The sequence below is a fragment of the Camelus bactrianus genome, chromosome 3, assembly GCF_048773025.1.
Source record: "Camelus bactrianus isolate YW-2024 breed Bactrian camel chromosome 3, ASM4877302v1, whole genome shotgun sequence".
Taxonomy (NCBI): Eukaryota; Metazoa; Chordata; class Mammalia; order Artiodactyla; family Camelidae; genus Camelus; species Camelus bactrianus.
Genome location: NC_133541.1, coordinates 145,536,109 through 145,607,732, shown reverse-complemented (window position 1 = coordinate 145,607,732; position 71,624 = coordinate 145,536,109).

Below are 71,624 nucleotides of genomic sequence, written 5' to 3'. Positions count from 1 at the left end.
CCGCTAATTACCTCATCTGTCCAGGGGGAGGCACTAGATGCTACCTGCATTTCCAGCCCAACCCCCGGCTTTCCCCGGCAGCCCGCACTAAATGACACTCGGGGAAGTCACGCGGAAGGCTCCTAGGAGATCCCAGGCTCTGTAGACAGAGGACAGAACCTCGCCACACTCAGAAATGTGAAACACGGCCTAGTGTGTGGGGGAGTTTTGGGGCCGTTCTCCACGCAGCTGCCTGGTGTCACAGGTGTTCCGTGGCAGGGGGAAGTCCGCTAATTACCTGATCTGTCCAGGGGGAGGCACTAGTTGCTACCAGCATTTCCAGACCAACTCCCATATTTCACCGGGAGCCCGCACTAGGAGACCCTCGGGGAAGACACGGGGAGGGCTCCTAGTAATCCAAGGCGCTGCAGACAGAGGACGGAACCTCGCTATCCTCAGAATTCCGGAACTAGGCCGATTCGGTGGGGGAGGTTTAATTCCGCCCTCCACGCATCTGCCTGGTGTCACAGGCGTTCCCTGACAGGGGGAATTCCGCTAATTACCTCATCAGTCCAGGGGGAGGCACTAGATGCTACCTGCATTTCCAGCACAACCCCCGCCCTTCCCAGGCAGCCCGCACTAGGAGACACTCGGGGAAGACACGCGGAGGGCTCCTAGGTGATCCAAGGTGCTGCAGACAGAGGACGGAACCTCGCCACACTCAGAATTCCGAAACGCGGCCGAGAGTGTTTCGGAGGTTTGGGGCCGCCCTCCACGCAGCTGCCTGGTGTTAACGTGTTCACTGGCAGGGGGACGTCCGCTAATTACCTCATCTGTCCAGACGGAGGCACTAGATGCTACCTGCATTTACAGGCCAACCCCCGCCTTTCCCCGGCAGCCCGCCCTAGGAGACACTCGGGAAAGACACGCGGATGGCTCCTAGGATATCCCTGTCGCTGCACACAGAGGAGGGAACCTCGCAACACTCAGAATTCCGGAACACGACCGAGTGGGTGGGGGAGGTTTGGGGTAGCCCTCCACGCAGCTGCCTGGTGTCACATTTGTTCCCCGGCAGGGGGAATTCCGCTAATTACCTCATCTGTCCAAGGGGAGGCACTAGATGCTACCTGCATTTCCAGCCCAACCCCCGCCTTTCCCCTGCAGCCCGCACTAGGAGACACTCGGGGAAGATCGCAGAGTGCTCCTAGGAGATCCCAGGCGCTGCAGACAGAGGACGGAACCTCGCCACACTCAGAATTCCAGAACGCGGCCGAGTGGGTAGGGGAGGTTTGGGGCCGCACACCACGCAGCTTCCTCGTGTCACAGGTGTTCTCTTGAAGGGGGAAGTCCGCTAATTACCTCATCTGTCCATGGGGAGGCACTAGATGCTACATGAATTTCCAGCCCAACCCCCGTCTTTCCAAGGCAGACCGCACAAAGAGACACTCGGGGAAGACAAGCGGAGGGCTCCTAGGAGATCCCAGACGCTGCAGACAGAGGACGGAACCTCGCAACACTCAGAAATCCGGAACGCGCCCGAGTGTGTGGTGGAGATTTGGGGCCGCCCACCACGCAGCTGCCTGGTGTCACAGGAGTTCCCCGGTAGGGGGAATTCCGCTAATTACCTCATCTGTCAAGGGGGAGGCACTAGTTGCTACCTGCATTTCCAGACCAACCCCTGCATTTCCCCTGAGGCCCGCAATAGGAGACACTCGGGGAAGACACACGGAGGGCTTCTAGGAGATCCCAGGCGCTGCAGACAGAGGACGGATAAACGCTACACTCAGAATTCCGGAACGCAACCGAGTTGGTGGGGGAGGTTTCTGGCCGCCCTCCACGAAGCTGCCTGGTGTCACAGGTTTTCCCTGGCAGGTGGAAGTCCGCTAATTACCTCATCAGTCCAAGGGGAGGCAATAGATGCTACCTTCATTTCCAGCCCAAACCCCGCCTTTCCCCTGCAGCCCTTACTAGGAGACACTCGAAGAAGACACGCGGAGGACTCCTAGGAGATTCCAGGCGCTGCAGACAGAGGACGGAACCTCGCCACACTCAGAATTCCAAAACGTGTCTGAGTGTGTTTCGGAGGTTTGGGGCCGTCCTCCACGCAGCTGCCTAGTGTCACAGGTGTTAACTGGAAGGGGGAAATACGCTAAATACCTCATCAGTCCAGGGGGAGGTACTAGATGCTACCAGCTTTTCCAGCCCAACGACCACCTTTCCCCGGCAGCCCGCACTAGGAGACACTCGGGGAAGACACGCGGAGGGCTCCTAGGAGATCCCAGGCACTGCAGACAGAGGACGGAACCTCGCCACACTCAGAATTCCGGAACGCGGCCGAGTGGTGGTGGATGTTTGGGGCCGCCCTCCACGCAGCTGCCTGGTGTCACAGGTGTTCCCTGGCAGGGGGAAGTCTGCTAATTACCTCATCAGTCCAGGGGGAGGCACTAGATGCTACCTGCATTTCCAGCCCGACCCCACCCTTTCCCCAGCAGCCCGCGATAGGAGACACTCGGGGAAGACACGCGGAGGGCTCCTAGGAGATCCCAGTTGCAGCAGACAGAGGGCGGAACCTCGCCACACTCAGAATTCCGGAACGTGGCCGAGTGGGTTGGGGATATTTGGGGCTGCCCTCCACGCAGCTGCCTGGTGTCACAGGTGTTCCCTGGCAGGGGAAAGTCCGCTAATTACCTCATCTGTCCAGGGGGAGGCACTAGATGCTACCTGCATTTCCAGTACAAACCCCGAATTTCCCCGGCAGCCCGCACTAGGAGACACTCGGGGAAGACACGCGGAGGGCTCCTAGGAGATCCCAGGCGCTGCAGAGGACGGAACCTCGCCACACTCAGAATTCCGGAACGCGGCCGAGTGGGTGGGGGAGGTTAGGGGCCGCCCTTCACGCAGCTGCCTGGTGTCACAGGTGTTCCCTGGCAGGGGGAATTCCGCTAATGACCTCATCTGTCCATGGGGAAGCACTAGATGCTACATGCTTTTCCAGCCAAACCCCCGCCTATCCCTGGCAGACCGCACTAGGAGACACTCGGGGAAGACATGCAGAGGGCTCCTAGGAGATCCCAGGCACTGAAGACAGATGACGGAACCTCGCAACACTCAGAATTCCGAAACGCGGCTGAGTGGGGGGCGGAGGTTTGGGGCCGCCCCCCACGCAGCTGCCTGTGGTCACAGGTGTTCCCTGGCAGGGGGAAGTCCTCTAATGTCCTCATCTGTCCAGGGCTATTCACGTGATGCTACCAGCATTTCCAGCCCAACCACCGACTATCCCAGGCAGCACGCACTAGGAGACACTCGAGGAATACACGCGGAAGGCTCCTAGGAGATCCCAGGCACTGCAGACAGAGGACGGAACCTCGCCACACTCAGAATTCCGGAACGCGCCCGAGTGGGTGGGGGAGTTTTGGGGCTGCCCCCCACGCATCTGCCTGGTGTCACAGGTGTTCCCTGGCAGGGGGACGTCCGCTAATTACCTCATCTGTCCAGGGGGAGGCACTAGATGCTACCTGCATTTCCAGCCCAACCCCCGGCTTTCCCCGGCAGCCCGCACTAAATGACACTCGGGGAAGTCACGCGGAAGGCTCCTAGGAGATCCCAGGCTCTGTAGACAGAGGACAGAACCTCGCCACACTCAGAAATGTGAAACACGGCCTAGTGTGTGGGGGAGTTTTGGGGCCGTTCTCCACGCAGCTGCCTGGTGTCACAGGTGTTCCGTGGCAGGGGGAAGTCCGCTAATTACCTGATCTGTCCAGGGGGAGGCACTAGTTGCTACCAGCATTTCCAGACCAACTCCCATATTTCACCGGGAGCCCGCACTAGGAGACCCTCGGGGAAGACACGGGGAGGGCTCCTAGTAATCCAAGGCGCTGCAGACAGAGGACGGAACCTCGCTATCCTCAGAATTCCGGAACTAGGCCGATTCGGTGGGGGAGGTTTAATTCCGCCCTCCACGCATCTGCCTGGTGTCACAGGCGTTCCCTGACAGGGGGAATTCCGCTAATTACCTCATCAGTCCAGGGGGAGGCACTAGATGCTACCTGCATTTCCAGCACAACCCCCGCCCTTCCCAGGCAGCCCGCACTAGGAGACACTCGGGGAAGACACGCGGAGGGCTCCTAGGTGATCCAAGGTGCTGCAGACAGAGGACGGAACCTCGCCACACTCAGAATTCCGAAACGCGGCCGAGAGTGTTTCGGAGGTTTGGGGCCGCCCTCCACGCAGCTGCCTGGTGTTAACGTGTTCACTGGCAGGGGGACGTCCGCTAATTACCTCATCTGTCCAGACGGAGGCACTAGATGCTACCTGCATTTACAGGCCAACCCCCGCCTTTCCCCGGCAGCCCGCCCTAGGAGACACTCGGGAAAGACACGCGGATGGCTCCTAGGATATCCCTGTCGCTGCACACAGAGGAGGGAACCTCGCAACACTCAGAATTCCGGAACACGACCGAGTGGGTGGGGGAGGTTTGGGGTAGCCCTCCACGCAGCTGCCTGGTGTCACATTTGTTCCCCGGCAGGGGGAATTCCGCTAATTACCTCATCTGTCCAAGGGGAGGCACTAGATGCTACCTGCATTTCCAGCCCAACCCCCGCCTTTCCCCTGCAGCCCGCACTAGGAGACACTCGGGGAAGATCGCAGAGTGCTCCTAGGAGATCCCAGGCGCTGCAGACAGAGGACGGAACCTCGCCACACTCAGAATTCCAGAACGCGGCCGAGTGGGTAGGGGAGGTTTGGGGCCGCACACCACGCAGCTTCCTCGTGTCACAGGTGTTCTCTTGAAGGGGGAAGTCCGCTAATTACCTCATCTGTCCATGGGGAGGCACTAGATGCTACATGAATTTCCAGCCCAACCCCCGTCTTTCCAAGGCAGACCGCACAAAGAGACACTCGGGGAAGACAAGCGGAGGGCTCCTAGGAGATCCCAGACGCTGCAGACAGAGGACGGAACCTCGCAACACTCAGAAATCCGGAACGCGCCCGAGTGTGTGGTGGAGATTTGGGGCCGCCCACCACGCAGCTGCCTGGTGTCACAGGAGTTCCCCGGTAGGGGGAATTCCGCTAATTACCTCATCTGTCAAGGGGGAGGCACTAGTTGCTACCTGCATTTCCAGACCAACCCCTGCATTTCCCCTGAGGCCCGCAATAGGAGACACTCGGGGAAGACACACGGAGGGCTTCTAGGAGATCCCAGGCGCTGCAGACAGAGGACGGATAAACGCTACACTCAGAATTCCGGAACGCAACCGAGTTGGTGGGGGAGGTTTCTGGCCGCCCTCCACGAAGCTGCCTGGTGTCACAGGTTTTCCCTGGCAGGTGGAAGTCCGCTAATTACCTCATCAGTCCAAGGGGAGGCAATAGATGCTACCTTCATTTCCAGCCCAAACCCCGCCTTTCCCCTGCAGCCCTTACTAGGAGACACTCGAAGAAGACACGCGGAGGACTCCTAGGAGATTCCAGGCGCTGCAGACAGAGGACGGAACCTCGCCACACTCAGAATTCCAAAACGTGTCTGAGTGTGTTTCGGAGGTTTGGGGCCGTCCTCCACGCAGCTGCCTAGTGTCACAGGTGTTAACTGGAAGGGGGAAATACGCTAAATACCTCATCAGTCCAGGGGGAGGTACTAGATGCTACCAGCTTTTCCAGCCCAACGACCACCTTTCCCCGGCAGCCCGCACTAGGAGACACTCGGGGAAGACACGCGGAGGGCTCCTAGGAGATCCCAGGCACTGCAGACAGAGGACGGAACCTCGCCACACTCAGAATTCCGGAACGCGGCCGAGTGGTGGTGGATGTTTGGGGCCGCCCTCCACGCAGCTGCCTGGTGTCACAGGTGTTCCCTGGCAGGGGGAAGTCTGCTAATTACCTCATCAGTCCAGGGGGAGGCACTAGATGCTACCTGCATTTCCAGCCCGACCCCAGCCTTTCCCCAGCAGCCCGCGATAGGAGACACTCGGGGAAGACACGCGGAGGGCTCCTAGGAGATCCCAGTTGCAGCAGACAGAGGGCGGAACCTCGCCACACTCAGAATTCCGGAACGTGGCCGAGTGGGTTGGGGATATTTGGGGCTGCCCTCCACGCAGCTGCCTGGTGTCACAGGTGTTCCCTGGCAGGGGAAAGTCCGCTAATTACCTCATCTGTCCAGGGGGAGGCACTAGATGCTACCTGCATTTCCAGTACAAACCCCGAATTTCCCCGGCAGCCCGCACTAGGAGACACTCGGGGAAGACACGCGGAGGGCTCCTAGGAGATCCCAGGCGCTGCAGAGGACGGAACCTCGCCACACTCAGAATTCCGGAACGCGGCCGAGTGGGTGGGGGAGGTTAGGGGCCGCCCTTCACGCAGCTGCCTGGTGTCACAGGTGTTCCCTGGCAGGGGGAATTCCGCTAATGACCTCATCTGTCCATGGGGAAGCACTAGATGCTACATGCTTTTCCAGCCAAACCCCCGCCTATCCCTGGCAGACCGCACTAGGAGACACTCGGGGAAGACATGCAGAGGGCTCCTAGGAGATCCCAGGCACTGAAGACAGATGACGGAACCTCGCAACACTCAGAATTCCGAAACGCGGCTGAGTGGGGGGCGGAGGTTTGGGGCCGCCCCCCACGCAGCTGCCTGTGGTCACAGGTGTTCCCTGGGAGGGGAAAGTCCGCTAATTACCTCAACAATCCAGTGGGAGGCACTACAAGCTACCTGCATTTCCAGGCAAACCCCCGCATTTCCCCGGCAGCCTGCACTAGGAGACAATCGGGGAAGACACGCGGAAGGCTCCTAGGAGATCCCAGGCGCTGCAGACAGAGGACGGAACCTCGCAACACTCAGAATTCCGGAACGCGGCCGAGTCGTTGGGGGAGGTTTGGGGCCGCCCTCCACGCAGCTGCCTGGTGTCACAGGTGTTCCCTGGCAGGGGGAAGTCCGCTAATGGCCTCATCTGTCCAAGGGGAGGCACTAGATGCTACCTTCATTTCCAGCCCAAACCCCGCCTTTCCCCGGCAGCCCTCACTAGGAGACACTCGAAGAAGACACGCGGAGGACTCCTAGGAGATCCCAGGTGCTGCAGACCGAGGACGGAACCTCACCACACTCAGAATTCCAAAACGTGTCTGAGTGTGTTTCGGAGGTTTGGGGCCGTCCTCCACGCAGCTGCCTTGTGTCACAGGTGTTCCCAGGCAGGGGGAATTTAACTAATTACCTCATCTGTCCAGGGGGAGGCACTAGATGCTACCTGCATTTCCAACCCAACCACCACATTTCCCTGGCAGCCCGCACATGGATACCCTCGGGGAAGTCACGTGGATGGCTCCAAGGTGATCCCAGGCGCTGCAGACAGAGGACGGAACCTCGCCACACTCAGCATTCTGCAACGCGGCCGAGTGGGTGGGGGAGGTTTGGGGCCACCCTCCACGCAGCTGCCTGGTGTCACAGGTGTTCCCTGGCAGGGGGAAGTCCGCTAATTACCTCATCTGTAGAGGGGGAGGCACTAGATTCTACATGCTTTTCCAGCCAAACCTCCGCTATCCCTGGCAGACCGCACTAGGAGACACTCGGGGAAGACATGTGGAGGGCTCCTAGGAGATCCCAGGCACTGAAGACAGATGACGGAACCTCGCAACACTCAGAATTCCGGAACGCGGCTGAGTGGGTGGCGGAGTTTTGGGTCCGCCCCCCCCGCAGCTGCCTGTGGTCACAGGTGTTCCCTGGGAGGGGAAAGTCCGCTAATTACCTCAACAATCCAGTGGGAGGCACTAGAAGCTACCTGAATTTCCAGGCAAACCCCCGCATTTCTCCGGCAGCCCTCACTAGGAGACACTCGAAGAAGACACGCGGAGGACTCCTAGGAGATTCCAGGCGCTGCAGACAGAGGACGGAACCTCGCCACACTCAGAATTCCAAAACGTGTCTGAGTGTGTTTCGGAGGTTTGGGGCCGTCCTCCACGCAGCTGCCTAGTGTCACAGGTGTTAACTGGAAGGGGGAAATACGCTAAATACCTCATCAGTCCAGGGGGAGGTACTAGATGCTACCAGCTTTTCCAGCCCAACGACCACCTTTCCCCGGCAGCCCGCACTAGGAGACACTCGGGGAAAACACGCGGAGGGCTCCTAGGAGATCCCAGGCACTGCAGACAGAGGACGGAACCTCGCCACACTCAGAATTCCGGAACGCGGCCGAGTGGTGGTGGATGTTTGGGGCCGCCCTCCACGCAGCTGCCTGGTGTCACAGGTGTTCCCTGGCAGGGGGAAGTCTGCTAATTACCTCATCAGTCCAGGGGGAGGCACTAGATGCTACCTGCATTTCCAGCCCGACCCCAGCCTTTCCCCAGCAGCCCGCAATAGGAGACACTCGGGGAAGACACGCGGAGGGCTCCTAGGAGATCCCAGTTGCAGCAGACAGAGGGCGGAACCTCGCCACACTCAGAATTCCGGAACGTGGCCGAGTGGGTTGGGGATATTTGGGGCTGCCCTCCACGCAGCTGCCTGGTGTCACAGGTGTTCCCTGGCAGGGGAAAGTCCGCTAATTACCTCATCTGTCCAGGGGGAGGCACTAGATTCTACATGCTTTTCCAGCCAAACCTCCGCTATCCCTGGCAGACCGCACTAGGAGACACTCGGGGAAGACATGTGGAGGGCTCCTAGGAGATCCCAGGCACTGAAGACAGATGACGGAACCTCGCAACACTCAGAATTCCGGAACGCGGCTGAGTGGGTGGCGGAGTTTTGGGTCCGCCCCCCCCGCAGCTGCCTGTGGTCACAGGTGTTCCCTGGGAGGGGAAAGTCCGCTAATTACCTCAACAATCCAGTGGGAGGCACTACAAGCTACCTGCATTTCCAGGCAAACCCCCGCATTTCCCCGGCAGCCTGCACTAGGAGACAATCGGGGAAGACACGCGGAGGGCTCCTAGGAGATCCCAGGCGCTGCAGACAGAGGAGGGAACCTCGCAACACTCAGAATTCCGGAACACGACCGAGTGGGTGGGGGAGGTTTGGGGTAGCCCTCCACGCAGCTGCCTGGTGTCACAGGTGTTCCCTGGCAGGGGGACGTCCGCTAATTACCTCATCTGTCCAGACGGAGGCACTAGATGCTACCTGCATTTACAGGCCAACCCCCGCCTTTCCCCGGCAGCCCGCCCTAGGAGACACTCGGGAAAGACACGCGGATGGCTCCTAGGATATCCCTGTCGCTGCACACAGAGGAGGGAACCTCGCAACACTCAGAATTCCGGAACACGACCGAGTGGGTGGGGGAGGTTTGGGGTAGCCCTCCACGCAGCTGCCTGGTGTCACATTTGTTCCCCGGCAGGGGGAATTCCGCTAATTACCTCATCTGTCCAAGGGGAGGCACTAGATGCTACCTGCATTTCCAGCCCAACCCCCGCCTTTCCCCTGCAGCCCGCACTAGGAGACACTCGGGGAAGATCGCAGAGTGCTCCTAGGAGATCCCAGGCGCTGCAGACAGAGGACGGAACCTCGCCACACTCAGAATTCCAGAACGCGGCCGAGTGGGTAGGGGAGGTTTGGGGCCGCACACCACGCAGCTTCCTCGTGTCACAGGTGTTCTCTTGAAGGGGGAAGTCCGCTAATTACCTCATCTGTCCATGGGGAGGCACTAGATGCTACATGAATTTCCAGCCCAACCCCCGTCTTTCCAAGGCAGACCGCACAAAGAGACACTCGGGGAAGACAAGCGGAGGGCTCCTAGGAGATCCCAGACGCTGCAGACAGAGGACGGAACCTCGCAACACTCAGAAATCCGGAACGCGCCCGAGTGTGTGGTGGAGATTTGGGGCCGCCCACCACGCAGCTGCCTGGTGTCACAGGAGTTCCCCGGTAGGGGGAATTCCGCTAATTACCTCATCTGTCAAGGGGGAGGCACTAGTTGCTACCTGCATTTCCAGACCAACCCCTGCATTTCCCCTGAGGCCCGCAATAGGAGACACTCGGGGAAGACACACGGAGGGCTTCTAGGAGATCCCAGGCGCTGCAGACAGAGGAGGGATAAACGCTACACTCAGAATTCCGGAACGCAACCGAGTTGGTGGGGGAGGTTTCTGGCCGCCCTCCACGAAGCTGCCTGGTGTCACAGGTTTTCCCTGGCAGGTGGAAGTCCGCTAATTACCTCATCAGTCCAAGGGGAGGCAATAGATGCTACCTTCATTTCCAGCCCAAACCCCGCCTTTCCCCTGCAGCCCTTACTAGGAGACACTCGAAGAAGACACGCGGAGGACTCCTAGGAGATTCCAGGCGCTGCAGACAGAGGACGGAACCTCGCCACACTCAGAATTCCAAAACGTGTCTGAGTGTGTTTCGGAGGTTTGGGGCCGTCCTCCACGCAGCTGCCTAGTGTCACAGGTGTTAACTGGAAGGGGGAAATACGCTAAATACCTCATCAGTCCAGGGGGAGGTACTAGATGCTACCAGCTTTTCCAGCCCAACGACCACCTTTCCCCGGCAGCCCGCACTAGGAGACACTCGGGGAAGACACGCGGAGGGCTCCTAGGAGATCCCAGGCACTGCAGACAGAGGACGGAACCTCGCCACACTCAGAATTCCGGAACGCGGCCGAGTGGTGGTGGATGTTTGGGGCCGCCCTCCACGCAGCTGCCTGGTGTCACAGGTGTTCCCTGGCAGGGGGAAGTCTGCTAATTACCTCATCAGTCCAGGGGGAGGCACTAGATGCTACCTGCATTTCCAGCCCGACCCCAGCCTTTCCCCAGCAGCCCGCGATAGGAGACACTCGGGGAAGACACGCGGAGGGCTCCTAGGAGATCCCAGTTGCAGCAGACAGAGGGCGGAACCTCGCCACACTCAGAATTCCGGAACGTGGCCGAGTGGGTTGGGGATATTTGGGGCTGCCCTCCACGCAGCTGCCTGGTGTCACAGGTGTTCCCTGGCAGGGGAAAGTCCGCTAATTACCTCATCTGTCCAGGGGGAGGCACTAGATGCTACCTGCATTTCCAGTACAAACCCCGAATTTCCCCGGCAGCCCGCACTAGGAGACACTCGGGGAAGACACGCGGAGGGCTCCTAGGAGATCCCAGGCGCTGCAGAGGACGGAACCTCGCCACACTCAGAATTCCGGAACGCGGCCGAGTGGGTGGGGGAGGTTAGGGGCCGCCCTTCACGCAGCTGCCTGGTGTCACAGGTGTTCCCTGGCAGGGGGAATTCCGCTAATGACCTCATCTGTCCATGGGGAAGCACTAGATGCTACATGCTTTTCCAGCCAAACCCCCGCCTATCCCTGGCAGACCGCACTAGGAGACACTCGGGGAAGACATGCAGAGGGCTCCTAGGAGATCCCAGGCACTGAAGACAGATGACGGAACCTCGCAACACTCAGAATTCCGAAACGCGGCTGAGTGGGGGGCGGAGGTTTGGGGCCGCCCCCCACGCAGCTGCCTGTGGTCACAGGTGTTCCCTGGGAGGGGAAAGTCCGCTAATTACCTCAACAATCCAGTGGGAGGCACTACAAGCTACCTGCATTTCCAGGCAAACCCCCGCATTTCCCCGGCAGCCTGCACTAGGAGACAATCGGGGAAGACACGCGGAAGGCTCCTAGGAGATCCCAGGCGCTGCAGACAGAGGACGGAACCTCGCAACACTCAGAATTCCGGAACGCGGCCGAGTCGTTGGGGGAGGTTTGGGGCCGCCCTCCACGCAGCTGCCTGGTGTCACAGGTGTTCCCTGGCAGGGGGAAGTCCGCTAATGGCCTCATCTGTCCAAGGGGAGGCACTAGATGCTACCTTCATTTCCAGCCCAAACCCCGCCTTTCCCCGGCAGCCCTCACTAGGAGACACTCGAAGAAGACACGCGGAGGACTCCTAGGAGATCCCAGGTGCTGCAGACCGAGGACGGAACCTCACCACACTCAGAATTCCAAAACGTGTCTGAGTGTGTTTCGGAGGTTTGGGGCCGTCCTCCACGCAGCTGCCTTGTGTCACAGGTGTTCCCAGGCAGGGGGAATTTAACTAATTACCTCATCTGTCCAGGGGGAGGCACTAGATGCTACCTGCATTTCCAACCCAACCACCACATTTCCCTGGCAGCCCGCACATGGATACCCTCGGGGAAGTCACGTGGATGGCTCCAAGGTGATCCCAGGCGCTGCAGACAGAGGACGGAACCTCGCCACACTCAGCATTCTGCAACGCGGCCGAGTGGGTGGGGGAGGTTTGGGGCCACCCTCCACGCAGCTGCCTGGTGTCACAGGTGTTCCCTGGCAGGGGGAAGTCCGCTAATTACCTCATCTGTAGAGGGGGAGGCACTAGATTCTACATGCTTTTCCAGCCAAACCTCCGCTATCCCTGGCAGACCGCACTAGGAGACACTCGGGGAAGACATGTGGAGGGCTCCTAGGAGATCCCAGGCACTGAAGACAGATGACGGAACCTCGCAACACTCAGAATTCCGGAACGCGGCTGAGTGGGTGGCGGAGTTTTGGGTCCGCCCCCCCCGCAGCTGCCTGTGGTCACAGGTGTTCCCTGGGAGGGGAAAGTCCGCTAATTACCTCAACAATCCAGTGGGAGGCACTAGAAGCTACCTGAATTTCCAGGCAAACCCCCGCATTTCTCCGGCAGCCCTCACTAGGAGACACTCGAAGAAGACACGCGGAGGACTCCTAGGAGATTCCAGGCGCTGCAGACAGAGGACGGAACCTCGCCACACTCAGAATTCCAAAACGTGTCTGAGTGTGTTTCGGAGGTTTGGGGCCGTCCTCCACGCAGCTGCCTAGTGTCACAGGTGTTAACTGGAAGGGGGAAATACGCTAAATACCTCATCAGTCCAGGGGGAGGTACTAGATGCTACCAGCTTTTCCAGCCCAACGACCACCTTTCCCCGGCAGCCCGCACTAGGAGACACTCGGGGAAAACACGCGGAGGGCTCCTAGGAGATCCCAGGCACTGCAGACAGAGGACGGAACCTCGCCACACTCAGAATTCCGGAACGCGGCCGAGTGGTGGTGGATGTTTGGGGCCGCCCTCCACGCAGCTGCCTGGTGTCACAGGTGTTCCCTGGCAGGGGGAAGTCTGCTAATTACCTCATCAGTCCAGGGGGAGGCACTAGATGCTACCTGCATTTCCAGCCCGACCCCAGCCTTTCCCCAGCAGCCCGCAATAGGAGACACTCGGGGAAGACACGCGGAGGGCTCCTAGGAGATCCCAGTTGCAGCAGACAGAGGGCGGAACCTCGCCACACTCAGAATTCCGGAACGTGGCCGAGTGGGTTGGGGATATTTGGGGCTGCCCTCCACGCAGCTGCCTGGTGTCACAGGTGTTCCCTGGCAGGGGAAAGTCCGCTAATTACCTCATCTGTCCAGGGGGAGGCACTAGATTCTACATGCTTTTCCAGCCAAACCTCCGCTATCCCTGGCAGACCGCACTAGGAGACACTCGGGGAAGACATGTGGAGGGCTCCTAGGAGATCCCAGGCACTGAAGACAGATGACGGAACCTCGCAACACTCAGAATTCCGGAACGCGGCTGAGTGGGTGGCGGAGTTTTGGGTCCGCCCCCCCCGCAGCTGCCTGTGGTCACAGGTGTTCCCTGGGAGGGGAAAGTCCGCTAATTACCTCAACAATCCAGTGGGAGGCACTACAAGCTACCTGCATTTCCAGGCAAACCCCCGCATTTCCCCGGCAGCCTGCACTAGGAGACAATCGGGGAAGACACGCGGAGGGCTCCTAGGAGATCCCAGGCGCTGCAGACAGAGGACGGAACCTCGCAACACTCAGAATTCCGGAACGCGGCCGAGTCGTTGGGGGAGGTTTGGGGCCGCCCTCCACGCAGCTGCCTGGTGTCACAGGTGTTCCCTGGCAGGGGGAAGTCCGCTAATGGCCTCATCTGTCCAAGGGGAGGCACTAGATGCTACCTTCATTTCCAGCCCAAACCCCGCCTTTCCCCGGCAGCCCTCACTAGGAGACACTCGAAGAAGACACGCGGAGGACTCCTAGGAGATCCCAGGTGCTGCAGACCGAGGACGGAACCTCACCACACTCAGAATTCCAAAACGTGTCTGAGTGTGTTTCGGAGGTTTGGGGCCGTCCTCCACGCAGCTGCCTTGTGTCACAGGTGTTCCCAGGCAGGGGGAATTTAACTAATTACCTCATCTGTCCAGGGGGAGGCACTAGATGCTACCTGCATTTCCAACCCAACCACCACATTTCCCTGGCAGCCCGCACATGGATACCCTCGGGGAAGTCACGTGGATGGCTCCAAGGTGATCCCAGGCGCTGCAGACAGAGGACGGAACCTCGCCACACTCAGCATTCTGCAACGCGGCCGAGTGGGTGGGGGAGGTTTGGGGCCACCCTCCACGCAGCTGCCTGGTGTCACAGGTGTTCCCTGGCAGGGGGAAGTCCGCTAATTACCTCATCTGTAGAGGGGGAGGCACTAGATTCTACAAGCTTTTCCAGCCAAACCTCCGCTATCCCTGGCAGACCGCACTAGGAGACACTCGGGGAAGACATGTGGAGGGCTCCTAGGAGATCCCAGGCACTGAAGACAGATGACGGAACCTCGCAACACTCAGAATTCCGGAACGCGGCTGAGTGGGTGGCGGAGTTTTGGGTCCGCCCCCCCCGCAGCTGCCTGTGGTCACAGGTGTTCCCTGGGAGGGGAAAGTCCGCTAATTACCTCAACAATCCAGTGGGAGGCACTAGAAGCTACCTGAATTTCCAGGCAAACCCCCGCATATCTCCGGCAGCCCTCACTAGGAGACACTCGAAGAAGACACGCGGAGGACTCCTAGGAGATTCCAGGCGCTGCAGACAGAGGACGGAACCTCGCCACACTCAGAATTCCAAAACGTGTCTGAGTGTGTTTCGGAGGTTTGGGGCCGTCCTCCACGCAGCTGCCTAGTGTCACAGGTGTTAACTGGAAGGGGGAAATACGCTAAATACCTCATCAGTCCAGGGGGAGGTACTAGATGCTACCAGCTTTTCCAGCCCAACGACCACCTTTCCCCGGCAGCCCGCACTAGGAGACACTCGGGGAAAACACGCGGAGGGCTCCTAGGAGATCCCAGGCACTGCAGACAGAGGACGGAACCTCGCCACACTCAGAATTCCGGAACGCGGCCGAGTGGTGGTGGATGTTTGGGGCCGCCCTCCACGCAGCTGCCTGGTGTCACAGGTGTTCCCTGGCAGGGGGAAGTCTGCTAATTACCTCATCAGTCCAGGGGGAGGCACTAGATGCTACCTGCATTTCCAGCCCGACCCCAGCCTTTCCCCAGCAGCCCGCAATAGGAGACACTCGGGGAAGACACGCGGAGGGCTCCTAGGAGATCCCAGTTGCAGCAGACAGAGGGCGGAACCTCGCCACACTCAGAATTCCGGAACGTGGCCGAGTGGGTTGGGGATATTTGGGGCTGCCCTCCACGCAGCTGCCTGGTGTCACAGGTGTTCCCTGGCAGGGGAAAGTCCGCTAATTACCTCATCTGTCCAGGGGGAGGCACTAGATTCTACATGCTTTTCCAGCCAAACCTCCGCTATCCCTGGCAGACCGCACTAGGAGACACTCGGGGAAGACATGCGGAGGGCTCCTAGGAGATCCCAGGCACTGAAGACAGATGACGGAACCTCGCAACACTCAGAATTCCGGAACGCGGCTGAGTGGGTGGCGGAGTTTTGGGTCCGCCCCCCCCGCAGCTGCCTGTGGTCACAGGTGTTCCCTGGGAGGGGAAAGTCCGCTAATTACCTCAACAATCCAGTGGGAGGCACTAGAAGCTACCTGAATTTCCAGGCAAACCCCCGCATTTCTCCGGCAGCCTGCACTAGGAGACAATCGGGGAAGACATGCGGAGGGCTCCTAGGAGATCCCAGGCGCTGCAGACCGAGGACGGAACCTCGCAACACTCAGAATTCCGGAACGCGGCCGAGTCATTGGGGGAGGTTTGGGGCCGCCCTCCACGCAGCTGCCTGGATTCACAGGTTTTCCCTGGCAGGTGGAATTCCGCTAATTACCTCATCTGTCCAGGGGGAGTCACTAGAAGCTACATGCTTTTCCAGCCCAACCCCCGCCTTTCCCCGGCAGCCCGCACTAGGAGACACTCGAAGAAGTCACGCGGAGGACTTCTAGGAGATCCCAGGTGCTGCAGATAGAGGACGGAACCTCGCCACACTCAGAATTCCAAAACGTGTCTGAGTGTGATTCGGAGGTTTGGGGCCGTCCCCCACGCAGCTGCCTGGTGTCACAGGTTTTCCCAGGCAGGGGGAATTTAACTAATTACCTCATCTGTCCAGGGGGAGTCACTAGATGCTACCTGCATTTCCAACCCAACCCCCACATTTCCCTGGCAGCCCGCACAAGGATACCCTCGGGGAAGTCACGCGGAGGGCTCCTAGGTGATCCCAGGCGCTGCAGACAGAGGACGGAACCTCGCCACTCTAAGAATTCTGGAACGCGGCCGAGTGGTTGGGGGAGTTTTGGGGCTGCCTTCCACGAAGCTGCCTGGTGCCATAGGTGTTCCCTGGCAGGGGTAATTCCGCTAATTTCCTCATCTGTCCAGGGGAAGGCACTAGATGCTACCAGCATTTCCAGCCCAACCCCCGCCTTTCCCCGGCAGCCAGCACTAGGAGACACTCGGGGAAGACACGCGGAGGGCTCCTAGGAGATCCCAGGCGCTGCAGAGAACGGAACCAGGCCACACTGAAAATTCTGGAACGCGGCCGAGTGGGTAGGGGAGGTTAGGGGCCGCCTTCCACGCGCCTGCCTGGTGTCACAGGTTTTCCCTGGCAGGTGGAATTCCGCTAATTACCTCATCTGTAGAGGGGGAGGCACTAGATGCTACAAGCTTTTCCAGACCAACCCCCAACTTTCTCCTTCTACCCGCACTAGGAGACACTCGGGAAAGACACGCGGAGGGCTCCTAGTGATCCCAGGCACTGCAGACAGAGGACGGAACCTCGCCACCCTCAGAATTCTGGAACCCGGCCGAGTGGTTGGGGGAGGTTTGGGGCCGCTCTCCACGCAGCTGTCTGTTGTCACAGGTTTTCCCTGTCAGGGGGAAGTCCACTAATTACCTCAACTGTCCAGGGGGAGGCACTAGATGCTACCTGCATTTCCAGACCAAACCCCGCCTTTACCCGGAATACCGCACTATGAGACAATCTGGGAAGACACGCGGGGGGTTCCTATGAGATCCCAGGCGCTGCAGACAGAGGACGGAACCTCGCCACACTCAGAATTCCGAAACGCGTCCGAGAGTGTTTCGGAGGTTTGGGGCCGCCCTCCACGCAGCTGCCTGTTGTTAACGTGTTCACTGGCAGGGGGACGTCCGCTAATTACCTCATCTGTCCAGGGGGAGGCACTAGATGCTACCTGCATTTCCAGCCCAACCCCAGGCTTTCCCCGGCATACCGCACTATGAGACAATCTGGGAAGACACGCGGGGGGCTCCTAGGATATACCAGGTGCTGCAGACAGAGGACGGAACCTCGCAACACTCAGAATTCCGAAACGCGTCCGAGAGTGTTTCGGAGGTTTGGTGCCGCCATCCACGCAGCTGCCTGGTTTTAACGTGTTCACTGGCAGGGGGACGTCCGCTAATTACCTCATCTGTCCAGGGGGAGGCACTAGATGCTACCTGCATTTCCAGCCCAACCCCAGGCTTTCCCCGGCATACCGCACTATGAGACAATCTGGGAAGACATGCGGGGGGCTCCTAGGATATCCCAGGTGCTGCAGACAGAGGACGGAACCTCGCAACACTCAGAATTCCGGAACGCGGCCGAGTGGTGGGGGATATATTGGGCCGCCCTCCACGCAGCTGCCTGGTGTCACAGGTGTTCCCTGGCAGGGGGACGACAGCTAATGACCTCATCTGTCCAGGGGGAGGCACTAGATGCTACCAGCATTTCCAGCCCAACCACAGTCTATCCCCGGCAGCCCGCACTAGGAGAAACTCAGGGAAGACATGCGGATGGCTCCTAGGAGATCCCAGGCGCTGCAGACAGAGGACGGAACCTCGCCACACTGAGAATTCCGAAACGCGGCCGAGTGTGTGGGGGATGTTTGGGGCCGCCATCCACGCAGCTGCCTGGTGTTAAGGTGTTCACTGGCAATGGGAAGTCCGCTAAATACCTCATCTGTCCAGACGGTGGCACTAGATGCTACCTGCATTTACAGGCCAACCCCCGCCTTTCCCCGGCAGCCCGCACTAGGAGACACTCGGGAAAGACACGCGGATGGCTCCTAGGATATCCCTGTCGCTGCACACAGAGGAGGGAACCTCGCAACACTCAGAATTCCGGAACACGACCGAGTGGGTGGGGGAGGTTTGGGGTAGCCCTCCACGCAGCTGCCTGGTGTCACATTTGTTCCCCGGCAGGGGGAATTCCGCTAATTACCTCATCTGTCCAAGGGGAGGCACTAGATGCTACCTGCATTTCCAGCCCAACCCCCGTCTTTCCAAGGCAGACCGCACAAAGAGACACTCGGGGAAGACAAGCGCAGGGCTCCTAGGAGATCCCAGGCGCTGCAGACAGAGGACGGAACCTCGCCACACTCAGAATTCCAGAACGCGGCCGAGTGGGTGGGGGAGGTTTGGGGCCGCACTCCACGCAGCTTCCTCGTGTCACAGGTGTTCTCTTGAAGGGGGAAGTCCGCTAATTACCTCATCTGTCCATGGGGAGGCACTAGATGCTACATGAATTTCCAGCCCAACCCCCGTCTTTCCAAGGCAGACCGCACAAAGAGACACTCGGGGAAGACAAGCGCAGGGCTCCTAGGAGATCCCAGGCGCTGCAGACAGAGGACGGAACCTCGCAACACTCAGAATTCCGGAACGCGCCTGAGTGGGTGGCGGAGGTTTGGGGCCAACCACCACGCAGCTGCCTGTGGTCAAAGGTGTACCCTGGCAGGGGGAATTCCGCAAATTACCTCAACAATCCAGGGGGAGGCACTAGATTCTACCTGCATTTCCAGCACAACTCCAGCCTTTCCCCGGCAGCCTGCACTAGGAGCCATTCGGGGAACACACGAGGAAGGCTCCTAGGGGATCCCAGGCACTGCAGACAGAGGACGGAACCTCGCAAAACTCAGAAATCCGGAACGCGCCCGAGTGTGTGGTGGAGATTTGGGGCCGCCCTCCACGCAGCTGCCTGGTGTCACAGGAGTTCCCCGGTAGGGGGAAGTCCGCTAATTACCTCATCTGTCCAGGGGGAGGCACTAGTTGCTACCTGCATTTCCAGACCAACCCCTGCATTTCCCCTGAGGCCCGCAATAGGAGACACTCGGGGAAGACACACGGAGGGCTTCTAGGAGATCCCAGGAGCTGCAGACAGACGACGGAACCTCGCCAACCTCAGATATCCGGAACGCGGCCGAGTGGGTGGGGGAGGTTTTGGGCCGCAATCCACGCAGCTGCCTGGTGTCACAGGTGTTCCCTGGCAGGGGGAATTCTGCTAAGTATCTCATCTGTCCAGGGGGAGGCACTTGTTGCTACCTGCATTTCCAGAACCACCCCCGGCTTTCCCCGGGAACCAGCACTAGGAGACACTCGAGGAAGACACGAGGAGGGCTCCTATGAGATCCCTGGCGCTGCATACAGAGGACGGAACCTCGTCACACTCAGAATACCGGAACGCGGCCGAGTGGGTAGGGGTGGTTTGGGGCTGCCCTCCACGCAGCTGCCTGGTGTCACAGGTGTTAACTGGAAGGGGGAAATCCGCTAATTACCTCATCTGTCCAGGGGGAGTCACTAGATGCTACCAGCTTTTCCAGCCAAACGACCGCCTTTCCCCGGAAGCCCGCACAAAGAGACGCTCGGTGAAGACACGCGGAGGGCTCCTAGGAGATCCCAGGCGCTGCAGAGAGAGGTCGGAACCTCACAACACTCAGAATTCCGGGACGCGGCCGAGTGGTGTTGGATGTTTGGGGCCGCCCTCCACGCAGCTGCCTGGTTTCACAGGTGTTCCCTGGCAGGGGGAAGTCCACTAATTACCTCAACTGTCCAGGGGGAGGCACTAGATACTACCTGCATTTCCAGACCAACCCCCGCCTTTCCCCGGCAGCCCGCACAAGGAGACACTCGGGGAAGACACGCGGAGGGCTCCTAGGAGATCCCAGACGCTGCAGAGAGAGGACGGAACCTCGCCACAATCAGAATACCGGAACGCGGCCGAGTGGGTGGAGGAGGTATGGGGCCGCACACCACGCAGCTGCCTGGTGTCACAGGTGTTACATGGCAGGGAGTAGTAGGCTAATTACCTCAACTGTCCAGAGGGAGGCACTAGATGCTACCTGCATTTCCAGAACAACCCCCAAATTTCTCCTTCTTCCCGCAATAGGAGACACTTGGGAAAGACACACGGAGGGCTCCTAGTGATCCCAGGCGCTGCAGACAGAGGACGGAACCTCGCCACCCTCAGAATTCCGGAACGCGGCCGAGTGGGTGGGGGAGGTTTGCGGCCGCCCTCCACGCATCTGCCTGGTGTCACAGGTGTTCCCTGGCAGTGGAAGTCCGCTAAATACCTCATTTGTCCAGGGGAAGGCACTAGATGCTACCTGCATTTCCAGACCAACCCCCGCCTTTCCCCGACAGCCCGCATTAGGAGACACTCGGGGAAGACACGTGGAGGGCTCCTAGGAGATCCCAGGTGCTGCAGACAGAGGACGGAACTTCGCCACCCTCAGAATGCTTGAACGCGGCCGAGTGGTTGGGGAAGTTTGGGGCCGCCCTGCACGCAGCTGCCTGGTGTCACAGGTGTTCTCCGGCAGGGGGAACACCGCTAATTACCTGATATGTCCAGGGGGAGGCACTAGATGCTACCTGCATTTCCAGCACAACCCCAGGCTTTCCCCGGCATACCGCACTATGAGACAATCTGGGAAGACATGCGGGGGGCTCCTAGGATATCCCAGGTGCTGCAGACAGAGGACGGAACCTCGCAACACTCAGAATTCCGGAACGCGGCCGAGTGGTGGGGGATATATTGGGCCGCCCTCCACGCAGCTGCCTGGTGTCACAGGTGTTCCCTGGCAGGGGGACGACAGCTAATGACCTCATCTGTCCAGGGGGAGGCACTAGATGCTACCAGCATTTCCAGCCCAACCACAGTCTATCCCCGGCAGCCCGCACTAGGAGAAACTCAGGGAAGACATGCGGATGGCTCCTAGGAGATCCCAGGCGCTGCAGACAGAGGACGGAACCTCGCCACACTGAGAATTCCGAAACGCGGCCGAGTGTGTGGGGGATGTTTGGGGCCGCCATCCACGCAGCTGCCTGGTGTTAAGGTGTTCACTGGCAATGGGAAGTCCGCTAAATACCTCATCTGTCCAGACGGTGGCACTAGATGCTACCTGCATTTACAGGCCAACCCCCGCCTTTCCCCGGCAGCCCGCACTAGGAGACACTCGGGAAAGACACGCGGATGGCTCCTAGGATATCCCTGTCGCTGCACACAGAGGAGGGAACCTCGCAACACTCAGAATTCCGGAACACGACCGAGTGGGTGGGGGAGGTTTGGGGTAGCCCTCCACGCAGCTGCCTGGTGTCACATTTGTTCCCCGGCAGGGGGAATTCCGCTAATTACCTCATCTGTCCAAGGGGAGGCACTAGATGCTACCTGCATTTCCAGCCCAACCCCCGTCTTTCCAAGGCAGACCGCACAAAGAGACACTCGGGGAAGACAAGCGCAGGGCTCCTAGGAGATCCCAGGCGCTGCAGACAGAGGACGGAACCTCGCCACACTCAGAATTCCAGAACGCGGCCGAGTGGGTGGGGGAGGTTTGGGGCCGCACTCCACGCAGCTTCCTCGTGTCACAGGTGTTCTCTTGAAGGGGGAAGTCCGCTAATTACCTCATCTGTCCATGGGGAGGCACTAGATGCTACATGAATTTCCAGCCCAACCCCCGTCTTTCCAAGGCAGACCGCACAAAGAGACACTCGGGGAAGACAAGCGCAGGGCTCCTAGGAGATCCCAGGCGCTGCAGACAGAGGACGGAACCTCGCAACACTCAGAATTCCGGAACGCGCCTGAGTGGGTGGCGGAGGTTTGGGGCCAACCACCACGCAGCTGCCTGTGGTCAAAGGTGTACCCTGGCAGGGGGAATTCCGCAAATTACCTCAACAATCCAGGGGGAGGCACTAGATTCTACCTGCATTTCCAGCACAACTCCAGCCTTTCCCCGGCAGCCTGCACTAGGAGCCATTCGGGGAACACACGAGGAAGGCTCCTAGGGGATCCCAGGCACTGCAGACAGAGGACGGAACCTCGCAAAACTCAGAAATCCGGAACGCGCCCGAGTGTGTGGTGGAGATTTGGGGCCGCCCTCCACGCAGCTGCCTGGTGTCACAGGAGTTCCCCGGTAGGGGGAAGTCCGCTAATTACCTCATCTGTCCAGGGGGAGGCACTAGTTGCTACCTGCATTTCCAGACCAACCCCTGCATTTCCCCTGAGGCCCGCAATAGGAGACACTCGGGGAAGACACACGGAGGGCTTCTAGGAGATCCCAGGAGCTGCAGACAGACGACGGAACCTCGCCAACCTCAGATATCCGGAACGCGGCCGAGTGGGTGGGGGAGGTTTTGGGCCGCAATCCACGCAGCTGCCTGGTGTCACAGGTGTTCCCTGGCAGGGGGAATTCTGCTAAGTATCTCATCTGTCCAGGGGGAGGCACTTGTTGCTACCTGCATTTCCAGAACCACCCCCGGCTTTCCCCGGGAACCAGCACTAGGAGACACTCGAGGAAGACACGAGGAGGGCTCCTATGAGATCCCTGGCGCTGCATACAGAGGACGGAACCTCGTCACACTCAGAATACCGGAACGCGGCCGAGTGGGTAGGGGTGGTTTGGGGCTGCCCTCCACGCAGCTGCCTGGTGTCACAGGTGTTAACTGGAAGGGGGAAATCCGCTAATTACCTCATCTGTCCAGGGGGAGTCACTAGATGCTACCAGCTTTTCCAGCCAAACGACCGCCTTTCCCCGGAAGCCCGCACAAAGAGACGCTCGGTGAAGACACGCGGAGGGCTCCTAGGAGATCCCAGGCGCTGCAGAGAGAGGTCGGAACCTCACAACACTCAGAATTCCGGGACGCGGCCGAGTGGTGTTGGATGTTTGGGGCCGCCCTCCACGCAGCTGCCTGGTTTCACAGGTGTTCCCTGGCAGGGGGAAGTCCACTAATTACCTCAACTGTCCAGGGGGAGGCACTAGATACTACCTGCATTTCCAGACCAACCCCCGCCTTTCCCCGGCAGCCCGCACAAGGAGACACTCGGGGAAGACACGCGGAGGGCTCCTAGGAGATCCCAGACGCTGCAGAGAGAGGACGGAACCTCGCCACAATCAGAATACCGGAACGCGGCCGAGTGGGTGGAGGAGGTATGGGGCCGCACACCACGCAGCTGCCTGGTGTCACAGGTGTTACATGGCAGGGAGTAGTAGGCTAATTACCTCAACTGTCCAGAGGGAGGCACTAGATGCTACCTGCATTTCCAGAACAACCCCCAAATTTCTCCTTCTTCCCGCAATAGGAGACACTTGGGAAAGACACACGGAGGGCTCCTAGTGATCCCAGGCGCTGCAGACAGAGGACGGAACCTCGCCACCCTCAGAATTCCGGAACGCGGCCGAGTGGGTGGGGGAGGTTTGCGGCCGCCCTCCACGCATCTGCCTGGTGTCACAGGTGTTCCCTGGCAGTGGAAGTCCGCTAAATACCTCATTTGTCCAGGGGAAGGCACTAGATGCTACCTGCATTTCCAGACCAACCCCCGCCTTTCCCCGACAGCCCGCATTAGGAGACACTCGGGGAAGACACGTGGAGGGCTCCTAGGAGATCCCAGGTGCTGCAGACAGAGGACGGAACTTCGCCACCCTCAGAATGCTTGAACGCGGCCGAGTGGTTGGGGAAGTTTGGGGCCGCCCTGCACGCAGCTGCCTGGTGTCACAGGTGTTCTCCGGCAGGGGGAACACCGCTAATTACCTGATATGTCCAGGGGGAGGCACTAGATGCTACCTGCATTTCCAGCACAACCCCCGCATTTCCCCGGCAGCCCACACTAGGAGACACTCGGGGAAGACACGCGGAGGGCTCCTAGAGATCCCAGGCGCTGCAGATAGAGTACGGAACCTCGCCAAACTCAGAATTCCGGAACGCGGCCGAGTGTGTGGGGGAGGTTTGGGGCCGCCCTCCACGCAGCTGCCTGGTGTCACAGGTGTTAACTGGAAGGGGGAAATCCGCTAATTACCTCATCTGTCCAGGTGGAGGCACTAGATGCTACCAGATTTTCCAGCCAAACGACCGTTTTTCCCCGGCAGCCCGCACTAGGAGACACTCGGGGAAGACACGCTGGGGCTCCTAGGAGATCCAAGGCCCTGCAGACAGAGGACGGAACCTCGCCACACTCAGAATTCCGGAACGCGGCCGAGTGGTGGTGGATGTTTGGGGCCGCCCTCCACGCAGCTGCCTGGTGTCACAGGTGTTCCCTGGCAGGGAGAAGTCCGCTAATTACCTCATCAGTCCAGGGGGAGGCACTAGATGCTACCTGCATTTCCAGCCCAACCCCCGAATTTCCCCGGCAGCCCGCACTAGGAGACACTCGGGGAAGACACGCGGAGGGCTCCTAGGAGATACCAGGTGCTGCACACAGAGGACGGAAACTCCCAAAACTCAGAGTTCCAGAACCCGTCCGAGTGGGTGGGGGAGGACTGGGGCCGCCCTGCACGCAGCTGCCTGGTCTCACAGGTGTTCCCTTAAGGGGGAAGTCTGCTAATTACCTCATCTGTCCAATTGGAGGCACTAGATGCTACCTTCAATTCCAGCCCAAACCCCGCATTTCCCCGGCAGCCCGCACTAGGAAACACTAGGGGAAGACACGCGGAGGGCTCCGAGGAGATCCCAGGCGCTGCAGACACATGACACAACCTCCCCACACTCAGAATTCCGGAACGAAGCCGAGTGTGTGGGGGAGGTTTGGGGCACCCCTCCACGCAACTGCCTGGTGTCACAGAGATCCCCGGTAGGGGGAAGTCCGCTAATTACCTCATCTGTCCAGGGGGAGGCACTAGTTGCTACCTGCATTTCCAGACCAACCCCCGCATTTCCCCTGAGGCTCGCACTAGGAGACACTCGAGGAAGACACACGGATGGCTTCTAGGAGATCCCAGGCGCTGCAGACAGAGGACGGATCCTCGCCACACTCAGAATTCCGGAACGCAGCCGAGTTGGTGGGGGAGATTTGGGGCCGCCCTCCACGCAGCTGCCTGGTGTCACAGGTGTTCCCTGGCAGGTGGAAGTCCGCTAATTACCTCATCAGTCCAGGGGGAGGCACTAGATGCTACCTGCATTTCCAGACCAACCCCCAATTTTCTCCTTCTACCCGCACTAGGAGACACTCGGGAAAGACACGCGGAGGGCTCCTAGTGATCCCAGGCCCTGCAGACAGAGGACGGAACCTTGCCACACTCAGAATTCCGGAACGCGGCCGAGTGGTTGGGGGAAGTTTGCGGCCGCTCTCCATGCAGCTGCCTGTTGTCACAGGTTTTCCCTGTCAGGGGGAAGTCCACTAATTACCTCAACTGTCCAGGGGGAGGCACTAGATGCTACGTGCATTTCCAGACCAACCCCCAACTTTCTCCTTCTACCCTCACTAGGAGACACTCGGTAAAGACACGCGGAAGGCTCCTAGTGATCCCAGGCGCTGCAGACAGAGGACGGAACCTCGCCACCCTCAGAATTCCGGAAGGCGGCCGAGTGGGTTGGGGAGATTTGGGGCTACCCTCCACGCAGGTGCCTGGTGTCACAGGTGTTCCCTGGCAGGGGGAAGTCCGCTAATTACCTCATCTTTCCAGGGGGAGGCACTAGATGCTACTTGCATTTCCAGCCCAACCCCCACTTTTCACTGGCAGCCCGCACTAGGAGACACTAGGGGAAGTCACGCGGAGGGCTCCTAGGAGATCCCAGGCGCTGCAGACAGAGGACGGAACCTCGCCACTCTCAGCATTCTGGAACGCGGGCGAGTGGGTGGGGGAGTTTTGGGGCTGCATTCCAAGCAGCTGCCTGGTGTCACAGGTGTTAACTGGAAGGGGGAAATCCGCTAATTACCTCATCTGTCCAGGGGGAGGCACTAGATGCTACCAGATTTTCCAGCCAAACGACCGTATTTCCCCGGCAGCCCGCACTAGGAGACACTCGGGGAAGACACGCGGAGGGATCCTAGAAGATCCCAGGCACTGCAGACAGAGTACGGAACCTCGCCACACTCAGAATTCCGGAACGCGGCCGAGTGGTGGTGGATGTTTGGGGCCGCCCTCCACGCAGCTGCCTGGTTTCACAGGTGTTCCCTGGCAGGGAGAAGTCCGCTAATTACCTCATCAGTCCAGGGGGAGGCACTAGATGCTACCTGCATTTCCAGCCCAACCCCTGCCATTACCCGGCAGCCCGCACTAAGAGAAACTCGGGGAAGACACGTGTAGGGCTCCTAGGGGATCCCAGGCGCTGCAGACAGAGGACGGAACCTCGCCACCCTCAGAATTCCGGAACGCGGCCGAGTGGGTGGGGGAGGTTTGCGGCCGCCCTCCACGCAGCTGCCTGGTGTCACATGTGTTCCCTGGCAGGGGGAATTCCGCTAATGACCTCATCTGTCCAGGGGGAGGCACTAGATGGTACCTGCATTTCCAGCCCAAACCCCGCCTTTCCCCGGCATCCCGCACTAAGAGAAACTCGGGGAAGACACGCGTAGGGGTCCTAGTAGACCACAGGCGCTGCAGACCGAGGACGGAACCTCGCAACACTCATAATTCCGAAACGCGGCTGAGTGTGATTCGGAGGTTTGGGGCCGCCCTCCACGCAGCTGCCTAGTGTCACAGTTGTTCCCTGGCAAGGGGAATTCAACTAATTACCTCATTGGTCCAGGGGGAGGTACTAGATGCTAAAAGCATTTCCAGCACAACCCCTGCATTTCCCCGGCAGCACGCACTAGGAGACACTCGAAGAAGACACGCGGAGGACTCCTAGGAGATCCCAGGAGCTGCAAACAGAGGACGGAACCTCGCCACACTCAGAATTCCGAAACGTGTCTGAGTGTGTTTCGGAGGTTGGGGGCCGTCCTTCACGCAGATGCCTGGTGTCACAGGTGTTCCCAGGCAGGGGGAATTCAAATAATTACCTCATCGGTCCAGGGGGAGGCACTAGATGCTAAATGCATTTCCAGCACAACCCCTGCATTTCCCCGGCTGCCCGCACTAGGAGACACTCGAAGAAGACACGTGGAGGACTCCTTGGAGATCCCAGGCGCTGCAGACAGAGGACGGAACCTCGCCACACTCAGAATTCCGGAACGCGGCCGAGTGGTGGTGGATGCTTGGGGCCGCCCTCCACGCAGGTGCCTGGTGTCACAGGTGTTCCCTGGTAGGGAGAAGTCCGCTAATTACCTCATCAGTCCAAGGAGAGGCACTAGATGCTACCTTAAATTCCAGCCAAAACCCCGCATTTCCCCGGCAGCCCGCACAAGGAAACACTAGGGGAAGACACGCGGAGGGCTCCTAGGAGATCCCAGGCGCTGCAGACACATGACACAACCTCCCCACACTCAGAATTCCGGAACGCGGCCGAGTGTGTGGGGGAGGTTTGGGGCCGCCCTCCACGCAGCTGCCTGGTGTCACAGGTGTTCCCTGGCAGGTGGAAGTCCGCTAATTACCTCATCTGTCCAGGGGGAGGCACTAGTTGCTACCTGCATTTCCAAACCAACCCCTGCATTTCCCCTGAGGCTCGCACTAGGAGACACTCGGGGAAGACACACGGAGGGCTTCTAGGAGATCCCAGGCGCTGCAGACAGAGGACGGATCCTCGCCACACTCAGAATTCAGGAACGCAGCCGAGTTGGTGGGGGAGGTTTGGGGCCGCCCTCCACGCAGCTGCCTGGTGTCACAGGTGTTCCCTGGCAGGTGGAAGTCCACTAATTACCTCATCAGTCCAGGGGGAGGCACTAGATGCTACCGGCATTTCCAGACCAACCCCCAAATTTCTCCTTCTACCCGCACTAGGAGACACTCGGGAAAGACACGCGGAGGGCTCCTAGTGATCCCAGGCCCTGCAGACAGAGGACGGAACCTTGCCACACTCAGAATTCCGGAACGCGGCCGAGTGGTTGGGGGAAGTTTGGGGCCGCTCACCACGCAGCTGCCTGTTGTCACAGGTTTTCCCTGTCAGGTGGAATTCCACTAATTACCTCAACTGTCCAGGGGGAGGCACTAGATGCTACCTGCATTTCCAGACCAACCCCCAAATTTCTCCTTCTACCCTCACTAGGAGACACTCGGGAAAGACATGCGGAAGGGCTCCTAGTGATCCCAGGCGCTACAGACAGAGGACGGAACCTCGCCACCCTCAGAATTCCGGAAGGCGGCCGAGTGGGTTGGGGAGATTTGGGGCTGCCCTCCACGCAGGTGCCTGGTGTCACAGGTGTTACCTGGCAGGGGGAATTCCGCTAATTACCTCATCACTCCTGGGGGAGGCACTAGATGCTACCTGCATTTCGAGCCAACCCCCGCATTTCCCCGGCAGCACGAACTAGGAGACACTCGGGGAAGGCACGCGGAGGGCTCCTAGTAGATCACAGGCGCTGCAGAGAGAGGTCGGAACCTCACAACACTCAGAATACCGGAACGAGGCCGAGTGGGTAGGGGAGGTTTGGGGCCGCCCTCCACGCAGCTGCCTGGTGTCACAGGTGTTAACTGGAAGGTGGAAATCCGCTAATTACCTCATCTGTCCAGGGGGAGGCACTAGATGCTACCAGCTTTTCCAGCCCAACGACCGCCTTTCCCCGGCAGCCCGCACTAGGAGACACACGGGGAAGACACGCGGGGGGCTCCTAAGAGATCCCAGGCGCTGCAGACAGAGGACGGAACCTCGCCACACTCAGAATTCCGGAACGCGGCCGAGTGGTGGTGGATGTTTGGGGCCGCCCTCCACGCAGCTGCCTGGTGTCACAGGTGTTCCCTGGCAGGGAGAAGTCCGCTAATTACCTCATCTGTCCAGGGGGAGGCACTAGATGCTACCTGCATTTCCAGCCCAACCCGCACTTTTCCCTGGCAGCCCGCACTAGGAGACACTAGGGGAAGTCACGCAGAGGGCTCCTAGGAGATCCCATGCTCTGCAGACAGAGGACGGAACCTCGCCACTCTCAGCATTCTGGAACGCGGACGAGTGGGTGGGGGAGGTTTGGGGCCGCCCTCCACGCAGCTGCCTGGTGTCACAGTTGTTCCCAGGCAGGTGGAAGTCCTCTAATTACCTCATCAGTCCAGGGGGAGGCACTAGATGCTACCTGCATTTCCAGACCAACCCCCAACTTTCTCCTTCTACCCTCACTAGGAGATACTCGGGAAAGACACGCGGAGGGCTCCTAGTGATCCCAGGCGCTGCAGACAGAGGACGGAACCTCGCCACCCTCAGAATTCCGGAAGGCGGCCGAGTGGGTTGGGGAGATTTGGGGCTGCCCTCCACGCAGGTGCCTGGTGTCACAGGTGTTACCTGGCAGGGGGAATTTCGCTAATTACCTCATCACTCCTGGGGGAGGCACTAGATGCTACCTGCATTTCCAGCCAACCCCCGCATTTCCCCGGCAGCCCGAAGTAGGAGACACTCGGGGAAGACACGCGGAGGGCTCCTAGAGATCCCAGGTGCTGCAGATAGAGTACGGGACCTCGCCACACTCAGAATTCCGGAACGCGGCCGAGTGTGTGGGGGAGGTTTGGGGCCGCACTCCACGCAGCTGCCTGGTGTCACAGGTGTTCCCTGGCAGGGGGAAGTCCGCTAATTACCTCATCTGTCCAGGGGGAGGCACTAGATGCTACGTGCATTTCCAGACCAACCCCCAACTTTCTCCTTCTACCCTCACAAGGAGACACTCGGGAAAGACACGCGGAGGGCTCCTAGTGATCCCAGGCGCTGCAGACAGAGGACGGAGCCTCGCCACCCTCAGAATTCCGGAAGACGGCCGAGTGGTGGTGGATGTTTGGGGCCGCCCTCCACGCAACTTCCTGGGGTCACAGGTGTTCCCTGGCAGGTGGAAGTCCGCTAATTACCTCATCAGTCCAGGGGGAGGCACTAGATGCTACCTGCATTTCCAGCCCAACCCCTGCCATTACCCGGCAGCCCGCACTAAGAAAAACTCGGGGAAGACACGTGTAGGGCTCCTAGGAGATCCCAGGCGCTGCAGACAGAGGACGGAACCTCGCCACCCTCAGAATTCCGGAACGCGGCCGAGTGGGTGGGGGAGATTTGCGGCCGCCCTCCACCCAGCTGCCTGGTGTCACATGTGTTCCCTGGCAGGGGGAATTCCGCTAATGACCTCATCTGTCCAGGGGGAGGCACTAGATGCTACCTGCATTTCCAGCCCAACCCCCGCCTTTCCCCGGCATCCCGCACTAATAGAAACTCGGGGAAGACACGCGTAGGGGTCCTAGTAGATCCCAGGCGCTGCAGACCGAGGAAAGAACCTCGCAACACTCAGAATTCCGAAACGTGTCTGAGTGTGTTTTGGAGGTTGGGGGCCGTCCTCCACGCAGATGCCTGGTGTCACAGGTGTTCCCAGGCAGGGGGAATTCAACTAATTACCTCATCGGTCCAGGGGGAGGCACTCGATGCTAAATGCATTTCCAGCACAACCCCTGCATTTCCCCGGCTGCCCGCACTAGGAGACACTCGAAGAAGACACGTGGAGGACTCCTTGGAGATCCCAGGCGCTGCAGACAGAGGACGGAACCTCGCCACACTCAGAATTCCGGAACGCGGCCGAGTGGTGGTGGATGTTTGGGGCCGCCCTCCACGCAGCTGTCTGGTGTCACAGGTGTTCCGTGGCAGGGGGAAGTCCGCTAATTACCTCATCAGTCCAGGGGGAAGCACTAGATGCTACCTGCATTTCCAGCCCAACCCCTGCCATTACCCGGAATCCCGCACTAGGAGACACTCGAGGAAGACACGCGGAGGGCTCCTATGTGATCCCAGGCGCTGCAGACAAAGGACGGAACCTTGCCACCCTCAGAATTCTGGAACGAGGCCGAGTGGTTTGGTCAGATTTAGGGCCGCGCTCCACGCAGCTACCAAGTGTCACAGGTGTTCCCTGGCAGGGGGAAGTCCGCTAAATACGTAATCAGTCCAGGGGGAGGCACTAGATGCTACCTGCATTTCCAGCCCAACCCCCGAATTTCCCCGGCAGCCCGCACTAGGAGACACTCGGGGAAAACACGCGGAGGGCTCCTAGGAGATCCCAGTCGCTGCAGACAGAGGAGGGAACCTCGCAACTCTCAGAATTCCGGAACGCGGCGGAGGGTGTCGGGGAGGTTTGGGGCCGCCCTCCACGCAGCTGCCTGGTGTCACAGGTGTTCCCCGGTAGGGGGATTCCGCTAATTACCTCATCTGTCCTAGGGGAGGCACTAGTTGCTACCTGCATTTCCAGACCAACCCCCGCATTTCCCCTGAGGCCCGCACTAGAAGACACTCGGTGAAGACACACGGAGGGCTTCTTGGAGATCCCAGGCGCTGCAGACAGAGGACGGATCCTCGCCACACTCAGAATTCCGGAACGCAGCCGAGTTGGTGGGGGAGGATTGGGGCCGCCCTACACGCAGCTGCCTGGTGTCACAGGTGTTCCCTGGCAGGTGGAAGTCCGCTAATTAACTCATCAGTCCAGGGGGAGGCACTAGATGCTACCTGCCTTTTCAGCCCAACACCCTCCTTTCCCCGGAAGCCTGCAATAGGAGACACTCGGAGAAGACACGAGGAAGGCTCCTAGAATATCCCAGGCACTGCAAACAGACGACGGATCCTCGCCACACTCAGAATTCTGGAACGTGGCCGAGTGGGTGGGGGAGGTTTGGGGTCGATCAACTCGCAGCTGCCTGGTGTCACAGGTGTTCCCTTGCAGGCGGAATTCCGCTAATTACCTGATCTGTCCAGGGGGAGGCACTACATACTACCTGCATTTCCAGCACAACCCCCGCATTTCCCCGGCAGCCCGCACTACGAGAAACTCGGGGAAGACACGCGGATGGCTCCTAGGAGATCCCAGGTGCTGCAGACAGAGGACGGAAACTCCCCACACTCAGAATTCCGGAACGCGGCCGAGTGTGTGGGGGAGGTTTGGGGCCGCCCTCCACGCAGCTGCCTGGTGTCACAGGTGTTCCCCGGTAGGGGGATTCCGCTAATTACCTCATCTGTCCTAGGGGAGGCACTAGTTGCTACCTGCATTTCCAGACCAACCCCCGCATTTCCCCTGAGGCCCGCACTAGAAGACACTCGGGGAAGACACACGGAGGGCTTCTAGGAGATCCCAGGCGCTGCAGACAGAGGACGGATCCTCGCCACACTCAGAATTCCGGAACGCAGCCGAGTTGGTGGGGGAGGATTGGGGCCGCCCTACACGCAGCTGCCTGGTGTCACAGGTGTTCCCTGGCAGGTGGAAGTCCGCTAATTACCTCATCAGTCCAGGGGGAGGCACTAGATGCTACCTGCCTTTCCAGCCCAACACCCTCCTTTCCCCGGAAGCCTGCAATAGGAGACACTCGGAGAAGACACGAGGAAGGCTCCTAGAATATCCCAGGCGCTGCAAACAGACGACGGATCCTCGCCACACTCAGAATTCTGGAACGTGGCCGAGTGGGTGGGGGAGGTTTGGGGTCGATCAACTCGCAGCTGCCTGGTGTCACAGGTGTTCCCTGGCAGGGGGAAGTCCGCTAATTACCTCATCTGTCCAAGGGGAGGCACTAGATGCTACCTTCATTTCCAGCCCAAACCCCGCATTTCCCCGGCAGCCCGCACTAGGAAACACTAGGGGAAGACACGCGAAGGGCTCCTAGGAGATCCCAGGCGCTGCAGACACATGACACAACCTCCCCACACTCAGAATTCCGGAACGCGCCCGAGTGGGTGGGGGAGGTTTTGGGCCTCCCTCCACGCAGCTGCCTGGTGTCACAGGTTTCACCAGGCAGGGGAAGTCCGCTAATTACCTCATCAGTCCACGGGGAGGCACTAGATGCTACGTGCATTTCCAGCCGAACCCCCGCATTTCCCCGGCAGCCCGCAATAGAAGACCCTTGGGAACGACACGCGGAGGTCTACTAGGTGATCCGAGGCGCTGCAGACAGAGTACGGAACCTCGAAACACTCAGAATTCCGGAACGTGGATGAGTGGGTGGGGGATGTTTGGGGCCGCACACCACGCAGCTGCCTGGTGTCACAGGTGTTCCCTGGCAGGGGGAATTACGTTAATTACCTCATCAGTCCAGGGGGAGGCACAAGATGCTACCTGCTTTTCCAGCCCATCCCCGGCCTTTCCCCGGCACATCACACTAGGAGACACTCGGGGAAGAAACGCGGAGGGCTCCTAGGAGATCACAGGCGCTGCAGACAGAGGACGGAACCTACCCACACTCAGAATTCCGGAACGGGGCCGAGTGGTTGGGGGATTATTGGGGCCCCCATCCAAGAAGCTGCCTCGTGTCACAGGTGTTTCCTGGCAGGGGGAAGTCCGCTAATTACCTGATCTGTCCAGGGGGAGGCACTAGAGGCTACCTGCATTTCCAGCACAACCCCCTGCTTTCCCCGGCAGCCTGCTCTAGGAGACAATCGGAGAAGACACGCGGAGGGCTCCTAGGAGGTACCAGGCGCTGCAGACAGAGGACGGAACCTCGCCACACTCAGAATTCCAGAACGCAGCCGAGTGGGTGGGGGAGGTTTGGGGCCGCAATCCACGAAGCTGCCTGGTGTCACAGGTGTTCCCTGGCAGGGGGAAGTCCGCTAATTACCTCATCTGTCCAATGGGAGGCACTAGATGCTACCTTCATTTCCAGCCCAAACCCCGCATTTCTCCGGCAGCCCGCACTAGGAAACACTAGGGGAAGACACGCGAAGGGCTCCTAGGAGATCCCAGACACTGCAGACAGAGGACGGAACCTCGCCAGACTCAGAAACCCGGAACGAGGCCGAGTGTGTGGGGGAGGTTTGGGGCCGCCCTCCACGCAGCTGTCTGGTGTCACAGGTGTTCCGTGGCAGGGGGAAGCCCGCTAATTACCTCATCAGTCCAGGGGGAAGCACTAGAAGCTACCTGCATTTCCAGCCCAACCCCTGCCATTACCCGGAATCCCGCACTAGGAGACACTCGAGGAAGACACGCGGAGGGCTCCTATGAGATCCCAGGCGCTGCAGACAGAGGACGGAACCTCGCCACCCTCAGAATTCTGGAATGAGGCCGAGTGGTTTGGTCAGATTTAGGGCCGCCCTCCACGCAGCTACCAAGTGTCACAGGTGTTCCCTGGCAGGGGGAAGTCCGCTAAATACGTAATCAGTCCAGGGGGAGGCACTAGATGCTACCTGCATTTCCAGCCCAACCCCCGAATTTCCCCGGCAGCCCTCACTAGGAGACACTCGGGGAAAACACGCGGAGGGCTCCTAGGAGATCCCAGTCGCTGCAGACAGAGGAGGGAACCTCGCAACACTCAGAATTCCGAAACGCGGCGGAGTGTGTCGGGGAGGTTTGTGGCCGCCCTCCACGCAGCTGCCTGGTGTCACAGGTGTTCCCCGGTAGGGGGATTCCGCTAATTACCTCATCTGTCCAAGGGGAGGCACTAGATGCTACCTTCATTTCCAGCCCAAACCCCGCATTTCCCCGGCAGCCCGCACTAGGAAACACTAGGGGAAGACACGCGAAGGGCTCCTAGGAGATCCCAGGCGCTGCAGACACATGACACAACCTCCCCACTCTCAGAATTCCGGAACGCGCCCGAGTGGGTGGGGGAGGTTTTGGGCCTCCCTCCACGCAGCTGCCTGGTGTCACAGGTTTCCCCAGGCAGGGGAAGTCCGCTAATTACCTCATCAGTCCACGGGGAGGCACTAGATTCTACGTGCATTTCCAGCCGAACCCCCGCATTTCCCCGGCAGCCCGCAATAGAAGACCCTCGGGAACGACACGCGGAGGTCTACTAGGTGATCCGAGGCGCTGCAGACAGAGTACGGAACCTCGAAACACTCAGAATTCCGGAACGTGGATGAGTGGGTGGGGGATGTTTGGGGCCGCACTCCACGCAGCTGCCTGGTGTCACAGGTGTTCCCTGGCAGGGGGAATTACGTTAATTACCTCATCAGTCCAGGGGGAGGCACAAGATGCTACCTGCTTTTCCAGCCCATCCCCGGCCTTTCCCCGGCAGATCACACTAGGAGACACTCGGGGAAGAAACGCGGAGGGCTCCTAGGAGATCACAGGCGCTGCAGACAGAGGACGGAACCTACCCACACTCAGAATTCCGGAACGGGGCCGTGTGGTTGGGGGATTATTGGGGCCCCCATCCAAGAAGCTGCCTCGTGTCACAGGTGTTTCCTGGCAGGGGGAAGTCCGCTAATTACCTGATCTGTCCAGGGGGAGGCACTAGAGGCTACCTGCATTTCCAGCCCAACCCCCTGCTTTCCCCGGCAGCCTGCTCTAGGAGACACTCGGAGAAGACACGCGGAGGGCTCCTAGGAGGTACCAGGCGCTGCAGACAGAGGACGGAACCTCGCCACACTCAGAATTCCAGAACGCAGCCGAGTGGGTGGGGGAGGTTTGGGGCCGCAATCCACGAAGCTGCCTGGTGTCACAGGTGTTCCTTGGCAGGGGGAAGTCCGCTAATTACCTCAACTGTCCAGGGGGAGGCACTAGATGCTACCTGCATTTCCAGCCCAACCCCCGAATTTCCCCTGAAGCACGCACAAAGATACACTTGGGGAAGACACGCGGAGGGCCCCTAGGAATCCCAGGCGCTGCAGAAAGAGGACGTAACCTCGCCAGACTCAGAAACCCGGAACGAGGCCGAGTGGGTGGGGGAGGTTTGGGGCCGCACTCCACGCAGCTGCCTGGTGTCACAGGTGTTTCCTGGCAGGGGGAAGTCCGCTAATGAACTCATATGACCAGGGGGAGGCACTAGATGCTACCAGCATTTCCAGCCAAACCACCGCATTTCCCCGGCAGCCCGCACTAGGAGACACTCGGGGAAGACACGCGGAGGGCTCCTAGGAGATCCCAGGCGCTGCAGACAGAGGACGGAATCTCGCCACCCTCAGAATTCCGAAACGAGGCCGAGTGGGTGGGGGAGGTTTGGGGCCGCCCTGCACGCAGCTGCCTGGTCTCACATGTGTTCCCTTGCAGGGGGAAGTCCGCTAATTACCTCATCTGTCCAAGGGGAGGCACTAGATGCTACCTTCATTTCCAGCCCAAACCCCGCATTTACCCGGCAGCCCGCACTAAGAAATACTAGGGGAAGACACGCGGAGGGCTCCTAGGAGATCTCAGGCGCTGCAGACACATGACATAACCTCCCCACACACAGAATTCCGGAACGCGGCCGAGTGTGTGGGGGAGGTTTGGGGCCGCCCTCCACGCAGCTGCCTGGTGTCACAGAGTTCCCCGGTAGGGGGAAGTCCGCTAATTACCTCATCTGTCCAGGGGGAGGCACTAGATACTTCCTGCATTTCCAGCACAACCCCCGCATTTCCCCGGCAGCCCACACTACGAGACACTCGGGGAAGACACAAGGATGGCTCCTAGGAGATCCCAGGTGCTGCAGACAGAGGACGGAAACTCCCAACACTCAGAAATCCGAAACCCGTCCGAGTGGGTGGGGGAGGAATGGGGCCGCACTCCACGCAGCTGCCTGGTGTCACAGGTGTTCCCTGGCAGGGGGAAGTCCGCTAATTACCTCATCTGTCCAAGGGGAGGCACTAGATGCTACCTTCATTTCCAGCCCAAACCCCGCATTTCCCCGGCAGCCCGCACTAGGAAACACTAGGGGAAGACACGCGAAGGGCTCCTAGGAGATCCCAGGCACTGCAGACAGAAGACGGAACCTCGCCAGACTCAGAAACCCGGAACGAGGCCGAGTGTGTGGGGGAGGTTTGGGGCCAACCTCCACGCAGCTGCCGGGTGTCACAGGTGTTTCCTGGCATGGGGAATTCCTCTAATTACCTCATCAGTCCAGTGGGATGCACTAGATGCTACATGCAATTCCATCAAAACCCCCGCCTTTCCCCGGAAGCCCGCACTAGGAGACACTAAGTGAAGACACGCGGAGGGCTCCTAGGAGATCACAGGCGCTGCAGACAGAGGACGGAACCTCGCCACACTCAGAATTCTGGAACTCGGCCGAGTGGGTGGGGGAGGTTTGGGGCCGCCCTGCACGCAGCTGCCAGGTGTCACAGGTGTTCTCCGGCAGGTGGAACTCCGCTAATTACCTCATATTTCCAGGGGGAGGCACTAGATGCTAACTGCATTTCCAGCCCAACTCCCGCTTTTCCCCGGCAGCCCTTAGAAGGAGTCACTCGGGGAAGACACGCGGAGGGCTCCTAGAGATCCCAGGCACTGCAGACAGAGGACGGAACCTCGCCAACCTCAGAATTCTGGAACGCACCGAGTGGGTGGAGGAGGTTAGGGGCCGCACACCCCGCAGCTGCCTGGTGTCACAGGTGTTCCATGGCAGGGTGTAGTAGGCTAATTACCTCAACTGTCCAGAGGGATGCACTAGATGCTACCTGCATTTCCAGAACAACCCCCAACTTTCTCCTTCTACCCGCACTAGGAGACACTCGGGAAAGACACGCGGATGGCTCCTAGTGATCCCAGGCGCTGCAGACAGAGGACGGAACCTCGCCACACTCAGAATTCAGGAACGCGGCCGAGTGGTTGGGGGAGGCTTGGGGCCGCCCTCCACGCTGCTGCCTGGTGTCACAGGTGTTCCCTGGCAGGGGGAAGTAAGCTAATTAACTCACCTGTCCAGGGGGAGGCACTAGATGCTACCTGCATTTCCAGCCTAACCCCCTGCTTTCCCCGGCAGCCTGCTCTAGGAGACACTCGGGGAAGACACGCGGAGGGCTCCTAGGAGATCCCAGGCGCTGCAGACAGAGGACGGAACCTCCCCACACTCAGAATTCCAGAACGCGTCCGAGTGGGTGGGGGAGGTTTGGGGCCGCAATCCACGAAGCTGCCTGGTGTCACAGGTGTTCCCTGGCAGGGGGAAGTCCGCTAATTACCACATCTGTCCATGGGGAGGCACTAGATGCTACCTGCATTTCCAGCCCAACCCCCGAATTTCCCCTGCAGCACGCACAATGATACACTTGGGGAAGACACGCGGAGGGCTCCTAGGAGATCCCAGGCGCTGCAGAAAGAGGACGTAACCTAGCCAGACTCAGAAACCCACAACGAGGCCGAGTGGGTGTGGGAGGTTTGGGGCCGCACTCCACGCAGCTGCCTGGTGTCACAGGTGTTCCCTGGCAGGGGGAAGTCCGCTAATGAACTCATATGACCAGGGGGAGGCACTAGATGCTACCAGCATTTCCAGCCAAACCACCGCATTTCCCCGGCAGCCCGCACTAGGAGACACTCGGGGAAGACACGCGGAAGGCTCCTAGGAGATCACAGGCGCTGCAGACAGAGGACGTAACCTCGCAACACTCAGAATTCCGAAACGCGGCCGAGTGTCTGGGGGAGGTTTGGGGCCACCCTCCATGCAGCTGCCTGGTGTTACAGGTGTTCACTGGCAGGGGGAAGTCCGCTAAATACCTCATCTGTCCAGGGGGTGGCACTAGAGGCTACCTGCATTTCCAGCCCAACCCCCGAATTTCCCTGGAAGCCCGCACTAGGAGACAATCGGGGAAGACACGTGGAGGGCTCCTAGGAGATCCCAGGCGCTGTAGACAGAGGACGGAACAACGCCACACTCAGAATTCCGAAACGCGGCCGAATGTGTGGGGAGTTTGGGGCCGCCCTCCACGCTGCTGCCTGGTGTCACAGGTATTCCCTGGCAGGGTGAAGTCCGCTATTGACCTCATCTGTCCATTGAGAGGCACAGGATGCTACCTGCATTTCCAGCCCAACCCCTGCCTTTCCCCGGCAGCCCGCACTAGGAGACACTAGGGGAAGACACGCTGATGGCTCCTAGGAGATGCCAGGCGCTGCAGACTGAGGACGGAACCTCGCCACACTCAGAATTCTGGAACGCGGCCGAATGTGTTGGGGAGGTTTGGGGCCGCCCTCCACGCAGCTGCCTGGTGTCACAGGTGTTCCCTGGCAGGGGGAATTCCGCTAATCACCTCATCTCTACAGGGGGAGGCACTTGATGCTACCTGCATTTCCAGCCCAACCCCCGCCTTTCCCCGTCAGCCCGCAATAAGAGACACTCGGGGAAGACACGCGGAGGGCTCCTAGGAGATCCCAGGCCCTGCAGACAGAGGACGGACCCTCGCCACACTCAGAATTCGAGAACGCGGCCGAGTGGTTTTGGGAGGTTTGGGGCCGCACTCCACGAAGCTGACTGCTGTCACAGGTGTTCCCTGGCAGGGGGAAGTCCGCTAATTACCTCATCTGTCCAGGGGGAGGCACTAGATGCTATCTGCATTTCCAGCCAAACCCCCGGCTTTCCCCGGGAGCCCGCACTAGGAGACCCTCGAGGAAGACACGCGGAGGGCTCCTAGGAGATCCCAGGAGCTGCAGACAGAGGAAGGAACCTCGCCACACACAGAATTCCGGAACGAGGCCGAGTGGGTGTGGGAGGTTTGGGGCCTCCCTCCACAAAGCTGTCTGGTCTCACAGATGTTCCCTGGCAGGGGGAATTCCGCTAATTACCTCATCAGTCCAGGGGAATCACTAGATTCTACCTGCATTTCCAGCCCAACCCCAGGCTTTCCCCGGCATACCGCACTATGAGAGAATCGGGGAAGACACGCGGAGGGCTCCTAGGATATCACAGGTGCTGCAGACAGAGGACGGAACTTCGCCACACTCAGAATACCGGAACGAGGCCGAGTGGGTAGGGGAGGTTTGGGTCCGCCCTCCACGCAGCTGCCTGGTGTCACAGGTGTTAACTGGAAGGGGGAAATCCGCTAATTACCTCATCTGTCCAGGGGTAGGCATAGATGCTACCTGCATTTCCAGCACAACCCCCGCCTTTCCCCGGCAGCCCGCACTAGGAGACACTCGGGGAAGTCACGCGGAGGGCTCCTAGGAGATCCAAGGCGCTGCAGACAGAGGACGGAACCTCGCCACTCTCAGCATTCTGGAACGTGGCCAAGTGGGTGTTGGAGGTTTGGGGCTGCCTTCCACGCATCTGCCTGGTTCCATAGGTGTTCCCTGGCAGGGGTAATTCCGCTAATTACCTCATCTGTCCAGGGGGAGTCCCTAGATGCTACCAGAATTACCAGCCCAACCCCCGTCTTTCTCCGGCAGCCCGCACTAGGAGACACTCGGGGAAGACCCGCGGAGGGCTCCTAGGAGATCCCAGACGCTGCAGACAGAGGACGGAACCTCGCCACACTCAGAATTCCAGAACGCGGCCGAGTGGGTGGGGGAGGATTGGGGCCGCAATCCACGCAGCTGCCTGGTGTCAAAGGTATTCCCAGGCAGGGGGAATTCTACTAATTATCTCATCTGTCCAATGGGAGGCATTAGATACTACCTGCATTTCCAGAACAACCCCCGCCTTTCCCCGGCAGCCCGCTCTAGGAGAAACTCGGGGAAGATACGCGGAGGGCTCCTAGGAGATCCCAAACGCTGCAGACAGAGGACGGAACCTCGCCACACTCAGAATTCCAGAACGCGGCCGAGTGGGTGGAGGAGGTTTGGGGCCGCCCACCACGCAGCTGCCTGGTGTCACAGGTGTTCCCTGGCAGGGGGTAGTAGGCTAATTACCTCAACTGTCCAGAGGGAGGCACTAGATGCTACCTGCATTTCCAGACCAACCCCCAACTTTCCCCTTCAACCCGCACTAGGAGACACTTGGGAAAGACACGCGGATGGCTCCTAGTGATCCCAGGCGCTGCAGACATAGGACGGAACTTTGCCAAACTCAGAATTCCGGAACGCGGCCGAGTGGTTGGGGGAGGTTTGGGGCCGCTCTCCACGCAGCTACCTGTTGTCACAGGTTTTCCCTGTCAGGGTGAAGTCCGATAATGATCTCATCTGTCCAGGGCTAGGCACTAGATGCTACCAGCATTTCCAGCCCAACCACCGACTTTCCCCGGCAGCCCGCACAAGGAGAAACTCGGGGAAGACAAGCGGAGGGTTCTAAGGAGAACCCAGGCGCTGCAGACACATGACACAACCTCCCCAAACTCAGAATTCCGGAACGAGGCCGAGTGGTTGGGGGAGGCTTGGGGCCGCACTCCACGCAGCTGCCTGGTGTCACAGGTGTTCCCTGGCAGGGGGAAGTCCGCTAATGACCTCATCTGTCCAGGGGGAGGCACTAGATGCTATCTGCATTTCCAGCCCAACCCCCGGCTTTCCCCGGCAGCCCGCACTAGGAGACCCTCGAGGAAGACACGCGGAGGGCTCCTAGGAGATCCCAGGAGCTGCAGACAGAGGAAGGAACCTCGCCACACACAGAATTCCGGAAAGAGGCCGAGTGGGTGTGGGAGGTTTGGGGCCTCCCTCCACAAAGCTGTCTGGTCTCACAGATGTTCCCTGGCAGGGGGAAGTCCGCTAATTACCTCATCAGTCCAGGGGAATCACTAGATTCTACCTGCATTTCCAGCCCAAACCCCGCCTTTCACCGGCAGCCCGCACTAGGAGACACTCGGTGAAGACAAGCGGAGGGCTCCTAGGAGATCCCAGGCGCTGCAGACCGAGGAAGGAACCTCGCCACACTCAGAATTCCGGAAACGAGGCCGAGTGGGTGTGGGAGGTTTGGGGCCTCCCTCCACAAAGCTGTCTGGTCTCACAGATGTTCCCTGGCAGGGGGAAGTCCGCTAATTACCTCATCAGTCCAGGGGAATCACTAGATGCTACCTGCATTTCCAGCCCAACCCCCGCCTTTTACCGGCAACACGCACTAAAACACACTCGGTGAAGACAAGCAGAGGGCTCCTAGGAGATCCCAGGCGCTGCAGACAGAGGACGGAACCTCGCAATACTCAGAATTCCGGAACGCTGCCGAATGTGTGGGGGAGGTTTGGGGCCGCCCACCACGCAGCTGCCTGGTGTCACAAGTGTTCCCTGGCAGGGGGAAGTCCGCTAATTACCACATCTGTCCAGGGGGAGGCACTAGATCCTACCTGCATTTCCAGAACAACCCCCACATTTCCCCTGCAGCCCGCAATATTTGACCCTCGGGGAAGACACGCGGAAGGCTCCTAGTGATCCCAGGTGCTGCAGAGAGAGGACGGATCCTCGCCACCCTCAGAATTCAGGAATGCGGCCGAGTGGGTAGGGGAGGTTTAGGGCCACCCTCCACGCAACTGCTTAGTGTCACAGGTGTTCCCCGGCAGGGGGAAGTCCGCTAATTACCACATCTGTCCAGGGGGAGGCACTAGATACTACCTGCATTTCCAGGACAAGCCCCGCATTTTCCCGGCAGCCCGCACTAGGATACACTCGGGGAAGACACGCGGAGGGCTCCTAGGTGATCCCAGGTGCTGCAGACAGAGGACGGAACCTCGCCACACTCAGAATTCCGAAACGCGGCCAAGTGTGTGTGGGAGGTTTGGGGCCGCTCTCCACGCAGCTGCAGGGTGTCACAGGTGTTCCCTGGCAAGGGGAATTCCTCTAATTACCTCATCAGTCCAGGGGGAGGCACTAGATGCTACCTGCATTTCCAGCAAAATCCCCGCATTTCCCCGTAAGCCCGCACTAGGAGACATGCGGGGAAGACACGCGGAGGGCACCTAGGAGATCCCAGGGGCTGCAGACAGAGGACGGACCCTCGCCACACTCAGAATTCCGAAACGCGGCCGAGTGGTTGTGTGAGGTTTGGGACCGCCCTCCACGAAGCTGCCTGGTGTCACATGTGTTCCCTGGCAGGGGGAATTCCTCTAATTACCTCATCTGTCCAGGGGGAAGCACTAGATGCTATCTGCATTTCCAGCCCAACCCCCGGCTTTCCCCGGCAGCTCGCACTAGGAGACCCTCGAGGAAGACACGCGGAGGGCTCCTAGGAGATCCCAGGAGCTGCAGACAAAGGAAGGAACCTCGCCACACACAGAATTCCGGAAAGAGGCCGAGTGGGTGTGGGAGGTTTGGGGCCTCCCTCCACAAAGCTGTCTGGTCTCACAGATGTTCCCTGGCAGGGGGAATTCCGCTAATTACCTCATCAGTCCAGGGGAATCACTAGATTCTACCTGCATTTCCAGCCCAAACCCCGCCTTTCACCGGCAGCCCGCACTAGGAGACACTCGGTGAAGACAAGCGGAGGGCTCCTAGTAGATCCCAGGCGCTGCAGACCGAGGAAGGAACCACGCCACACTCAGAATTCCGGAACGCGGCCGAGTGGGTGTGGGAGGTTTGGGGCCTCCCTCCACAAAGCTGTCTGGTCTCACAGATGTTCCCTGGCAGGGGGAAGTCCGCTAATTACCACATCTGTCCAGGGGGAGGCACTAGATGCTACCTGCATTTCCAGAACAACCCCCGCCTTTCCCCGGCAGCCCGCAATAGGAGACACTCGGGGAAGACACGCGGAGGGCTCTTAGTTAATCCCAGGTGCTGCAGACAGAGGACGGACCCTCGCCACACTCAGAATTCCGAAACGCGGCCGAGTGGTTGTGGGAGGTTAGGGGCCGCCCTCCACGAAGCTGCCTGGTGTCACAGGTGTTCCCTGGCAGGGGGAAGTCCGCTAATTACCTCATCTGTCCAGGGGGAGGCACTAAATGCTATCTGCATTTCCAGCCCAACCCCCGGCTTTCACCGGCAGCCCGCACTAGGAGAAACTCGGGGAAGACACGCGGAGGGCTCCTAGGGGATCGCAGACGCTGCAGACAGAGGACGGAACCTCGCAACCCTCAGAATTCCGGAACGCGGCCGAGTGGGTGGGGGAGGTTTGGGGCCGCCGTCCCCGCAGCTGCTTAGTGTCACAGGTGTTCCCCTGCAGGGGGAAGTCCGCTAAATACCTCATCTGTCCAGGTTGAGGCACTAGATGCTACCTGAATTTCCAACTCAACCCCCGCCTTTCCTAGGCAGCCCGCACTAGGAGACACTCGGGGAAGACACGCGGAGGGCTCCTAGGTGATCCCAGGCGCTGGAGATAGAGAACGCAACCTCGCCACACTCAGAATTCCGGAACACGGCCGTGTGGGTGGGGGAGGTTTGGGGCCGCCAACCACGCAGCTGCCTGGTGTCACAGGTGTTCCCTGGCAGGGGGAAGTCCGCTAATTACCTCATCTGTCCAGGGGGAGGCACTAGATGCTACCTGCATTTCCAGCCCAACCCCCGCATTTCACCGGCCGCCGCAATAATAGACACTCGGGGAAGACACGCGGAGGGCTCCTATGTGATCCCAGTTGCTGCAGACAGAGGACGGAACCTCGCAACTCTCAGAATTCCGGAACGCGGCCGAGTGGGTGGGGGAGGTTAGGGGCCGACCACCCCACATCTGCCTGGTGTCAGAGATGTTCCCTGGCAGGGGGATTTCCGCTAATTACCTCATCATTCCAGGGGGAGGCACTAGATGCTACCTGCATTTCCAGCCCAAACCCCGCATTTCACCTGTAGCCCGCACTATGTGACACTCTGGGAAGACACGCCGAGGGCTCCTGGGAGATCCCAGGCGCTGCAGACAGAGGATGGAACCTCGCCAGACTCAGAATTCCGAAACGAGGCCGAGTGTGTTTCGGAGGTTTGGGGCCGCCCGCCACGCAGCTGCCTGGTGTCACAGGTGTTCCCTGGAAGGGGGACGTCCGCTAATGACCTCATCTGTCCAGGGGGAGGCACTAGATGTTACCAGCATTTCCAGCCCAACCACCGCCTTTCCCCGGCAGCCCGCACTAGGAGGCACTCGGGAAAGACATGCGGAGGGCTCCTAGGAGATCCCTGGCGCTGCAGACAGAGGACGGGTCCTCGCCACACTCAGAATTCAGGAACGCGGCCGAGTGGTGGGGGATGATTGGGGCTGCCCACCACGCAGCTGCCTGTTGTCACAGGTGTTCCCTGGCAGGGAGAAGTCCGCTAATTACATCATCAGTCCAGGGGTTGGAACTAGATGCTACCTGTATATCCAGCCCAAACACCGCCTTTCACCGGCAGCCCGCACTATGAGACACTCGGGGAAGACACGCGGAGGGCTCCTAAGAGATCCCAGGCGCTGCAGACAGAGGACGGAACCTCGTCACACTCAGAATTCCGAAACGTGGCCGAGTGTGTGGGGGAGGTTTGGGGCCGCCCACCACGAAGCTGCCTGGAGTCACAGGTGTTCCCTGGCAGGGGGAAGTCCGCTAATTACCTCATCTGTCCACGGGGAGGCACTAGATGCTACCTGCATTTCCAGCACAACCCCCGCATTTCCCCGGCAGCCCGCAATAAGAGACACTCGGGGAAGACACGCGGAGGGCTCCTAGGAGATCCCAGGCGCTGCAGACAGAGGACGGAACCTCGCCACACTCAGAATTCTGCAACGCGCCCGAGTGGTTGGGGAGATTTGGGGCCGCCCACCACGCAGCTGCCTGGTGTCACAGGTATTCCGTGGCAGGGGGTATTCCGCTAATTACCTCAACAATCCAGAAGGAGGCACTAGATGCTACCTGCATTTGCAGCACAACCCCCACCTTTCTCCGGCGGTCCGCACTAGGAGACACTGGGGGAAGACACGCGGAGGGATACTAGGAGATCCCTGGCGCTGCAGACAGAGGACGGAACCTCGCCACACTCAGAATTCTGGAACGCGGCCGAGTGGTGGGGAAGTTTGGGGCCACCTTACACGCAGCTGCCTGGTGTCACAGGTGTTCCCTGGCAGGGGAAGTCCGCTAATTACCTCATCTGTCCAGGGGGAGGCACTAGTTGCTACCTGCATTTCCAGACCAACCCCCATATTTCACCGTCAGCCGGCACAAGTAGACACTCGGGGAAGACACGCGGAGGGATACTAGGAGATCCCTGGCGCTGCAGACAGAGGACGGAACCTCGCCACACTCAGAATTCTGGAACGCGGCCGAGTGGTGGGGGAGGTTTGAGGCCACCTTACACGCAGCTGCCTGGTGTCACAGGTGTTCCCTTGCAGGGGGAAGTCCGCTAATTAACTCATCAGTCCAGGGGGAGGCACTAGATGCTACCTGCATTTCCAGCCATACCCCCGAATTTCACCGGCAGCCCGCACTATGAGACACTTGGGGTAGACACGCGGATGGCTCCTAGGAGATCCCAGGCGCTGCAGACAGAGGACGGAACCTCGCCACAATCAGAATTCCGGAACGCGGCCGTGTGGGTGGGGGAGTTTTGGGGCTGCCCTCCAGGCAGCTGCCTGGTGTCACAGGTGTTCCCTGGCAGGGGGAAGTCCGCTAATTACCTCATCTGTCCAGGGGGAGGCACTCGATGCTACCAGCATTTCCAGCCCAACCCCCGCCTTTCCTCGGTAGCCCGCACTAGGAGACACTCGGGGAAGACTCGCGGAGGGCTCCTAGGAGATCCCAGGCGCTGCAGACACAGGACGGAACCTCGCCACACTCAGAATTCTGGAACGCGGCCGAGTGTGTGGGGGAGGTTTGGGGCCTCCCTAACGCAGCTGCCTGGTGTCACAGGTGTTCCGTGGCAGGGGGAAGTCCGCTAATTACCTCAACAATCCAGGGGGAGGCACTAGATGCTACCTGCATTTGCAGCCCAACCCCCGCCTTTCTCCGGCGGCCCGCACTAGGAGACACTGTAGGAAGACACGTGGAGGGCTCCTAGGAGGTCCCAGGCGCTGCAGACAGAGGACGGAATCTCGCCACTCTCAGAATTCTGAAACGCGGCCGAGTGGTTGTGGGAGGTTTGGGGCCGCCCTCCACGAAGCTGCCTGATGTCACAGGTGTTCCCTGGCAGGGGGAAGTCCGCTAATTACCTCATCTGTCCAGGGGGAGGCACTAATTGCTATCTGCATTTCCAGCCCAACCCCCGGCTTTCCCCGGCAGCTCGCACTAGGAGACCCTCGAGGAAGACACGCGGAGGGCTCCTAGGAGATCCCAGGAGCTGCAGACAGAGGAAGGAACCTCGCCACACACAGAATTCCGGAAAGAGGCCGAGTGGGTGTGGGAGGTTTGGGGCCTCCCTCCACAAAGCTGTCTGGTCTCACAGATGTTCCCTGGCAGGGGGAATTCCGCTAATTACCTCATCAGTCCAGGGGAATCACTAGATTCTACCTGCATTTCCAGCCCAAACCCCGCCTTTCACCGGCAGCCCGCACTAGGAGACACTCGGTGAAGACAAGCGGAGGGCTCCTAGGAGATCCCAGGCGCTGCAGACCGAGGAAGGAACCTCGCCACACTCAGAATTCCGGAAACGAGGCCGAGTGGGTGTGGGAGGTTTGGGGCCTCCCTCCACAAAGCTGTCTGGTCTCACAGATGTTCCCTGGCAGGGGGAAGTCCGCTAATTACCTCATCTGTCCAGGGGGAGGCACTAGATGCTACCTGCATTTCCAGAACAACCCCCACATTTCCCCAGCAGCCCGCACTATGTGACCCTCGGGGAAGACACGCGGAGGGCTTCAAGTGATCCCAGGTGCTGCAGTGAGAGGACGGATCCTCGCCACCCTCAGAATTCAGGAATGCGGCCGAGTGGGTAGGGGAGGTTTAGGGCCGCCCTCCACGCAGCTGCTTAGTGTCACAGGTGTTCCCCTGCAGGGGGAAGTCCGCTAATTACCTCATCTTTCCAGGGGGAGGCACTAGATGCTACCTACATTTCCAGCAAAATCCCCGCCTTACCCCGTAAGCCCGCACTAGGAGACACGCGGGGAAGACACGCGGAGTGCTCCTGGGGGATCCCAGGCGCTGCAGACAGAGGACGTAACCTCGCCACACTAAGAATCCCGGAACGAGGCCGAGTGGGTGCGGGTGGCTTGGGGCCGCCCACCACGCAGCTGCCTGTTGTCACAGTTGTTCCCTGGCAGGGGGAAGTCCGCTAATTACCTCATCTGTCCAGGGGGAGGCACTACATGCTACCTGCATTTCCAGGACAACCCCCGCCTTTCCCCGGCAGCCCGCAATAGGAGACACTCGGGGAAGACACGCGGAGGGCTCTTAGTTAATCCCAGGTGCTGCAGACAGAGGACGGACCCTCGCCACACTCAGAATTCCGAAACGCGGCCGAGTGGTTGTGGGAGGTTTGGGGCCGCCCTCCACGAAGCTGCCTGGTGTCACAGGTGTTCCCTGGCAGGGGGAAGTCCGCTAATTACCTTATCTGTCCAGGGGGAGGCACTAGATGCTATCTGCATTTCCAGCCCAACCCCCGGGTTTCCCCGGCAGCCCGCACTAGGAGACCCTCGAGGAAGACCCACGGAGGGCTCCTAGGAGATCCCAGGAGCTGCAGACAGAGGACGGAACCTCGCCACACACAGAATTCCGGAAAGAGCCCGAGTGGGTGTGGGAGGTTTGGGGCCGCCCTCCACGAAGCTGCCTGGTGTCACAGGTGTTCCCTGGCAGGGGGAATTCCGCTAATTACCTCATCAGTCCAGGGGAATCACTAGATTCTACCTGCATTTCCAGCCCAAATCCCGCCTTTCACCGGCAGCCCGCACTAGGAGACACTCGGGGAAGACACACGGAGGGCTCCTAGGGGATCGCAGACGCTGCAGACAGAGGACGGAACCTCGCAACCCTCAGAATTCCGGAACGCGGCCGAGTGGGTGGGGGAGGTTTGGGGCCGCCCTCCCCGCATCTGCCTGGTGTCACAGGTGTTCCCTGGCAGGGGGAATTCCGCTAATTACCTCATCAGTCCAGGGGGAGGCACTAGATGCTACCTGCATTTCCAGCCGAACCCCCGCCTTTCACCTGAAGCCCGCACTATGAGACAGTCTGGGAAGACACGAAGACGGCTCCTAGGAGATCCCAGTCGCTGCAGACAGAGGACGGATCCTCGCCACACTCAGAATTCCGGAACGCGCCCGAGTGTGTGGGGGAGTTTTGGGGCCGCCTTCCACGCAGCTGCTTAGTGTCACAGGTGTTCCCCTGCAGGGGGAAGTCCGCTAAATACCTCATCTGTCCAGGTTGAGGCACTAGATGCTACCTGAATTTCCAGCCATACCCCCGCCTTTCCTAGGCAGCCCGCACTAGGAGACACTCGGGGAAGACACGCGGAGGGCTCCTAGGTGATCCCAGGCGCTGCAGACAGAGGACGGAACCTCGCAACACTCAGAATTCCGAAACGCGGCCGAGTTTGTTTCGGAGGTTTGGGGCCGCCCTCCACGCAGCTGCCTGGTGTCACAGGTGTTCCCTGGCAGGGGGAAGTCCGCTAATTACCTCATCTGTCCAGGGGGAGGCACTCGATGCTACCAGCATTTCCAGCCCAACCCCCGCCTTTCACCGGCAGCACGCACTATCAGACACTCCGGGAAGACACCCTGAGGGCTCCTAGGAGATCCCAGGCCCTGCAGACAGAGGACGGAACCTCGCCACACTCAGAATTCAGGAACGCGTCCGAGTGGTGGGGGAGGTTTTGGGCTGCCCACAACGCACCTTCCTGTTGTCACAGGTGTTCCCTGGCAGGGGGAAGTCTGCTAATTACATCATCAGTCCAGGTGTAGGAACTAGATGCTACCTGTATTTCCAGCCCAAACCCCGCCTTTCACCGGCAGCCCGCACTATGAAACACACGGTGAAGACACGCGGAGGGCTCCTAGGTGATCCCAGGCGCTGCAGACAGAGGACGGAACCTCGCCACTCTCAGAATTCCGAAACGCGTCCTAGTGTGTGGGGGAGGTTTGGGGCCGCCCTCCACGAAGCTGCCTGGTGTCACAGGTGTTCCCCGGCAGGGGGAAGTCCGCTAATTCCCTCATCTGTCCACGGGGAGGCACTAGATGCTACCTGCATTTCCAGCCCAACCCCCGCCTTTCACCGGAGGTCCGCACTAGGAGACACTGGGGGAAGACACGCGGAGGGCTCCTAGGAGATCCCTGGCGCTGCAGACAGAGGACGAAACCTCGCCACACTCAGAATTCTGGAACGCGCCCGAGTGTGTGGGGGAGGTTTGGGGCCGCACACCACGCAGCTGCCTGGTGTCACAGGTGTACCCTGGTAGGGGGAAGGCCGCTATTTACCTCATCTGTCCAGGGGGAGGCACTAGTTGCTACCTGCATTTCCAGACCAACCCCCATATTTCACCGTCAGCCGGCACAAGTAGACACTCGGGGAAGACACGCGGAGGGATACTAGGAGATCCCTGGCGCTGCAGACAGAGGACGGAACCTCGCCACACTCAGAATTCTGGAACGCGGCCGAGTGGTGGGGGAGGTTTGAGGCCACCTTACACGCAGCTGCCTGGTGTCACAGGTGTTCCCTTGCAGGGGGAAGTCCGCTAATTAACTCATCAGTCCAGGGGGAGGCACTAGATGCTACCTGCATTTCCAGCCAAACCCCCGAATTTCACCGGCAGCCCGCACTATGAGACACTTGGGGTAGACACGCGGAGGGCTCCTAGGAGATCCCAGGCGCTGCAGAGGACGGAATCTCGCCACACTCAGAATTCAGGAACGCGGCCGAGTGTGTGGGGGAGGTTTGGGGCCGCCCTCCACGCAGTTACCTGGTGTCACAGGTGTACCCCGGCAGGGGGAAGTCCGCTAATTACCTCATCTGTCCAGGGGGAGGCACTAGATGCTACCTGCTTTTCCTGCACAACCCCCGCCTTTCCTCGGTAGCCCGCACTAGGAGACACTCGGGGAAGACTCGCGGAGGGCTCCTAGGAGATCCCAGGCGCTGCAGACACAGGACGGAACCTCGCCACACTCAGAATTCTGGAACGCGGCCGAGTGTGTGGGGGAGGTTTGGGGCCTCCCTAACGCAGCTGCCTGGTGTCACAGGTGTTCCGTGGCAGGGGGAAGTCCGCTAATTACCTCAACAATCCAGGGGGAGGCACTAGATGCTACCTGCATTTGCAGCCCAACCCCCGCCTTTCTCCGGCGGCCCGCACTAGGAGACACTGTAGGAAGACACGTGGAGGGCTCCTAGGAGGTCCCAGGCGCTGCAGACAGAGGACGGAATCTCGCCACTCTCAGAATTCTGAAACGCGGCCGAGTGGTTGTGGGAGGTTTGGGGCCGCCCTCCACGAAGCTGCCTGATGTCACAGGTGTTCCCTGGCAGGGGGAAGTCCGCTAATTACCTCATCTGTCCAGGGGGAGGCACTAATTGCTATCTGCATTTCCAGCCCAACCCCCGGCTTTCCCCGGCAGCTCGCACTAGGAGACCCTCGAGGAAGACACGCGGAGGGCTCCTAGGAGATCCCAGGAGCTGCAGACAGAGGAAGGAACCTCGCCACACACAGAATTCCGGAAAGAGGCCGAGTGGGTGTGGGAGGTTTGGGGCCTCCCTCCACAAAGCTGTCTGGTCTCACAGATGTTCCCTGGCAGGGGGAATTCCGCTAATTACCTCATCAGTCCAGGGGAATCACTAGATTCTACCTGCATTTCCAGCCCAAACCCCGCCTTTCACCGGCAGCCCGCACTAGGAGACACTCGGTGAAGACAAGCGGAGGGCTCCTAGGAGATCCCAGGCGCTGCAGACCGAGGAAGGAACCTCGCCACACTCAGAATTCCGGAAACGAGGCCGAGTGGGTGTGGGAGGTTTGGGGCCTCCCTCCACAAAGCTGTCTGGTCTCACAGATGTTCCCTGGCAGGGGGAAGTCCGCTAATTACCTCATCAGTCCAGGGGAATCACTAGATGCTACCTGCATTTCCAGCCCAACCCCCGCCTTTTACCGGCAACACGCACTAAAACACACTCGGTGAAGACAAGCAGAGGGCTCCTAGGAGATCCCAGGCGCTGCAGACAGAGGACGGAACCTCGCAATACTCAGAATTCCGGAACACGGCCGTGTGGGTGGGGGAGGTTTGGGGCCGCCAACGACGCAGCTGCCTGGTGTCACAGGTGTTCCCTGTCAGGGGGAAGTCCGCTAATTACCTCATCTGTCCAGGGGGAGGCACTAGATGCTACCTGCATTTCCAGAACAACCCCCACATTTCCCCAGCAGCCCGCACTATGTGACCCTCGGGGAAGACACGCGGAGGGCTTCAAGTGATCCCAGGTGCTGCAGTGAGAGGACGGATCCTCGCCACCCTCAGAATTCAGGAATGCGGCCGAGTGGGTAGGGGAGTTTTAGGGCCGCCCTCCACGCACCTGCTTAGTGTCACAGGTGTTCCCCGGCAGGGGGAAGTCCGCTAATTACCTCATCTTTCCAGGGGGAGGCACTAGATGCTACCTGCATTTCCAGCAAAATCCCCGCCTTACCCCGTAAGCCCGCACTAGGAGTCACGCGGGGAAGACACGCGGAGTGCTCCTGGGAGATCCCAGGCGCTGCAGACAGAGGACGTAACCTCGCCACACTAAGAATCCCGGAACGAGGCCGAGTGGGTGCGGGTGGCTTGGGGCCGCCCACCACGCAGCTGCCTGTTGTCACAGTTGTTCCCTGGCAGGGGGAAGTCCGCTAATTACCTCATCTGTCCAGGGGGAGGCACTACATGCTACCTGCATTTCCAGGACAACCCCCGCCTTTATCCGGCAGCCCGCAATAGGAGACACTCGGGGAAGACACGCGGAGGGATACTAGGAGATCCCTGGCGCTGCAGACAGAGGACGGAACCTCGCCACACTCAGAATTCTGGAACGCGGCCGAGTGTGTGGGGGAGGTTTGGGGCCTCCCTAACGCAGCTGCCTGGTGTCACAGGTGTTCCGTGGCAGGGGGAAGTCCGCTAATTACCTCAACAATCCAGGGGGAGGCACTAGATGCTACCTGCATTTGCAGCCCAACCCCCGCCTTTCTCCGGCGGCCCGCACTAGGAGACACTGTAGGAAGACACGTGGAGGGCTCCTAGGAGGTCCCAGGCGCTGCAGACAGAGGACGGAATCTCGCCACTCTCAGAATTCTGAAACGCGGCCGAGTGGTTGTGGGAGGTTTGGGGCCGCCCTCCACGAAGCTGCCTGATGTCACAGGTGTTCCCTGGCAGGGGGAAGTCCGCTAATTACCTCATCTGTCCAGGGGGAGGCACTAATTGCTATCTGCATTTCCAGCCCAACCCCCGGCTTTCCCCGGCAGCTCGCACTAGGAGACCCTCGAGGAAGACACGCGGAGGGCTCCTAGGAGATCCCAGGAGCTGCAGACAGAGGAAGGAACCTCGCCACACACAGAATTCCGGAAAGAGGCCGAGTGGGTGTGGGAGGTTTGGGGCCTCCCTCCACAAAGCTGTCTGGTCTCACAGATGTTCCCTGGCAGGGGGAATTCCGCTAATTACCTCATCAGTCCAGGGGAATCACTAGATTCTACCTGCATTTCCAGCCCAAACCCCGCCTTTCACCGGCAGCCCGCACTAGGAGACACTCGGTGAAGACAAGCGGAGGGCTCCTAGGAGATCCCAGGCGCTGCAGACCGAGGAAGGAACCTCGCCACACTCAGAATTCCGGAAACGAGGCCGAGTGGGTGTGGGAGGTTTGGGGCCTCCCTCCACAAAGCTGTCTGGTCTCACAGATGTTCCCTGGCAGGGGGAAGTCCGCTAATTACCTCATCAGTCCAGGGGAATCACTAGATGCTACCTGCATTTCCAGCCCAAATCCCGCCTTTCACCGGCAGCCCGCACTAGGAGACACTCGGGGAAGACACGCGGAGGGCTCCTAGGGGATCGCAGACGCTGCAGACAGAGGACGGAACCTCGCAACCCTCAGAATTCCGGAACGCGGCCGAGTGGGTGGGGGAGGTTTGGGGCCGCCCTCCCCGCATCTGCCTGGTGTCACAGGTGTTCCCTGGCAGGGGGAATTCCGCTAATTACCTCATCAGTCCAGGGGGAGGCACTAGATGCTACCTGCATTTCCAGCCGAACCCCCGCCTTTCACCTGAAGCCCGCACTATGAGACAGTCTGGGAAGACACGAAGACGGCTCCTAGGAGATCGCAGTCGCTGCAGACAGAGGACGGATCCTCGCCACACTCAGAATTCCGGAACGCGCCCGAGTGTGTGGGGGAGTTTTGGGGCCGCCTTCCACGCAGCTGCTTAGTGTCACAGGTGTTCCCCTGCAGGGCGAAGTCCGCTAAATACCTCATCTGTCCAGGTTGAGGCACTAGATGCTACCTGAATTTCCAGCCCAACCCCCGCCTTTCCTAGGCAGCCCGCACTAGGAGACACTCGGGGAAGACACGCGGAGGGCTCCTAGGTGATCCCAGGCGCTGCAGACAGAGGACGGAACCTCGCAACACTCAGAATTCCGAAACGCGGCCGAGTTTGTTTCGGAGGTTTGGGGCCGCCCTCCACGCAGCTGCCTGGTGTCACAGGTGTTCCCTGGCAGGGGGAAGTCCGCTAATTACCTCATCTGTCCAGGGGGAGGCACTCGATGCTACCAGCATTTCCAGCCCAACCCCCGCCTTTCACCGGCAGCACGCACTATCAGACACTCCGGGAAGACACCCTGAGGGCTCCTAGGAGATCCCAGGCCCTGCAGACAGAGGACGAAACCTCGCCACACTCAGAATTCTGGAACGCGCCCGAGTGTGTGGGGGAGGTTTGGGGCCGCACACCACGCAGCTGCCTGGTGTCACAGGTGTACCCTGGTAGGGGGAAGGCCGCTATTTACCTCATCTGTCCAGGGGGAGGCACTAGTTGCTACCTGCATTTCCAGACCAACCCCCATATTTCACCGTCAGCCGGCACAAGTAGACACTCGGGGAAGACACGCGGAGGGATACTAGGAGATCCCTGGCGCTGCAGACAGAGGACGGAACCTCGCCACACTCAGAATTCTGGAACGCGGCCGAGTGGTGGGGGAGGTTTGAGGCCACCTTACACGCAGCTGCCTGGTGTCACAGGTGTTCCCTTGCAGGGGGAAGTCCGCTAATTAACTCATCAGTCCAGGGGGAGGCACTAGATGCTACCTGCATTTCCAGCCAAACCCCCGAATTTCACCGGCAGCCCGCACTATGAGACACTTGGGGTAGACACGCGGAGGGCTCCTAGGAGATCCCAGGCGCTGCAGAGGACGGAATCTCGCCACACTCAGAATTCAGGAACGCGGCCGAGTGTGTGGGGGAGGTTTGGGGCCGCCCTCCACGCAGTTACCTGGTGTCACAGGTGTACCCCGGCAGGGGGAAGTCCGCTAATTACCTCATCTGTCCAGGGGGAGGCACTAGATGCTACCTGCTTTTCCTGCACAACCCCCGCCTTTCCTCGGTAGCCCGCACTAGGAGACACTCGGGGAAGACTCGCGGAGGGCTCCTAGGAGATCCCAGGCGCTGCAGACACAGGACGGAACCTCGCCACACTCAGAATTCTGGAACGCGGCCGAGTGTGTGGGGGAGGTTTGGGGCCTCCCTAACGCAGCTGCCTGGTGTCACAGGTGTTCCGTGGCAGGGGGAAGTCCGCTAATTACCTCAACAATCCAGGGGGAGGCACTAGATGCTACCTGCATTTGCAGCCCAACCCCCGCCTTTCTCCGGCGGCCCGCACTAGGAGACACTGTAGGAAGACACGTGGAGGGCTCCTAGGAGGTCCCAGGCGCTGCAGACAGAGGACGGAATCTCGCCACTCTCAGAATTCTGAAACGCGGCCGAGTGGTTGTGGGAGGTTTGGGGCCGCCCTCCACGAAGCTGCCTGATGTCACAGGTGTTCCCTGGCAGGGGGAAGTCCGCTAATTACCTCATCTGTCCAGGGGGAGGCACTAATTGCTATCTGCATTTCCAGCCCAACCCCCGGCTTTCCCCGGCAGCTCGCACTAGGAGACCCTCGAGGAAGACACGCGGAGGGCTCCTAGGAGATCCCAGGAGCTGCAGACAGAGGAAGGAACCTCGCCACACACAGAATTCCGGAAAGAGGCCGAGTGGGTGTGGGAGGTTTGGGGCCTCCCTCCACAAAGCTGTCTGGTCTCACAGATGTTCCCTGGCAGGGGGAATTCCGCTAATTACCTCATCAGTCCAGGGGAATCACTAGATTCTACCTGCATTTCCAGCCCAAACCCCGCCTTTCACCGGCAGCCCGCACTAGGAGACACTCGGTGAAGACAAGCGGAGGGCTCCTAGGAGATCCCAGGCGCTGCAGACCGAGGAAGGAACCTCGCCACACTCAGAATTCCGGAAACGAGGCCGAGTGGGTGTGGGAGGTTTGGGGCCTCCCTCCACAAAGCTGTCTGGTCTCACAGATGTTCCCTGGCAGGGGGAAGTCCGCTAATTACCTCATCAGTCCAGGGGAATCACTAGATGCTACCTGCATTTCCAGCCCAACCCCCGCCTTTTACCGGCAACACGCACTAAAACACACTCGGTGAAGACAAGCAGAGGGCTCCTAGGAGATCCCAGGCGCTGCAGACAGAGGACGGAACCTCGCAATACTCAGAATTCCGGAACACGGCCGTGTGGGTGGGGGAGGTTTGGGGCCGCCAACGACGAAGCTGCCTGGTGTCACAGGTGTTCCCTGTCAGGGGGAAGTCCGCTAATTACCTCATCTGTCCAGGGGGAGGCACTAGATGCTACCTGCATTTCCAGAACAACCCCCACATTTCCCCAGCAGCCCGCACTATGTGACCCTCGGGGAAGACACGCGGAGGGCTTCAAGTGATCCCAGGTGCTGCAGTGAGAGGACGGATCCTCGCCACCCTCAGAATTCAGGAATGCGGCCGAGTGGGTAGGGGAGGTTTAGGGCCGCCCTCCACGCAGCTGCTTAGTGTCACAGGTGTTCCCCGGCAGGGGGAAGTCCGCTAATTACCTCATCTTTCCAGGGGGAGGCACTAGATGCTACCTGCATTTCCAGCAAAATCCCCGCCTTACCCCGTAAGCCCGCACTAGGAGACACGCGGGGAAGACACGCGGAGTGCTCCTGGGAGATCCCAGGCGCTGCAGACAGAGGACGTAACCTCGCCACACTAAGAATCCCGGAACGAGGCCGAGTGGGTGCGGGTGGCTTGGGGCCGCCCACCACGCAGCTGCCTGTTGTCACAGTTGTTCCCTGGCAGGGGGAAGTCCGCTAATTACCTCATCTGTCCAGGGGGAGGCACTACATGCTACCTGCATTTCCAGGACAACCCCCGCCTTTCCCCGGCAGCCCGCAATAGGAGACACTCGGGGAAGACACGCGGAGGGCTCTTAGTTAATCCCAGGTGCTGCAGACAGAGGACGGACCCTCGCCACACTCAGAATTCCGAAACGCGGCCGAGTGGTTGTGGGAGGTTTGGGGCCGCCCTCCACGAAGCTGCCTGGTGTCACAGGTGTTCCCTGGCAGGGGGAAGTCCGCTAATTACCTCATCTGTCCAGGGGGAGGCACTAGATGCTATCTGCATTTCCAGCCCAACCCCCGGGTTTCCCCGGCAGCCCGCACTAGGAGACCCTCGAGGAAGACCCACGGAGGGCTCCTAGGAGATCCCAGGAGCTGCAGACAGAGGACGGAACCTCGCCACACACAGAATTCCGGAAAGAGCCCGAGTGGGTGTGGGAGGTTTGGGGCCTCCCTCCACAAAGCTGTCTGGTCTCACAGATGTTCCCTGGCAGGGGGAATTCCGCTAATTACCTCATCAGTCCAGGGGAATCACTAGATTCTACCTGCATTTCCAGCCCAAATCCCGCCTTTCACCGGCAGCCCGCACTAGGAGACACTCGGGGAAGACACGCGGAGGGCTCCTAGGGGATCGCAGACGCTGCAGACAGAGGACGGAACCTCGCAACCCTCAGAATTCCGGAACGCGGCCGAGTGGGTGGGGGAGGTTTGGGGCCGCCCTCCCCGCATCTGCCTGGTGTCACAGGTGTTCCCTGGCAGGGGGAATTCCGCTAATTACCTCATCAGTCCAGGGGGAGGCACTAGATGCTACCTGCATTTCCAGCCGAACCCCCGCCTTTCACCTGAAGCCCGCACTATGAGACACTCTGGGAAGACACGAAGACGGCTCCTAGGAGATCCCAGTCGCTGCAGACAGAGGACGGATCCTCGCCACACTCAGAATTCCGGAACGCGCCCGAGTGTGTGGGGGAGTTTTGGGGCCGCCTTCCACGCAGCTGCTTAGTGTCACAGGTGTTCCCCTGCAGGGGGAAGTCCGCTAAATACCTCATCTGTCCAGGTTGAGGCACTAGATGCTACCTGAATTTCCAGCCCAACCCCCGCCTTTCCTAGGCAGCCCGCACTAGGAGACACTCGGGGAAGACACGCGGAGGGCTCCTAGGTGATCCCAGGCGCTGCAGACAGAGGACGGAACCTCGCAACACTCAGAATTCCGAAACGCGGCCGAGTTTGTTTCGGAGGTTTGGGGCCGCCCTCCACGCAGCTGCCTGGTGTCACAGGTGTTCCCTGGCAGGGGGAATTCCGCTAATTACCTCATCTGTTCAGGGGGAGGCACTAGATTCTACCTACATTTCCAGCCAAACCCCCGGCTTTCCTAGGCAGCCCGCACTAGGAGACACTCGGGGAAGACACGCGGAGGGCTCCTAAGTGATCCCAGGCGCTGCAGACAGAGGACGGAACCTCGCCACACTCAGAATTCCGGAACACGGCCGTGTGGGTGGGGGAGGTTTGGGGCCGCCAACCACGCAGCTGCCTGGTGTCACAGGTGTTCCCTGTCAGGGGGAAGTCCACTAATTACCTCATCTGTCCAGGGGGAGGCACTAGATGCTACCTGCATTTCCAGAACAACCCCCACATTTCCCCAGCAGCCCGCACTATGTGACCCTCGGGGAAGACACGCGGAGGGCTTCAAGTGATCCCAGGTGCTGCAGTGAGAGGACGGATCCTCGCCACCCTCAGAATTCAGGAATGCGGCCGAGTGGGTAGGGGAGGTTTAGGGCCGCCCTCCACGCAGCTGCTTAGTGTCACAGGTGTTCCCCGGCAGGGGGAAGTCCGCTAATTACCTCATCTTTCCAGGGGGAGGCACTAGATGCTACCTGCATTTCCAGCAAAATCCCCGCCTTACCCCGTAAGCCCGCACTAGGAGACACGCGGGGAAGACACGCGGAGTGCTCCTGGGAGATCCCAGGCGCTGCAGTCAGAGGACGTAACCTCGCCACACTAAGAATCCCGGAACGAGGCCGAGTGGGTGCGGGTGGCTTGGGGCCGCCCACCACGCAGCTGCCTGTTGTCACAGTTGTTCCCTGGCAGGGGGAAGTCCGCTAATTACCTCATCTGTCCAGGGGGAGGCACTACATGCTACCTGCATTTCCAGGACAACCCCCGCCTTTCCCCGGCAGCCCGCAATAGGAGACACTAGGGGAAGACACGCGGAGGGCTCTTAGTTAATCCCAGGTGCTGCAGACAGAGGACGGACCCTCGCCACACTCAGAATTCCGAAACGCGGCCGAGTGGTTGTGGGAGGTTTGGGGCCGCCCTCCACGAAGCTGTCTGGTCTCACAGATGTTCCCTGGCAGGGGGAATTCCGCTAATTACTTCATCAGTCCAGGGGAATCACTAGATTCTACCTGCATTTCCAGCCCAAATCCCGCCTTTCACCGGCAGCCCGCACTAGGAGACACTCGGGGAAGACACGCGGAGGGCTCCTAGGGGATCGCAGACGCTGCAGACAGAGGACGGAACCTCGCAACCCTCAGAATTCCGGAACGCGGCCGAGTGGGTGGGGGAGGTTTGGGGCCGCCCTCCCCGCATCTGCCTGGTGTCACAGGTGTTCCCTGGCAGGGGGAATTCCGCTAATTACCTCATTAGTCCAGGGGGAGGCACTAGATGCTACCTGCATTTCCAGCCGAACCCCCGCCTTTCACCTGAAGCCCGCACTATGAGACACTCTGGGAAGACACGAAGACGGCTCCTAGGAGATCCCAGTCGCTGCAGACAGAGGACGGATCCTCGCCACACTCAGAATTCCGGAACGCGCCCGAGTGTGTGGGGGAGTTTTGGGGCCGCCTTCCACGCAGCTGCTTAGTGTCACAGGTGTTCCCCTGCAGGGCGAAGTCCGCTAAATACCTCATCTGTCCAGGTTGAGGCACTAGATGCTACCTGAATTTCCAGCCCAACCCCCGCCTTTCCTAGGCAGCCCGCACTAGGAGACACTCGGGGAAGACACGCGGAGGGCTCCTAGGTGATCCCAGGCGCTGCAGACAGAGGACGGAACCTCGCAACACTCAGAATTCCGAAACGCGGCCGAGTTTGTTTCGGAGGTTTGGGGCCGCCCTCCACGCAGCTGCCTGGTGTCACAGGTGTTCCCTGGCAGGGGGAATTCCGCTAATTACCTCATCTGTTCAGGGGGAGGCACTAGATTCTACCTACATTTCCAGCCAAACCCCCGGCTTTCCTAGGCAGCCCGCACTAGGAGACACTCGGGGAAGACACGCGGAGGGCTCCTAAGTGATCCCAGGCGCTGCAGACAGAGGACGGAACCTCGCCACACTCAGAATTCCGGAACACGGCCGTGTGGGTGGGGGAGGTTTGGGGCCGCCAACCACGCAGCTGCCTGGTGTCACAGGTGTTCCCTGGCATTGGGAAGTCCGCTAATTACCTCATCATTCCAGGGGGAGGCACTAGATGCTACCTGCATTTCCAGCCCAAACCCCGCATTTCACCTGCAGCCCGCACTATGTGACACTCTGGGAAGACACGCCGAGGGCTCCTGGGAGATCCCAGGCGCTGCAGATAGAGGAAGGAACCTCGCCAGACTCAGAATTCCGAAACGAGGCCGAGTGTGTTTCGGAGGTTTGGGGCCGCCCGCCACGCAGCTGCCTGGTGTCACAGGTGTTCCCTGGCAGGGGGACGTCCGCTAATGACCTCATCTGTCCAGGGGGAGGCACTAGATGTTACCAGCATTTCCAGCCCAACCACCGCCTTTCCCCGGCAGCCCGCACTAGGAGACACTCGGGAAAGACATGCGGAGGGCTCCTAGGAGATCCCTGGCACTGCAGACAGAGGACGGGTCCTCGCCACACTCAGAATTCAGGAACGCGGCCGAGTGGTGGGGGAGGATTGGGGCTGCCCACCACGCAGCTGCCTGTTGTCACAGGTGTTCCCTGGCAGGGAGAAGTCCGCTAATTACATCATCAGTCCAGGGGTTGGAACTAGATGCTACCTGTATATCCAGGCCAAACACCACCTTTCACCGGCAGCCCGCACTATGAGACACTCGGGGAAGACACGCGGAGGGCTCCTAGGAGATCCCAGGCGCTGCAGACAGAGGACGGAACCTCGCCACACTCAGAATTCTGCAACGCGCCCGAGTGGTTGGGGAGATTTGGGGCCGCCATCCACGCAGCTGCATGGTGTCACAGGTATTCCGTGGCACGGGGTATTCCGCTAATTACCTCAACAATCCAGAAGGAGGCACTAGATGCTACCTGCATTTGCAGCACAACCCCCACCTTTCTCCGGCGGTCCGCACTAGGAGACACTGGGGGAAGACACGCGGAGGGATACTAGGAGATCCCTGGCGCTGCAGACAGAGGACGGAACCTCGCCACACTCAGAATTCTGGAACGCGGCCGAGTGGTGGGGAAGTTTGGGGCCACCTTACACGCAGCTGCCTGGTGTCACAGGTGTTCCCTGGCAGGGGAAGTCCGCTAATTACCTCATCTGTCCAGGGGGAGGCACTAGTTGCTACCTGCATTTCCAGACCAACCCCCATATTTCACCATCAGCCGGCACAAGTAGACACTCGGGGAAGACACGCGGAGGGATACTAGGAGATCCCTGGCGCTGCAGACAGAGGACGGGACCTCGCCACACTCAGAATTCTGGAACGCGGCCGAGTGGTGGGGGAGGTTTGAGGCCACCTTACACGCAGCTGCCTGGTGTCACAGGTGTTCCCTTGCAGGGGGAAGTCCGCTAATTAACTCATCAGTCCAGGGGGAGGCACTAGATGCTACCTGCATTTCCAGCCAAACCCCCGAATTTCACCGGCAGCCCGCACTATGAGACACTTGGGGTAGACACGCGGATGGCTCCTAGGAGATCCCAGGCGCTGCAGACAGAGAACGGACCTCGCCACAATCAGAATTCCGGAACGCGGCCGTGTGGGTGGGGGAGTTTTGGGGCTGCCCTCCACGCAGCATCATGTTGTCACAGGTGTTCCCTAGCATTGGGAAGTCCGCTAATTACCTCATCTGTCCAGGGGGAGGCACTAGATGCTACCTGCATTTCCAGGCCAACCCGCGCATTTAACCGGCAGACCGCGCTATGAGACACTCGTGGAAGTCCCGCGGAAGGCTCCTAGGAGATCCCAGGCTATGCAGACTTAGGACGGAACCTCGCCACACTCAGAATTCCGAAAAGCGGCCGAGTGTGTTTCAGAGGTTTGGGGCCGCCCTCCACGCAGCTGCCTGGTTTCACAGGTGTTCCCTGGAAGGGGGAAGTCCGCTAACTACCTCATCAGTCCAGGGGGAGGCACTCGATGCTACCTGCATTTCCAGCCCAACCCCCGCCTTTCACCGGCAGACCGCACTATGAGACACTCGGGGAAGACACGCGGAGGGCTCCTAGGAGATCCCAGGCGCTGCAGAGGACGGAATCTCGCCACACTCAGAATTCAGGAACGCGGCCGAGTGTGTGGGGGAGGTTTGGGGCCGCCCTCCACGCAGTTACCTGGTGTCACAGGTGTACCCCGGCAGGGGGAAGTCCGCTAATTACCTCATCTGTCCAGGGGGAGGCACTAGATGCTACCTGCTTTTCCTGCACAACCCCCGCCTTTCCTCGGTAGCCCGCACTAGGAGACACTCGGGGAAGACTCGCGGAGGGCTCCTAGGAGATCCCAGGCGCTGCAGACAGAGGACGGAACCTCGCCACACTCAGAATTCTGGAACGCGGCCGAGTGTGTGGGGGAGGTTTGGGGCCTCCCTAACGCAGCTGCCTGGTGTCACAGGTGTTCCGTGGCAGGGGGAAGTCCGCTAATTACCTCAACAATCCAGGGGGAGGCACTAGATGCTACCTGCATTTGCAGCCCAACCCCCGCCTTTCTCCGGCGGCCCGCACTAGGAGACACTGGAGGAAGACACGTGGAGGGCGCCTAGGAGGTCCCAGGCGCTGCAGACAGAGGACGGAATCTCGCCACTCTCAGAATTCCGAAACGCTGCCTAGTGTGTGGGGGAGGTTTGGGGCTGCCCTCCAGGCAGCTGCCTGGTGTCACAGGTGTTCCCTGGCAGGGGGAAGTCCGCTAATTACCTCATCTGTCCAGGGGGAGGCACTCGATGCTACCAGCATTTCCAGCCCAACCCCCGCCTTTCACCGGCAGCACGCACTATCAGACACTCGGGGAAGACACCCTGAATGCTCCTAGGAGATCCCAGGCCCTGCAGACAGAGGACGGAACCTCGCCACACTCAGAATTCAGGAACGCGTCCGAGTGGTGGGGGAGGATTTGGGCTGCCCACAACGCACCTTCCTGTTGTCACAGGTGTTCCCTGGCAGGGGGAAGTCTGCTAATTACATCATCAGTCCAGGTGTAGGAACTAGATGCTACCTGTATTTCCAGCCCAAACCCCGCCTTTCACCGGCAGCCCGCACTATGAAACACACGGTGAAGACACGCGGAGGGCTCCTAGGTGATCCCAGGCGCTGCAGACAGAGGACGGAACCTCGCCACTCTCAGAATTCCGAAACGCGGCCTAGTGTGTGGGGGAGGTTTGGGGCCGCCCTCCACGAAGCTGCCTGGTGTCACAGGTGTTCCCCGGCAGGGGGAAGTCCGCTAATTCCCTCATCTGTCCACGGGGAGGCACTAGATGCTACCTACATTTCCAGCCCAACCCCCGCCTTTCACCGGAGGTCCGCACTAGGAGACACTGGGGGAAGACACGCGGAGGGCTCCTAGGAGATCCCTGGCGCTGCAGACCGAGGTCGGAACCTCGCCACTCTCAGAATTCTGGAACGCGGCCGAGTGGGTGTGGGAGGTTTGGGGCCGCCATCCACGCAGCTGCATGGTGTCACAGGTGTTCCCTGGCAGGGGGAAGTCCGCTAATTACCTCATCTGTCCAGGGTGAGGCACTAGATGCTACCTGCATTTCCAGCCCAACCCCAGCATTTCCCCGGCAGCCCGCACAAGGAGATACTCGGGGAAGACACGCGGAAGGCTCCTAAGAGATCCTTGGCACTGCAGACAGAGGACGGAACCTCGCCACACTCAGAATTCTGGAACGCGCCCGAGTGTGTGGGGGAGGTTTGGGGCCGCACACCACGCAGCTGCCTGGTGTCACAGGTGTACCCTGGTAGGGGGAAGGCCGCTATTTACCTCATCTGTCCAGGGGGAGGCACTAGTTGCTACCTGCATTTCCAGACCAACCCCCATATTTCACCGTCAGCCGGCACAAGTAGACACTCGGGGAAGACACGCGGAGGGATACTAGGAGATCCCTGGCGCTGCAGACAGAGGACGGAACCTCGCCACACTCAGAATTCTGGAACGCGGCCGAGTGGTGGGGGAGGTTTGAGGCCACCTTACACGCAGCTGCCTGGTGTCACAGGTGTTCCCTTGCAGGGGGAAGTCCGCTAATTAACTCATCAGTCCAGGGGGAGGCACTAGATGCTACCTGCATTTCCAGCCAAACCCCCGAATTTCACCGGCAGCCCGCACTATGAGACACTTGGGGTAGACACGCGGATGGCTCCTAGGAGATCCCAGGCGCTGCAGACAGAGGACGGAACCTCGCCACAATCAGAATTCCGGAACGCGGCCGTGTGGGTGGGGGAGTTTTGGGGCTGCCCTCCACGCAGCATCATGTTGTCACAGGTGTTCCCTAGCATTGGGAAGTCCGCTAATTACCTCATCTGTCCAGGGAGAGGCACTAGATGCTACCTGCATTTCCAGGCCAACCCGCGCATTTAACCGGCAGACCGCGCTATGAGACACTCGTGGAAGTCCCGCGGAAGGCTCCTAGGAGATCCCAGGCTATGCAGACTTAGGACGGAACCTCGCCACACTCAGAATTCCGAAAAGCGGCCGAGTGTGTTTCAGAGGTTTGGGGCCGCCCTCCACGCAGCTGCCTGGTTTCACAGGTGTTCCCTGGCAGGGGGAAGTCCGCTAACTACCTCATCAGTCCAGGGGGAGGCACTCGATGCTACCTGCATTTCCAGCCCAACCCCCGCCTTTCACCGGCAGACCGCACTATGAGACACTCGGGGAAGACACGCGGAGGGCTCCTAGGAGATCCCAGGCGCTGCAGAGGACGGAATCTCGCCACACTCAGAATTCAGGAACGCGGCCGAGTGTGTGGGGGAGGTTTGGGGCCGCCCTCCACGCAGTTACCTGGTGTCACAGGTGTACCCCGGCAGGGGGAAGTCCGCTAATTACCTCATCTGTCCAGGGGGAGGCACTAGATGCTACCTGCTTTTCCTGCACAACCCCCGCCTTTCCTCGGTAGCCCGCACTAGGAGACACTCGGGGAAGACTCGCGGAGGGCTCCTAGGAGATCCCAGGCGCTGCAGACACAGGACGGAACCTCGCCACACTCAGAATTCTGGAACGCGGCCGAGTGTGTGGGGGAGGTTTGGGGCCTCCCTAACGCAGCTGCCTGGTGTCACAGGTGTTCCGTGGCAGGGGGAAGTCCGCTAATTACCTCAACAATCCAGGGGGAGGCACTAGATGCTACCTGCATTTGCAGCCCAACCCCCGCAATTCTCCGGCGGCCCGCACTAGGAGACACTGGAGGAAGACACGTGGAGGGCTCCAAGGAGGTCCCAGGCGCTGCAGACAGAGGAAGGAACCTCGCCACACACAGAATTCCGGAAAGAGGCCGAGTGGGTGTGGGAGGTTTGGGGCCTCCCTCCACAAAGCTGTCTGGTCTCACAGATGTTCCCTGGCAGGGGGAATTCCGCTAATTACCTCATCAGTCCAGGGGGAGGCAATAGATCCTACCTGCATTTCCAGAAAAACCCCCACATTTCCCCGGCAGCCCGCAATATTTGACCCTCGGGGAAGACACGCGGAAGGCTCCTAGTGATCCCAGGTGCTGCAGAGAGAGGACGGATCCTCGCCACCCTCAGAATTCAGGAATGCGGCCGAGTGGGTAGGGGAGGTTTAGGGCCGCCCTCCACGCAACTGCTTAGTGTCACAGGTGTTCCCCGGCAGGGGGAAGTCCGCTAATTACCACATCTGTCCAGGGGGAGGCACTAGATGCTACCTGCATTTCCAGCAAAATCCCCGCATTTTCCCGGCAGCCCGCACTAGGATACACTCGGGGAAGACACGCGGAGGGCTCCTAGGTGATCCCAGGCGCTGCAGACAGAGGACGGAACCTCGCCACACTCAGAATTCCGAAACGCGGCAAGTGTGTGGGGGAGGTTTGGGGCCGCTCTCCACGCAGCTGCAGGGTGTCACAGGTGTTCCCTGGCAAGGGGAATTCCTCTAATTACCTCATCAGTCCAGGGGGAGGCACTAGATGCTACCTGCATTTCCAGCAAAATCCCCGCCTTTCCCCGTAAGCCCGCACTAGGAGACATGCGGGGAAGAAACGCGGAGGGCACCTAGGAGATCCCAGGGGCTGCAGACAGAGGACGGACCCTCGCCACACTCAGAATTCCGAAACGCGGCCGAGTGGTTGTGGGAGGTTTGGGGCCTCCCTCCACAAAGCTGTCTGGTCTCACAGATGTTCCCTGGCAGGGGGAATTCCGCTAATTACCTCATCAGTCCAGGGGAATCACTAGATTCTACCTGCATTTCCAGCCCAAACCCCGCCTTTCACCGGCAGCCCGCACTAGGAGACACTCGGTGAAGACAAGCGGAGGGCTCCTAGTAGATCCCAGGCGCTGCAGACCGAGGAAGGAACCACGCCACACTCAGAATTCCGGAACGCGGCCGAGTGGGTGTGGGAGGTTTGGGGCCTCCCTCCACAAAGCTGTCTGGTCTCACAGATGTTCCCTGGCAGGGGGAAGTCCGCTAATTACCACATCTGTCCAGGGGGAGGCACTAGATGCTACCTGCATTTCCAGAACAACCCCCACATTTCCCCGGCAGCCCGCACTATGTGACCCTCGGGGAAGACACGCGGAGGGCTTCAAGTGATCCCAGGTGCTGCAGAGAGAGGACGGATCCTCGCCACCCTCAGAATTCAGGAATGCGGCCGAGTGGGTAGAGGAGGTTTAGGGCCGCCCTCCACGCAGCTGCTTAGTGTCACAGGTGTTCCCCGGCAGGGGGAAGTCCGCTAATTACCTCATCTTTCCAGGGGGAGGCACTAGATGCTACCTGCATTTCCAGCAAAATCCCCGCCTTACCCCGTAAGCCAGCACTAGGAGACACGCGGGGAAGACACGCGGAGTGCTCCTGGGAGATCCCAGGCGCTGCAGACAGAGGACGTAACCTCGCCACACTAAGAATCCCGGAACGAGGCCGAGTTGGTGCGGGAGGCTTGGGGCCGCCCACCACGCAGCTGCCTGTTGTCACAGTTGTTCCATGGCAGGGGGAAGTCCGCTAATTACCTCATCTGTCCAGGGGGAGGCACTAGATGCTACCTGCATTTCCAGGACAACCCCCGCCTTTCCCCGGCAGCCCGCAATAGGAGACACTCGTGGAAGACACGCGGAGGGCTCTTAGTTAATCCCAGGTGCTGCAGACAGAGGACGGACCCTCGCCACACTCAGAATTCCGAAACGCGGCCGAGTGGTTGTGGGAGGTTTGGGGCCGCCCTCCACGAAGCTGCCTGGTGTCACAGGTGTTCCCTGGCAGGGGGAAGTCCGCTAATTACCTCATCTGTCCAGGGGGAGGCACTAGATGCTATCTGCATTTCCAGCCCAACCCCCGGCTTTCCCCGGCAGCCCGCACTAGGAGACCCTCGAGGAAGACACACGGAGGGCTCCTAGGAGATCCCAGGAGCTGCAGACAGAGGAAGGAACCTCGCCACACACAGAATTCCGGAAAGAGCCCGAGTGGGTGTGGGAGGTTTGGGGCCTCCCTCCACAAAGCTGTCTGGTCTCACAGATGTTCCCTGGCAGGGGGAATTCCGCTAATTACCTCATCAGTCCAGGGGAATCACTAGATTCTACCTGCATTTCCAGCCCAAATCCCGCCTTTCACCGGCAGCCCGCACTAGGAGACACTCGGGGAAGACACGCGGAGGGCTCCTAGGGCATCGCAGACGCTGCAGACAGAGGACGGAACCTCGCAAACCTCAGAATTCCGGAACGCGGCCGAGTGGGTGGGGGAGGTTTGGGGCCGCCCTCCCCGCATCTGCCTGGTGTCACAGGTGTTCCCTGGCAGGGGGAATTCCGCTAATTACCTCATCAGTCCAGGGGGAGGCACTAGATGCTACCTGCATTTCCAGCCGAACATCCGCCTTTCACCTGAAGCCCGCACTATGAGACACTCTGGGAAGACACGAAGACGGCTCCTAGGAGATCCCAGTCGCTGCAGACAGAGGACGGAACCTCGCAACACTCAGAATTCCGAAACGCGGCCGAGTTTGTTTCGGAAGTTTGGGGCCGCCCTCCACGCAGCTGCCTGGTGTCACAGGTGTTCCCTGGCAGGGGGAATTCCGCTAATTACCTCATCTGTTCAGGGGGAGGCACTAGATTCTACCTACATTTCCAGCCAAACCCCCGGCTTTCCTAGGCAACCCGCACTAGGAGACACTCGGGGAAGACACGCGGAGGGCTCCTAAGTGATCCCAGGCGCTGCAGACAGAGGACGGAACCTCGCAACACTCAGAATTCCGAAACGCGGCCGTGTGGGTGGGGGAGTTTTGGGGCCGCCCTCCACGCAGCTGCCTGGTGTCACAGGTGTTCCCTGGCAGGGGGAAGTCCGCTAATTACCTCATCTGTCCAGGGGGAGGCACTAGATGCTACCTGCATTTCCAGCCCAACCCCCGCATTTCACCGGCCGCCGCAATAATAGACACTCGGGGAAGACACGCGGAGGGCTCCTATGTGATCCCAGTTGCTGCAGACAGAGGACGGAACCTCGCAACTCTCAGAATTCCGGAACGCGGCCGAGTGGGTGGGGGAGGTTAGGGGCCGACCACCCCACATCTGCCTGGTGTCAGAAATGTTCCCTGGCAGGGGGAATTCCGCTAATTACCTCATCATTCCAGGGGGAGGCACTATATGCTACCTGCATTTCCAGCCCTACATCTGCTTTTCCCCGGCAGCCCGCAGAAGAGTCACTCGGGGAAGACACGCGGAGGGCTCCTAGGTGATCCCAGGCGCTGCAGACAGAGGACGGAACCTCGCCACACTCAGAATTCCGGAACACGGCCGTGTGGGTGGGGGAGGTTTGGGGCCGCCAACCACGCAGCTGCCTGGTGTCACAGTTGTTCCCTGGCAGGGGGAAGTCCGCTAATTACCTCATCTGTCCAGGGGGAGGCACTAGATGCTACCTGCATTTCCAGCCCAACCCCCGCATTTCACCGGCCGCCGCAATAATAGACACTCGGGGAAGACACGCGGAGGGCTCCTATGTGATCCCAGTTGCTGCAGACAGAGGACGGAACCTCGCAACTCTCAGAATTCCGGAACGCGGCCGAGTGGGTGGGGGAGGTTAGGGGCCGACCACCCCACATCTGCCTGGTGTCAGAGATGTTCCCTGGCAGGGGGAATTCCGCTAATTACCTCATCATTCCAGGGGGAGGCACTAGATGCTACCTGCATTTCCAGCCCAAACCCCGCATTTCACCTGCAGCCCGCACTATGTGACACTCTGGGAAGACACGCCGAGGGCTCCTGGGAGATCACAGGCGCTGCAGACAGAGGATGGAACCTCGCCAGACTCAGAATTCCGAAACGAGGCCGAGTGTGTTTCGGAGGTTTGGGGCCGCCCGCCACGCAGCTGCCTGGTGTCACGGGTTTTCCCTGTCAGGGGGACGTCCGCTAATGACCTCATCTGTCCAGGGGGAGGCACTAGATGTTACCAGCATTTCCAGCCCAACCACCGCCTTTCCCCGGCAGCCCGCACTAGGAGACACTCGGGAAAGACATGCGGAGGGCTCCTAGGAGATCCCTGGCGCTGCAGACAGAGGACGGGTCCTCGCCACACTCAGAATTCAGGAACGCGGCCGAGTTGTGGGGGAGGATTGGGGCTGCCCACCACGCAGCTGCCTGTTGTCACAGTTGTTCCCTGGCAGGGAGAAGTCCGCTAATTACATCATCAGTCCAGGGGTTGGAACTAGATGCTACCTGTATATCCAGCCCAAACACCGAATTTCACCGGCAGCCCGCACTATGAGACACTCGGGGAAGACACGCGGAGGGCTCCTAGGAGATCCCAGGCGCTGCAGACAGAGGACGGAACCTCGTCACACTCAGAATTCCGAAACGCGGCCGAGTGTGTGGGGGAGGTTTGGGGCCGCCCACCACGAAGCTGCCTGGTGTCACAGGTGTTCCCTGGCAGGGGGAAGTCCGCTAATTACCTCATCTGTCCACGGGGAGGCACTAGATGCTACCTGCATTTCCAGCACAACCCCCGCATTTCCCCGGCAGCCCGCAATAGGAGACACTCGGGGAAGACACGCGGAGGGCTCCTAGGAGATCCCAGGCGCTGCAGACAGAGGACGGAACCTCGCCACACTCAGAATTCTGCAACGCGCCCGAGTGGTTGGGGAGATTTGGGGCCGCCCTCTACGCAGCTGCCTGGTGTCACAGGTATTCCGTGGCAGGGGGTATTCCGCTAATTACCTCAACAATCCAGAAGGAGGCACTAGATGCTACCTGCATTTGCAGCACAACCCCCACCTTTCTCCGGCGGTCCGCACTAGGAGACACTGGGGGAAGACACGCGGAGGGATACTAGGAGATCCCTGGCGCTGCAGACAGAGGACGGAACCTCGCCACACTCAGAATTCTGGAACGCGGCCGAGTGGTGGGTAAGTTTGGGGCCACCTTACACGCAGCTGCCTGGCGTCACAGGTGTTCCCTGGCAGGGGAAGTCCGCTAATTACCTCATCTGTCTAGGGGGAGGCACTAGTTGCTACCTGCATTTCCAGACCAACCCCCATATTTCACCGTCAGCCGGCACAAGTAGACACTCGGGGAAGACACGCGGAGGGATACTAGGAGATCCCTGGCGCTGCAGACAGAGGACGGAACCTCGCCACACTCAGAATTCTGGAACGCGGCCGAGTGGTGGGGGAGGTTTGAGGCCACCTTACACGCAGCTGCCTGGTGTCACAGGTGTTCCCTTGCAGGGGGAAGTCCGCTAATTAACTCATCAGTCCAGGGGGAGGCACTAGATGCTACCTGCATTTCCAGCCAAACCCCCGAATTTCACCGGCAGCCCGCACTATGAGACACTTGGGGTAGACACGCGGATGGCTCCTAGGAGATCCCAGGCGCTGCAGACAGAGGACGGAACCTCGCCACAATCAGAATTCCGGAACGCGGCCGTGTGGGTGGGGGAGTTTTGGGGCTGCCCTCCACGCAGCATCATGTTGTCACAGGTGTTCCCTAGCATTGGGAAGTCCGCTAATTACCTCATCTGTCCAGGGAGAGGCACTAGATGCTACCTGCATTTCCAGGCCAACCCGCGCATTTAACCGGCAGACCGCGCTATGAGACACTCGTGGAAGTCCCGCGGAAGGCTCCTAGGAGATCCCAGGCTATGCAGACTTAGGACGGAACCTCGCCACACTCAGAATTCCGAAAAGCGGCCGAGTGTGTTTCAGAGGTTTGGGGCCGCCCTCCACGCAGCTGCCTGGTTTCACAGGTGTTCCCTGGCAGGGGGAAGTCCGCTAACTACCTCATCAGTCCAGGGGGAGGCACTCGATGCTACCTGCATTTCCAGCCCAACCCCCGCCTTTCACCGGCAGACCGCACTATGAGACACTCGGGGAAGACACGCGGAGGGCTCCAAGGAGATCCCAGGCGCTGCAGAGGACGGAATCTCGCCACACTCAGAATTCAGGAACGCGGCCGAGTGTGTGGGGGAGGTTTGGGGCCGCCCTCCACG